At 33.4% G+C, this 50823-nt stretch overlaps 1 protein-coding gene and 2 long non-coding RNA genes across 3 annotated transcripts; 1 reads left to right on the top strand and 2 right to left on the bottom strand.

Moving 5' to 3' along the window:
* Positions 1-506: 506 nt before the first annotated feature.
* Positions 507-2227, bottom strand: LOC142221822 (uncharacterized). The gene is made up of 2 exons (XR_012718207.1): positions 792-2227; positions 507-708 (listed from the first exon to the last, which is right to left on the bottom strand). It is a non-coding gene; the product is annotated as an uncharacterized LOC142221822 (long non-coding RNA).
* A 537-nt stretch (positions 2228-2764) lies between these two features.
* Positions 2765-31460, top strand: Xrp1. The gene is made up of 6 exons (XM_075302369.1): positions 2765-2828; positions 2891-3064; positions 3136-3155; positions 11598-12588; positions 29337-30370; positions 30468-31460. Exons 1-6 carry the CDS (start codon positions 2765-2767, stop codon positions 31056-31058), a joined length of 2874 nt encoding a protein of 957 aa, XP_075158484.1. The 3' UTR covers positions 31059-31460.
* A 6722-nt stretch (positions 31461-38182) lies between these two features.
* Positions 38183-38682, bottom strand: LOC142242014 (uncharacterized). The gene is made up of 2 exons (XR_012723916.1): positions 38454-38682; positions 38183-38396 (listed from the first exon to the last, which is right to left on the bottom strand). It is a non-coding gene; the product is annotated as an uncharacterized LOC142242014 (long non-coding RNA).
* Between the last annotated feature and the right edge of the window lie 12141 nt (positions 38683-50823).

Raw genomic sequence — 50823 nt, forward strand, 5'->3', positions numbered from 1 at the left:
GTATAAATAAATAAAATAATAACTAATTGAACTAAGTAATTTTTTAAAAGTACAAACCGAATTTTTGATTTATATTTATTTTAAGGCAGAATGAAGTTATGGCATTTTATACGTATTTTCTAATGTACATATGCTTATAAGAAATGTTGTTTCTTATAAACAATAATTTGTGTGTGTGTGTTTTTTTTTTTTAATAAAATTGTACCCGCTGGTACAAGGAACTAGTTTTGTTCCAGAATGTAGCCACACACCGAGTAAAGTGTAGTAGCTCTACTTCTGATTACGCTCAATGGGTTTGAGTGGCGAATTTAACATGGACATGTTCTACGCGAGTATGAATTGACCCCTTTTCGATTACTGATTCAACAATGATTCAGAACTAGTTATTTAGTTATTTGTGTTGTGGTAGTACAACGAAACCATTGAACAATGGTTCCTAAACGATTACTTGTACGTTGTAATCAGATATGGTCAAATGTTTAAATAACTTAAAACGCTCAGAAAAATAATGTTTTTAATAAAGTCTTTATTTATTTAATAAAAATAAAATTATACAAAAATTTTAAATTTAATAATTAATTTCACACATTTTAAAATTCAGTTTAGTAATAAAATTTGAATTTTTTTATATTCTTCGAGGCGTTCCCCTTCACATAAATCATTTTAATGCGGCCCTTTATCTAAAGTTGAATTGGTTTGCGTCCGTCACTGGAATGGAATAAATATAAAATAGAAAAATGATAATTCTTTACTACTAATTTTTTAATATAACTAATAATTTACATTCTTACCATAATATATGAAACTCAACGACTTAATAAACAAAAACGATCCGAATACCACAAAACTTAGAGAAAGACTGACAAATTTGTTTTGTTTTCCATTTTTCACCGTTGAATTACAGTACTCTCAGAATGCTTAAATGGTTTTTAATAGATTACTTCGTGGCATCCCTTCCGATTACTTTGTGTGCTGAAAGGAGTTAGTATACAAAATTATTGGTGAAGAACCAACTACATTGTGCAAAATGATACTTCCAACACCAGAGGGTATTTTTTTCACTTTCTCATATCTGTTGTCTACTATATAATCTATGTATATTGATTTACGGGACAGATTACGCGGGCATATCTCTTTGCAATTAATGGTTACAAAGCATATTTCTTTCATTTACTGCGTACACATACTGAAATCTCTGCAATTGTACAGTAATCCCTCGATTTACGTCGTATCGGTTTACGTTGTTTCGATTTACGTCGTAAAAGTTTTTGTTCCATCAAACTTCGATTTACGTCCCCATTCGATTTACATCGTCGATTTTTTTGCCCACTTCATCAGAAACGTCTTCCATAAGTAAAATAAGTATCAACGATGATGACGTCTAAACATTTTTTTCTGAAATTCTTACCGAAATTACTGAATTACCTTTATTTTTGAAGTTTTTTATTATGTATTACATGCACATACAACATAAATGGACTTAGGAGTAAGTATGAGCTATTTTTAATTCGGTTTACGTCGTTTCGATTAACGTCGTCAAATTCCGGAACCAATCACAACGTAAATCGAGGGATTACTGTATATTCAAAGAGGTACAAGTACATTATTAAATGCCAGCACTAAGTTAATCTTCTCTCACTCTTCATCTCACATAGAATTCAAACCACCAGATACATTCCACACAGTATTGGTATTGAAAAGCTTTCATTCATACACACACACACTACATAGCACCAACAAAGTGGATGACTATGCTTTTTAACGCTTTCAAATGAATTTCACAACAGAACTAAATTCGTAGCGAACTAAACGTGTTTTCATTTTTGTCGGTGTTATACCGCGTCGAGAAAAGAACTCCTTAACTAAAATTCATTTCGTTTAATACCACCGCGCACAGCAGAAACATATTTTATCCCTGCATGGGGAAATAAAGTAATATATAGTATAATTGAGTGAAATCTTCATAATAACAATAAAAAAAGAAGAATAAAAGAAACAACAATATCCCCGGTTTATTGTTTCAAAACCAAGAGATAAGAATCGAAAACCCAAAAAAAAAAAACAATAAAGAAGTGAAAAGTAAAACAGCAATAAATTAAAACGTAGAAAAAGAAATTTTAGCAAAACATTGTTTATTGGAAGTAGGAGGAGTAATCAGTTGTACCCAATAAGAAAAAAAGTGATCAACGAGAGAAGTTTTACAAAAGTCCAATTAGCCAATTAAATTTTGAACAGCGCAGTTGTCGCTGTTTTTTTTTTGCAACGGAAATTTCAATTACTCAAAAGGCGATTGATAATCCATAAATGTAAGTAATGAGTTTTCTTTTTCCTTCATGCTGTCTAGATAAGGCATCTAAATATAACTATTTGTCATTAAAAAAAGACATTCATTTAAATGTGTGTTAATCACTCAAGAGGATTATATTAGATAAGAAAAAAGACCTAGAGCTGTAAACGTTTTAATAAAAAACGGGTATAAATAGCTAATAATTTCTTACATTATTTCATTCTTGACCTTATCAATAATTATTTATGCCTATAATTAATAAAGCCTGTGACACAAGGAGTCCCAACAACATGTTTGAATAGGTCAAGATAATTTTTTATATACAGATATGTATATGTTTTATCTACGTGCTAAATATTCATACAAAGCTAAGATAATTGCTTTTTCAGAAAGTTTTTTATTTGTATTAATATATATTTTTTTAATTTTCGCTTTAAATGTGCAAAAATACATATGTGGTATAAGTTAAAAGTGATTATGAATGGGTATCTATACGATATCTCACTTAAATCGATCGAAGCACCAACAAATACACAGGCCAGTTACCTGTAAGCACGGACACATGCATATCACTTCATACAGTGTTGTTACTTTTGTTTGTAGAGTACGTCGAATGGATGTGTGAACACACATTAAATGTTTGGTTTGCTTACGATGAGAGGCAGGCATATTTGTTGGGCAAGTTTCTAGAAAATTCAGTAAACAATACACAGGGTGTTGAAAATATATTGGGGAATGCAAAAACAATAGTGCCGGCGATCAATGCCCATCTACACTGTAAATGATATTTAGTTCGACATCAAATTTTGTTATTTAATGATTCTGCTTTTGATTCCCAACCAAAGTAGTTAAGCCTTGCGATAAAAAAGTATTTGATGTTAGGAAATCTATACTGCAAAAGATTATTTACTTGTGACCATTTAACCCTCTGCCCTATGTCCAAGCCCACCTTTATTAATACGGAAAGATTTTAGTGAAACACGTCTAAAGTCCACAAAATTATTTAAAATAACACAAAGCTTAGTTAAAACTGTAAAAGTGATTTTACAGTATGTACTGGATTTTGTTGTATCTATGTATTCTTTTTTGTTTGTTTTCTTGTTATGTAACCTTGTTTTACACAATGCACACAAAAAAAGCTATTAAAAATTTAGTTTTCACAAATAACATTTTTAATCATGTTAAGAAAATCTGATTATAAAATTAATTTAATAAAAAAAAATGAAGTCAACAAAATTTCAAATTTTGGGCACATCTATGTAATTTCTGAATCCTCTCTATTGGCAATTATATATAGTCAATTACACTTAAAGGTATCAGTTAAAGAGTTAATGATTTTTTGCAAATAATTAAAATTGTTAATTATAAATATATTAATTGCATTTAAACTCTATTGATTTATTTATTGAATCTATCAGAAATCAATGAGAACTCAATTCTCAATGTTATTGATCAATTAAATTTTTAATTAAATCAATTTAGGAATTAATTGAATTTTCGAAAACAAAACTCAATTAATTTTTTAATCAATCTGCTATGAACTCTTTAAATAAATGTGCGATTAATACGTGATTGATGTTTTTAAATTAATGGGTTTTATTGGTTTAATTAACTTTGTGACATAATCTAAAAAAATCTGTGTGGTTAGAGAGATTTTTGAATGAACTTTTTTATAATTTTTTTAGTTACCATACATTTAAACGAAATTCCCTTTTGGTTTAAAACATTTCCTTTAACCCTCTAATGCCCCAATTTTTGCCAGCTGATTAACACGAATTGTGCTGTAATTATTTTTTTCGAATTTTGAAATGTCAATGGTATCTTTATCAGTGATCAATACGAGAAGATTTAGTGACGGTCTAATGTGTGTGACCATATGGTCACGCTAGTACATCCCGGGTTAAATATTAAATGTCAACGACACAAAAGCAAGAAAACTAAACAAGAAAAATTAATACGGTAAAATTCAGTATATACTGCAAAGCCTCTTGAATAGTTTTGACTAAGTTTTCTTTTTAGTTTACCCATTTTTGTTGTCTTAAGGTGTGTTTTACTAAAAGCTTCCTGAATTAACGAAGCACGCCTAAAGGCGGGATTGGGCATTGGAGGGTTAAGACCAACGATTATCTCTAGTATTTTATTTCTTTTTAAACGTCAAATTTCGTTCCTCGCAAAAGCAAACTGTTCTTTCTTGGTGTAGCATGCTCGTCTTTAAAATGCATATTCTTTCGTTTAAGAAGAATGCCTCTGGAAGTAAGGAAAATTGTACTTAATTTAATAACGTTGTTTTAAAATGTATGCCCATATGTAGAAAATGTTCATATTAATTCCTAGCCAAAAAAGAGCTTCCAAAAGAGTAGTTTTGGATATCCAACTTGTAATCCGGAAGTAGTGTAAACTTGGATCATCTCCAATGAATTTTACATGGGCTGGTCATGGGACAGAATTACTTCGTTTTCGGATCCCTTAGAAATTGTGCCTTTGAATACAAAAAAATAAATAAATAAATAAAAAACTATTTTTTTTCACCAATTTCACTTTTTATTTTTAAAATGTTCTTTCTTGGTGTAGCATGCTCGTCTTTAAAATGTATATTATTTCGCTTAAAATTGTACTTAATTTAATAACATTGTTTTAAAATGTATGCCCGTATGCAGAAAAATTTCATATTAAGAATAGTGGATCCCCAACATGTGATTCGGAAGTAGTGCACATTTGGATCATGTCCAATGAATTTTAAAAAAACAAAATTTTTTCACAAATTTCACTTGTAATTTTTATCAATATTTTTTTTTTGCACTTTTATATTCCAATTTTTACAATGTTAGGTTAGGTTAGGTTAGGTTATGTGGCAGCCCGATGTATCAGGCTCACTTAGACTATTCAGTCCATTGTGATACCACGTTGGTGAACTTCTCTCTTATCACTGAGTGCTGCCCGATTCCATGTTAAGCTCAATGACAATGGACCTCCTTTTTATAGCCGAGTCCGAACGGCGTTCCACATTGCAGTGAAACCACTTAGAGAAGCTTTGAAACAATAATATGACACCAAGGCATAACATTCTAACTACTTCTCGAGATGTTTTTTAGTAGTATAAACGGAAAAATAAAACAATCCAAGTTCAAATCTCACCAATGGCATTTTTTAACAAATATTTTTTCAAAAGATTTATGTTGTACACCACTTATATGTAGTTTTTTTTTTTTTTTTCTCGACGTATATTTTTGTAGAAATAGGCACAGGTTCAAATCCCCACGGAGGTGAACTTTTATTTTTATTGTTTGTTTTTACTTTTTTTTGTTAATTTTCTTTTCTCTTTTGTGCTATTTATTTGTTCAAAATTTAAATTTCGACCTTAACCACCAAATAGCCTATTTTATAAGACTGGTACAAAAGAACTTCATTGGAAGTTAAAAAGAATTGATGGGTGATCCCGGAATGTTCTTAAAAAGAAATGTTTGTGGAACAACATCCAATTTTTTTTAAATTAAAGAGTTTGATCGTCATTGAGAGGTCAAAGTCGTAGTTTCTTTCGATTTCGGGAAGCAACACGGCATTAAATTTAAATTCTTACTTGGTGAGCCGAATTTCCATTTACTTTTTGAGATATATTGCAAATCCAAGTTATAAAACATATATAGTATAATTGATTTCTTCAATAATCTTTAGTAGAAATATAAGCACGGTGATTAAAAATCAATACCAAAATCATTATATCTGGCATACTCTTTATATGCGTACTTGGTTTTTATATTCCTATATATATCAATAATGAACGTATACTTTGTATATGTACATGAACACCTACATTGAACACTAGAACAAGTTCTTGGTACGTCAAATATCCAATTGCTTTTTTTTATCTACTTATTTTGGTGTAATTTTTGGTTTGCGCGCGAGTTCTACATTATGATATGACGCCATTTTGTGTTGACATGCAACGGTAATCGTCGCCATCGTGTATACACTCAAATGCAACTGACCATTGAATTTCACTTAGCCATTGCAAACATTTCATAGCAATTATCAAGATTTTGCTCATCAAAGCATTCCCCTACAATCGGACAATGTAAATTAATTATTATTTATATGTATGCATTTTTGTACTTTATTATTATTCTAAATTACCTGTTTCACATCACACAAAAACATCAAACCATTTTAATTGTCGGGGATTTTCCCTCAATCGGCAAAAAAGCTTCGAATACAACGACTAATAAAAACAAATGGAATTCAATTGTATTAGTAGCAAAAGCTTTTTCTTTTCGCCAGCAATATACATTTTGTTATAATTGTTATTAATATTTGTTATCTTGCCATTCAAATGGCCACATGAAAGTCACTTGTTTTTTTTTTCAAATAATTTATTTTGTTCGTGTTACCAACTTGATAATGATTTTATCGAAAATATAATAAATATAATGTTCTTCTGGGAAAGGGTAGAGATAGCAGCGTAACAGACAATTATACATATCTTAACATATTTTGAAATGCGCAAAATTGATTGTACGCTAATTTGGCATATACAAAAAAAAAATCCGTAGTTTAACTAACGCTTATTTTTATAGCAAACCAATCATTTGTTTTTGATTAAATTTTGTGATATTTTCCTCTTTTTAAGTATGCCTTAAAAATTTTATGAACTAAACGTGGGTATAAAGTTCATGACTGTACACAAAAGTTCAATATGAACTAAAGCAAAAGAAAATTTTCGTACAATACCCAAAAGTAGTAAGAATGAACTACTGCATGGTTAAAATGGTTATGATTTGGCGTCATTGATTTTCTTCTTTACTTTTAGTTATGTTTTCTTCTATGAGAGGGTGCAATTTCGTGTGCAAAAAAAGTGCAAAAGGGCATTAAAGTTTTCACAATGCTTTCACTGAAAAAACAATGAACGCACCAGGAAGAAAACATTTAGCTACTTTTAGAAAATTTTTAACATTTTAAGAAAATTTTAACTAAACAGTATTACAAACGTTGGCATCACGCCGATATCACAAAAGTAAGTAAATATTTTTCGATAAATTCAAGAAAATTTATTAGACGTAATTAATTTTGTTCACTTGTTAAAGAACATTTTGTAGTTTTAAAGAAAAAATTGCAGTTCAAAATTACAAGAATGTCTTTAGTGACATACGAAGTTCATGATGGACGCATTTGTAGAAAAATTTACACTGTTAGAAAAATATGTTTTTCATATGTTCCGATATAAACAAAATGTGTTTCGGGCACAATTTTTAAACACAATACATTTAAGTACAAACATGTAATGTTTCTAAACTAACACAAAATGTTTGGGACACATATGTTAATATGTTAGAATATATTATGTTTGGGGCATGAATGTTTCATAAAAATAATATGTGTGAATGTAAACATATATAAATTTACAAATTTCAAGTAAACATATATATGTTGGGATACTTTATTCAGAGAGCGACAGAGAGAGAGTTAGTATAGAGAAAGAAATAGAGATGGAAACCGGGAGGGTTAAATAAAAAGATATCAACATAACACAGCGAGAGAATGAAATGAGAGCAATTTCTGTGAAACCGCTTGTATGTTGTTTCGGAAAACTGTTTCATGATAAGGCCAAAAATTTAATATGCTTAAGTCTAAATATTATTTAATTTGAATATTAGAATGAATATTCGGAACCAAGAGAATAGACATTTGAAAAAAAAACAGCATATTTGTATTACAGAAAAAGATGCGAAGAACTCAAAAATTTCGTGGAAGTGAAAATTATGTGAGGGAATGAGCACAATCTTCTTTGGGGACTTCTCCCAAGCATATACTATTTTTGGACTCAAAATGCTTCCAAACATATAATATGCTCACATAAAACGAACATATTAATGTTTCGGCAGTATCCAATAATATATGTGCTTCCTGCAAAATATGTTTGGAACATATGTTAGAGAAGCGATTTTTTTTGAGGGTGTACAAATTTAAAGAAATAACGAACTATTTTGTGAGAAGTACGAATTTAGTAAAACTTTTTACTTCATTTGTGTATAATTTTTTTCCCGTTTTTTAGTTCATTTAACTAACGTACGCAAAAAATTATTAGAGTAAAGGAAACTTTCTCCATATATAATAATTCCATGAACTAAAATAAAGTTAAATTGGCTTTAGTGAAATAGGGAGTTCACTTTTTTTGAGTGTTGTGGAAATCTCAAAATGTGGAGTACAATTTAGTTAAATTTTTACACTGGTTAGTTTATTCTTCCTATATAACAGTGTAGTTTTTTCGGTGTATAGGGACTATAAAAAAGAACAAAAAGAAAAAATGACATTGACGTATTACATCTTCAAATAAGAGTGGAAACGCTCAGCAAAGAAGTATTATTGTCGTGTTCATATACACCGGGAACATCTTCTGCATGACAATTTTCATCAATTGAAAGTAATGGCCAATAAAAATAATCTCTCTGTTCAAAAGACCATATTCATAGTCAAACAAAAATGTTACGAAATCGGGAAAAAAGGAAATTATTATGTACATAAAATAATAGAATTTGGTCACAAAGTAAAGGGTGATTTTTTAAGAGCTATCGGAAAAACACAAACATTTCAGAAAAATTTATGAAATCTTTATTTGAATCGATAGTACGTTCCATATAATTCAGTATTTGAAGATTTTTTTTATGCAAATATTGACCACCATTGCGCCTCAAATGGTCCATCCTCTTAGTCCAATTTTAGTATACTCTTTGAAAATTTCGCTTGGTATCGCAGGAATGAATGCTTTAATGTTGTATACCTATGCATCCAATCGAAGCGGGTTTATCTGTATAGACATGATGTTTATCATATCAAAACAAAAAGTCTAAAGGCGCTAAATCGCAGGATCAAGGCGGTCCCGATCGTGAAATAAAATGTTCACCGAAACCGCGTCTCAATAACTCCATTTTTACGTGTACTATGTATCATGTAGCTCGTCTTATTGAAACCACACATCATGCAAGTTAAGCTCTTGCATTTTGGGCAAAAAAGCTAGATATACGATTGGCATCATCTCTGATGAAATACCGTGCAAGACGCCGCCAGTCCATAAACCGCAACAAACTGTGACTTTTTCTACCAAGGCATCTTTCGCAATGCTTCTGGCTGATCTTCACTATAAAATCGACAATTCTGTTTATTTACATACCTATTGGGCCAAAAATGAACTTCTTCGCCGATAAGAAGTGCGCGGTGAACTTAACAGAGCATTAAAAAATAAAATTTGTTTTGTTTCTTTGTTCGATATAAAAAAAAAACGAAAACTAGCGTCATACAGCAAATTTTTTTCATATCAATGCATCAAATATTTTTCGTTCAAAACTTGATATCTTGTACAAAACTGCAGCGCAACGTATATACACAGAAAAAATTTAAACTGTTTTATAGCAAGAATGAACTACCATGTGCGAAAATTGAACTAAATTATACTCCATATTTTGAGATTTCCACAAAACTTTGTTAAAACCAGGAACATTTAATGCCCTGGTGTAATTTTTAACTACAACACGCGAATTTTCATAGAAAAAAAAATAACTATAAGTAAAGAAAAAAAATCATTGGCGCCAAATCATGACCATTTGAAACATACTGTAGTACTTATTCCTACTATTTTTGGATTTCGTAGGAAATTTTTCTTTTGCTTTAGGTTTTTATACCCACATTTAGTTTATAAGCTATTTGAGACATATTTAACAAAAGGAAAATTTCATTAGGATGTGGAAAATTTCGAAAAAAAAATAATAAAATTTAACTGGAAACAAATATTTAGCGTTAGATTAAGTACGGAATTTTTTCAGTGTACATGCAATTATTGTTTTATTTTATTTAGTTTATTTATCTGAAACGATACAAGATAAATACATAATTTTAAGTTTAGAACTTTAATATGTAGCATAAATTATTTCAGAGTATTTTAGTTTTTTTAAATAATATTAAAATTATTTTTCCTTTTGTTTTTTGTAATATTTACAGTTTGAGGGAAAGTTGCATCTAAGACTCTTTGAAGAGCAAGTTTAGAGGTTCCCTTACAATTTCATTGTTCCTTTCCAACGGTGAATTAAAAGTAAGTATAAAAATGAATATCATTTAAAAAATATCCTTATATAGTATTGAAAATAATATGTATTTAAAGAAAACAAAACAAAATTATGGAAATTCGTCTGATATTATTATTATGTAATCATAGCACCAAATATTTTTTTTACAGAGCTTTAGGGAAAATAATAAAACGAAACAAAACAAAAAAAATACCAAAAAATATATAAAAAACACTCAACGCAAAAAAGTAAAAAAAAATGTAATAGGGGGAAACGAAAAAATATACAAAAAAGTAAAAAAAAAAACAAGAAGAAAACAAAAAAAAAAACAAAAAAAATATAAGAAAAAAGAAAAAAAAAACAAAAGAAACAAAAAAAAAGAAAGAAACAAAAAAAAAAAGAAAAAAAGAAAAAGAATCGAATACACAAAATAAAAAAAGAAAGAAAAAATCGAAAATATGAAATACAAAAAAGCCTGTATATAAAGGCAACCCAATAAAAAAAAAACTAAACCCCCCAAACGAAAAAATTTTGAAAAACACAAACCCAAAAAAGAAGAAAAAAACAAAAAGAAACAAAAAAAGCAATAAAACAAAAATAAAGTCAAATATTTTCCTTAAAATATATTGTTATATAAATCGGTGAAATTGCAAGTAATATCAAGTAATACAGAAATGCATTGGTAAACCCCAAACTTCCATTGATCCCCTTGACTTGATATTACTTGCCACCTTTTGTTTACATATAACATCACATAAATTAAATTCCATTATCTGTTGGCACTAAATTTTTAAAAATACATATTTTTGGTTTATACTTAGTTTTTGTAATTTTTTTTTTTTTGACTGAAATCCTTTGGTCATAAGGACATATAATAATAATTGCATTTTTTGTTTATTTTTTTCTTCCTCATTTTCGTAAAAAAAAAAACTAAAAAAATACAAAACGCTATTGCTCCACTCTATATATCAACTGTAATTTTTTTTTGTTCCTCTTGACTAACAAAAAAACCCTCTGAAAATAATTCATTTGTATGAATTAAAACAATACCTGTCAACATCTGCCAAAATGAAAATTTGCACAAATGCCTAATGTTGAAATGACGCTATATAAAATTAACTGTATTGTATTGGAAAACGAAAATATAATCAATATTTGGGTTTTATAAAAACAATCGAAAAAATATCCGTTGTCCGTTTGTCCACCAACGAAATTTGGTTCTTTTTTTGGTATACTTGAATTTCCGGTCCGTTTTATAGCCAAGATCAAAATGGCATTCAGCGTCGAAGTCCAATCTAGCCAATCACGGCCCCAAGCCAATACCACCAACAACAACCACGAACAGCAAGCATACAGTCAGTGCAGCAATAAACTTGCAACAATCCCCGTCTATTATATCGTTAAGACGGGAATCCGACCACTTGTCCAAACAAACGGTCCAAACAATAACCATAACTACGAGTACAGAAAGTCCGGAAAGTATAATATTGATGATACAGGAACCACACTACCCGTTGCAGACTCAATATCCCCCGAATACTACCGTAACGACAATACCACAGATGTCGAATCGAAATTCTCCCATACTAAATTGTACGGAGCCCAACAAGCCAACAACGTCGTTTGCGAATCAGCAATCATTGAATTGCCCGAATCGGACAACAGTGTTGAAGATACCAAGACAATCTTCGAGACCAAGAATATTTTTGCTTACCAAGCCTTCAAAAACGCCACTGGTTCGGAAAGTTATATCACCAATAGTCCATCAAAAAGATTTGAATCTGGTGACTGTCCCCCAATCCTTAGAAGAGAAAAACGGTCCGAAGATAGCCCCAAGGATAATAAAAATACCCTTTTTGACCAAGTCTCAAAACAGCGTAAAGATAAATCCATTGAAACTCCAAACGAGTCGAGAGATCACGAAAACCCCAGATCAATCGCAACCCCTAAGGGATCTAAAACAGATTATTGCTCCGTCGTTGCTACAAACGACCAAATCCGAGCTCAAGTCGAACGAATCTTTAATAATCAAACAAGAGATAATCCAATATCCTCAAACGAATACCAAGCAAAGCGTCAAGACACCAATACAAGTGAATACAGTAAGGCAGAAACCATCGTCGACATTGGCATCGATGGCCGGCATAGAGTTGACAGGTGCCGATATGTGCCCTACATCAGCGGATATGAGTGGAGCAATGCCGCCTACTGCTACAGTTGAAGAGATAAATGTTCCGGTATTCATAGATGGTGAGTACTGTGTATGTACATGGTTGGTCACTCTGCCAAGCGATTTTGTTTACATAACATCCCCTTCCTCCCCCGAAAAGGAGGTGTTTATTGTTATCGAATACCGCTATAAAAGAGTCGTCCTGGTCATGGTTATGTGTTTAAAATAAAAATCAAGTGTTTTGGAAACGAAACACAACCGATACTCATACGAATCATGAACGAACAAGACCAGAAACTTACACTCGATATACTCGACGGATACTAAACTTGAAAATAAGCCACATCCAAGGAATGTGTAATAAAGTTTGTGATAAATTTCAATTTTTTTTTTTTTCAAAAATAAATAATACAAAACCTCATGGTATTTGAATTCCACAAGCTTTCATAGAATATAATTTTAAACATTGTTGAATTCAAATACGATTCTAATATTTGGGTTTAATACGTGTAGAACATCAGATGTATTTAAGTAACAAGGTTACCTCTGCTCGATTAAGAGACCAAATATGAAGGCTTTATAAGACACCGAACGTCTATGCGAATCTCTCATTTTGTATTAAATGGGATAATTACGCAATGCCAATTGGGACTATGTCAATACTCACAGAAAAAAGCCAACGAATATTTATATAGCCGATTTATCCTTATTTTACTTCATAAAAATCAATTTCTAGTTAAATTTTGCCAAATATGAGATAATTTTTGTGTTTTTTAATTAATACATAAAATGAAGAATTCAGAAACATAGGATATTATTTTTATTTTATTTCTACCTTATAGGTAAACAATTTTCAAAATACGATATAAATTTCTTTTAAAAAGTGCTTTCTTAAGAAAATGTATTTTTTAATACAAAACATTTCTTTCACCACGAAGAATGTAGCACAAAATATTGAATATCACATGACTCATTTTTTTATATCTATATTAGGGCTGTCTTCTGGATACCCTAGATTTTGTGATAGTCCATACAAATGTTGCATCCAGTGCTAACAGACAAGAGCCCTATTATAAATAAACAATTTTCAAAAAAGAATATTGTTTTTTTTTTTTTTTTAATATTATTACTATTATTTTTTTTAATGTCGCATGGCTAATAAAAAAGAAAATTGACATTTCGATAAATAAGGTCTGTACACTGAAAAAAAAAAATTGTCATGTCTTTAAAGTACTAATGCGTTTTTTGCTTAGCTTAGAATACACATTTCTCTGATATAGTTTTTTTCCTTGTCCAAAAGTTTGGAAACTTTTCATTAAAATCTTATAATTAAGTGACTTGACTTAAAAATGGGTATCTTAATATGAAAGAGAATTTTGTTTGACTAAGGTCAACTTGTCTATAATTATTGTGAAAAATTCTTCAAAATTGAATGAAATTGTCTTTAAAATTTGTGACTTTTTGAATCTTGACAACAAACAAAAAAACGTTCAAAAATAAGATATATTTGTCAACACTTTATTTTGAAGACGATTTTTACATGAAACATAGCATATCTACTTGAGCCTGATTGTGGAAATTGGAGTTATCGTTAACACGTTTTTAAATGACTTTGGTAGCGGATGAAGAAAAAAAGTGAAAAATTCGATGAATAAAAATTTGTTTCCTAGAATCCTAACTTCAATTCTCCGCTTCTTTGGCTCGGATTCAATACCCAAATCATTAGAGTAAATGCAAAATCTTTGGAACCGGGCATGCTTTGTTTTAGTGCATGTCTGTTTACGTTAGTAAAAGTAGCAGTCTTGTAGACAAAATTGGAATATCAAGTCAATGAACATGTAGCACATCTTTAATAATACACAGAAAAATAAAAACAAGTTATTAAAAAGATGCTAAAATTAACTTATTTTTATTGGATAAAATTTATTTGGTTTTAGTTTATTTTCAATTTTGTTTTAAGGCAACTTTTCCAGCCTTTTGATATTTTCTTTATTCCAAGCATGTCTTATGAACTAAACATGACCGTACAAATAAGTACAATGCTAACTAAAGGAAAATAAGATTTTCGTACACTTCTCAAAAATAGTAAACATGAACTACGGTTTGGTTTACATGGCCCTAATAATTATTTTTTATTTTTAGTTCATAATTGATTATATGGGAATGAAAGTTTCGTAATTGGTAATTAATAATTCACAAATATCAGTAAATTGTCGGTTTTTTTTTTTTTTTTGAAATCGAAAAAATCGAATATATTTTAGTTAAATTTTCGCACGATGTAGTTAATTATCCCCATAGAACAGTTTAATTTGTTCTATGTACAAAACGATGACTTACATAGAAAAATCAATACTAAAACAATAAATGGATCCAAAATGGATTCTTTAAAAACGACAACTTTAATTTCCAAATGTAACTCGACTTCCAGTAGAAATTATGCTATGTTTCAAGAAAAAAAGTCTAAAAAATGTCCTTTTTTTAACACTTTTTTGCTTTGTAGTCAAGATGCAAAAAGACAACAAATTTAAAGACAATTTCATTAATTTTAAAGAATTTTTCTGAATTATTAAAGTCAAGTTGACCTTAGAAAATATCTTTCATGTTATGATACCCATTTTTAAGTCGATTCATTTAATTATAAGGATAATACGACTTCATTGTAAAGTTTATCGACTTTTGGACATGGAAAAAAAAACTTTATATTAGAGAAATGCGTCTTCTATGTTAAGCAAAATTCATATTCATATTTTAAGGACATGAAATCTTTGGCCTCACGACAATATTTTTTCAGTGTACTTCCAAAATACATTAAGATTTGTAATTTTTATAATTGAGCTCTATCGACTTTATACACATTCCTTTTGATGATCCCAAAACCGAACTTTTATACGAACATCCACCTGATACTGATACTGCAAAACTTTTACAAATGCGAGTTACATTAACCTTCGATCGAAAGGTAACAATCACATAAAATATCACAGTGCAATGACCCATTCATCAAGTGAAAACCCACGGAACGGAATATCGTTGGCCCATTTGAACTAAAAAACCAAATGGTTTAATGGTATGAATGAAGTGGTCGAGAGAATAATGCTGATGTTGAAGATAAAGAGAAGAAGGTGAATAAGAAGTGGACAATTTCTCATTATCACCACAAAGCATTTGGTGCCAAGGTAAAAAAACGATATGAAATGTACAGTAGAGAAATGAGGCTTTCGGGCCCATGACGAAACAAAGGCAAAGTGTTTTACTTATCCATATCTCTTCGAACATTACTAATAAGTACCATACATAACATACTATACATTTATGAATTATTACATATTATTATACTATTACAACATTTACACATACATAAACATTTTCTCATATTTTCAGTGTTTGAAAAAAAAAAATGTAAAAATACACTTTTTTTACCCATAAGTTATGTTACTATATTCCAAAACAAACAAAACAAAAATTATATGTTGATGAAAAGGTACAAAATGTACGTTTTTTAGTATATTTTTATAGTACAAAATTTGATTCATATCAGATTTAGTGCCGATTTGTAGTTTTACAAAACTTCACAAATAAAATAAGGCAATGGCTCTTAACCTATGCAGTTGCCCTAAAAATAGAACTGAAATTAACAAAATTATCTATTTGAAGCCGATACTCAAGAACCAATATGTATTTTAAAATTGACTATGCACCAGTCCTGTGATCTTACATTTTATGCTTAATTCACCAATCGGGTTAGATTAGGCTAGGTCTAGAGACAGCCCATTATAATACCCTCCACCATAGGACATATAAACCGATTCTCAGATTTGCTTTGCGGAGGCTCTTGGAGGAGCAAATTTCATACGATCCCGTTGAAATTTAGGTCGTGATGTCACTATATGTCCTTTAAAAACCATGCAAAAAATGGTCCAAATCGTTCCATAATTATATATAGCACCCACACCAATAGAAAAAGTTTCGTTTTATTAACGAAATGTGTCATTAAAAGTGAGCCAAAGAAACGAATTCGTTAATACAACGAAATCGTTATTATGATGAATTTTCTGTTAATCAACGACACGTTTCGTACTATTAACGAATTTTTTCATTGTATTAATGAAAATATTTCGTTATATCAATGAAAAAATTTCGTTGGCTCAATTTTAATGATAACATTTGAAATAATGAAATTTTCTTTGTATAGGAGCCACCGTGGTGCAATGGTTCGCATGCCCGCCTTGCATACACAAGGTCGTGGGTTCGATTCCTGCTACGACCGAACACCAAAAAAAAGTTTTTCAGCGGTGGATTATCCCACCTCAGTAATGCTGGTGACATTTCTGAGGGTTTCAAAGCTTCTCTAAGTGGTTTCACTGGAATGTGGAACGCCGTTCGGACTCGGCTATAAAAAGGAGGTCCCTTGTCATTGAGCTTAACATGGAATCGGGCAGCAATGGACTGAATAGTCTAAGTGAGCCTGATACATCGGGCTGCCACATAACCTAACCTAACCTAACCTTCTTTGTCTGCATGTAAACCGATCCCCAGATTTTGCGGAATCTCTTGGAGGTGCAAATTGATACGTGGTGTTAGTATAGGGCTTCTAACAACTATACAAAAATTAGATCATATCGGTTCACAATTATACATAGCCTCCCTATAAACCGATCCCCAGATGTGATTTCCAGAGCTTCTTGAAGGTTAAAATTTCATCCGATCCTGTTTAAAATTGGTCCGTGGTGTTAGTATAGGGCTTCTAACAACTATACAAAAATTAGATCATATCGGTTCACAATTATATATAGCCTCCGTATAAACCGATCCCCAAATGTGATTTCCAGAGCTTCTTGAAGGTTAAAATTTCATCCCATCCTGTTTAAAATTGGTCCGTGATGTACGGTTGCCACTGTTGGTAGAATTCCACCAAAAATGGTAGATTTTTTACAGTTTGGATGAAATGGTAGAATTCTTGATGTTTTGGTATATTTTGCAAACTATTTTTCTCCAATTCAGAGGTACTTCACAAATGTTCTATAGAAATAAAAGTTTGACAAAATTTTCTATAGAAATGAAACGTTGATAAAATTTTCTATAGAACTAAAATTTTGACAAAATCTTCTATAGAACTAAAATTTTGACAATTTTCTATAGAAATAAAATTTTGACAACATTTTCTATAGAAATAAAATTTTCACTAAATTTTCTATATAAATAAAATTTTTACAACATTTTCTATAGAAATAAAATTTTGACAAAATTTTCTGTAGAAATATATATTTTGACAATATTTTCTTCGGAAATAAAATTTTGACAACATTTTTTGTTTGACAAAACAAAACTTTCACAAAATAATTATATATAGCCCCCATATAAACTATCAGTTTACTTGATTTCCTGTGCTTCCCGCAGGTGCACATTACATCCGATCTGATAGAAATTTACGCAATGTCAGTCAATGTCAAATGTCATATAGCCCCCTTAAAGATTGATGCACAAATTGGATTTTTGGAGCCTCATGGAAGAACAAATTTCATTCGATCCTGTTGAAATTTGGACATCTAATTACCGTGAGAAACTTGGATCAAAATTATTTATAGACTCCTTTATATAAACCGATCAAGAATTGAATTGGCTTATATAGGTATTTAACCCAAGTAATACGATTGTAGATGACAGTCTTTAGTAGAAATTTTTCCGCAATCCATGGCGGTGGGTACATAAGATTCGGCATGAAGTTGTTTTTTAAGCTCACATAGACTATTCAGTCCATTGTGATACCACCTTTTTTATAGTGGAACCACTTCGAGAAGCTCTTCGAAACTCTCAGTAATGTAGCCATAATTACTGAAAGGGAATAATCCTCTGCTGAAATATTTTTTGATATTTGCTCGAACCCATGATCTCGTGTCCATAAATATTTGTCACCGATCTGGTCATAATTGACGTGTTTATCAACAGATCTTCCCCAAATTTCATATATTGGCGCAAAAATATCAGCCAAAATTGGTTCAGATCAGATTCATATCTTACTCTGATTTACATGCACATTTGGTCAAAATCGGCTCAAATTTAGATGCTAAGTAGGAAAATAATAAAAATGCCTATAATTCTAATAATATGTATCGCCCGATAAATTATAATGAATATTTAAACCATGGTACAATTATTTATATGGTAGCCTTAATTCATCAGGTGTATTTCAACGGCTCAGCATATTGTCAAAACATAGTGTGACTTTTGTGTACATTTTGTTATTGTTAAAAATTTTGCACACATTTTTCAGCCAAAATTTATTTCTAAACAATTAATAAACATTTTTCGTGAGTGACACAATATTCAAACAATTTTTTTTTTTGTGTATTCGTACAATGTACAATGATTTGAAAAATTTTTCTATGCCATTAATCTCTTCTGATTCTTAGTGAAACAAACAAATCGTAAGCGACTAAAATATGTATCGAAAGTTGTCAATGGTTTTCTATTTTCCTATCTTCCTCTTATATTGTTTTTGCTCATGAACTTTGTTGTGAAATTCATAACGTTGCCGGCTTACATGCCCACTTTATTTTGTTTTCTCCCACAAACACAAAGACACTAAACCATTTGTGAATTCTCCCAATATTCCAGCTAGCCAAACAGCCTACCTCAAGCGAGAGAACATACCTCAACATGTTTCTAAATCATATGAATTTATTTCTTTTTATTAACTCAAGCAAGAGAAGATATCGCAACATGTTTCAAAAATCATATGATTTTATTTCGTGTTTACTTTGCAACATCAATGTTTAAATGTATATCTTACTAAAGGTGCTGTGAACCAGTGCTGCCGCTACTACTTCAATCGAAGTATTTTGCTTCATTTTCACAAAATTTATTTCGTCACTCCTTCCAAAAATCTGCTTCATTTTTTTGTTCTGCTTCAAATTTTTATTTTTTACACCATGTACCAAATTTCAGCCGGATCGAATGAAATTTGTTTCTCAGAGGCTCCGGAGGTCAAATCTGGGGATCAGTTTATATGGGGGCTATATATAATTATGGACCGATGTGGACCAATTTTTGCATGGTTATTAGAGATCACATGCTCAAACCATGTACCAAATTTCCCCGCAAGCCAAATTTGGGAGTCCGTTTATATGGGGGCTATACGTAAAAGTGGACCGCTACGGCCCATTTGCAATACCATCTGACCTAAATCAATAACAACTACTTGTGCCAAGTTTCAAGTCGATAGCTTCTTTCGTTCGGAAGTTTGCGTGATTTCAACAGACGGACGGACGGGCCGACATGCTCAGATCGACTCAGAATTTCACCACTGGGGTCTTAGAGCAATATTTCGATGTGTTACAAACGGAATGGCAAAGTTAATATACCCCCATCCTATGGTGGAGGGTATAATAAAATGAATTCTATTGTTTTGTTTTCAAAAATGTATGCTACTTCAATTTTATTCAATCTACTCCACTTTTTTCCAAAATCTACTTCACTCATTTTTTCACTAGCGGCAGCACTGCTGTGAACACTCTTCTCTCCCTTAGCAACATTGACAACAACTCGCTGTCGATTTGACAAAACATTTTGTATACTCAAAAGTGTATCGAGACACATTTCAAAAAGGCGCAATATAGTATCTGCAACACATTTCGCTATACATTCTCTCTTTGAGTTGATTGTTTAGTGAATACCAAATAAAAATCTACAAAACCTTCAATTTTCTCTCAAAACAACATGCTTACTCATTCTTTAAAAAATATTGCTAAGATTGGATTGCAATTTTTACTTGGACTTAACCGACAAAACAATTTTCATTACAAGAACAAAATATGCCAAAGAAATGTACGAAATGAAAAACTTGTGTACCAAGCCATATTTCGGAAGGTTTTTTCAAGGTATCAGCTGATAACAATTTTTTCATTGCAGGCAGAATTTTGATAGTCAAAGTTAGTTTATATTGAAATACATTTTATTAATGACACTGGCGTCGATTGTTTCATGGGTTTGCCGTCTCCCCTACTAAATAGGTTGTAGTATTTCTTCAAACTATGATAATATTTAATAATCTGTGTTTTTCACACTACTCATTTGATTTATTTTTGAGATATTTTAACAAAACGCACTATTGTACCTTTCAACCCTTAGAAGGTGGCTACACCAATGATTATCTGACAACTCTGACATATAAAAATTCGACAAAAAAATATGTGGTTTATACCAAAAGTTTTGAAATGTGGAAATTGCTTTAAAATAATGACAGAAAAGTGTAAAGAAAAATTGGCCTCATGATCGATGGAATAAGAATTCCTCCAATTATTGATCCGAGTCGTTATACATATTCAAATATTCATAACTTTGTACTTTCTCTTTTTTACATTTGTCACTTGTTGAACAATGTTTCTATTTACCTGACAAAAAATGGCGATATGACCACGAAAATACCTTATCATATATGTCTTGCGTGCGTTAATTTTTAACTTCACGAAATATTCTTTTGAGGAAATATATAAAAACAATTTCTTTTACGACATTTAAGCAAAGAAAATCAGTAATGATAAAATAAGCCATTTTATCAGCACATGTACTAAGGTACACTAATTCGTCTAATTATGTCTCGAAAAGCGTCTCATATCCTCGAGGACTTGGAATCTCGGGTGAAATATGTGCCAACATACAGCAGAACGTTTTTTTCGTAGCAAATAAAATCGAAAATGTTTTATTTTGTTCCCATTTTTCTATTTTTTGAAATAAAATCCGAAATATTGAAATAACATAGCACCTGAAGAAATTACTTACTTCAAGCCTGTGACAAGCCCGTATAGAATTCATTGCTTCTGATCTGGATCTAAAAAGAACATTTTCGTTACATTTTTATGGACGCAATTTTAATTGCTTATTTACTACCAATTTTTGATAAAAGGCAGATTATTTTATTTTGAATTTACATATCCGGTATGTGGTGTATTACCTGTAATACTTTCATCATTGACTAATAATGATACAACTTTATCGCCAAAACGTCTGGCGCCTAACTTATAATCCGGATCTTGTGCGATTCCGAATAAGGTACAATGAAATGAACTGAATGATAGTTTTTCGAAATAAACTGAATGATAGTTTTTTTTAGAGACATGTTTCATTGGCTAAAAATTTGTTATTAGTTTGTTTATCTCTCTGTTATTCACAACATCCTAACAACAATGAGTGTAGGCATACATTAAAGAACAGAGAATGAAGCCGCCGAGTCGCGCCGCCGATTTTAGCCGTCGCCGACCCGTTTTTAGCAGTCGACGCCGCCGCCGAATATGTCGACTCATCTCGACTCAAATTTAGCCGCCAATTAATCTAAAATATTGATTTATATCAGAAAAATTTAATAATATTTGTTATAGTTTTTGCCAAAATTTTGAACTTTCCACTTTTAATCAATTAGTATCAAGTTGCTATAATAGTTTTACAAAAATTTAGCTCAAAAAATTTGAATGAAATGTAAATTTGATTGTAAGATTGGTTGTACAACTAATCACATTACAATTGGGAAAACTTCAAATTGATTTTATAATAGATAATTTTGCTCCGCCGAACAGACAATTTTTTATCGGCTTAGCCGTCAAGCCGCCGCCGCCGGAGGCAAAAATTTAGTGTTAGCCGCCGCCGACAAAAATGGGTCGGCTTCATTCTCTGTTAAAGAATTGAAAAATGTATGCACGGAAACCCATTTCTAATGAAATTTATATTTAGCAAATGGAAATTTTACAGCTTAAAGATGGGTATTAAGTTCGAGTTTAGCCACTAAATCGCCATTTTTAAGGATAACTTCTCTTTAATACACCATTTAATTTTTTTGTACCAAAAAGCGCATATTTAATTTAAATAGAAAAAAAAATAATAAAAGCTTTATTTCACTTAAAATGCATATTAATGTGGGTACTAAGTTCGAATTTAGCCGCCAATATCAGCAATAAGTCAGTAAAAAAGTATAAAATTATAAATTTTTAATGCAAATTTTATTATAACTTGATGGGGAATAGCCCAAAGCAACTTTTTATGAAGTGTATATTTTTAATATGGATTATTAAAGAAAAGTAATCGTGAAAAAATTGCGGCTAAAGGTGGGTATTAAGTTCGAGTTTAGCCGCTAAAATCGCCATTTTTTCACGATTACTTTTCTTAATTAATCCACTTTAAGGAAAACAAACTTTGTGAAAATGGTTTGTTTTGGGCTATTCCCCATCAAGTTATAATAAAATTTGTAACAAATATCTATAATTTTATGCCTTTTTTACTGATTTAGTTTTCACTTTAGCGATTTTCGCGGCTAAACTTGAACTTTAACCCACCTTAAAGGTGGGTACTAAGTTCGAGTTTAGCCGCTGAAATTAAAACTAAATCTGAAAAAATAGAATAAAATTATATCTTCTTGTTGCAAATTTTATTATAAATTGATGGAGAATGATCCCATTCAGAAATTGAAAATGTTTATTTTCGGTGAAATGAATTATTAAAGAAACGTAACCGTGAAAAAATGACCAATTTAGCGCGATAATGCCAACTTAATACTGGCCTTAAAGATGGGTATTAAGTATGGGGTATTAAGTTAAAATTTGCATTTTTCACGATTACTTTTCTTTAATACACGATTTTTAAGAATATAAACTTTGTAAAAAGTTTCTTAGGGCTATTCCCCATCAAGTTATTATAAAATTTGCATTAAAGAGGTATACTTTTATATCTATTTACTGATTTATTTTTGATTTTAGCGGCTAAAATCGAACTTAGTACTCACCTTAAATTCGGACTTAAAACTAGAGGTGTGCGCGTGGCACGAAATTCGCGTGAATAAAATTTCTGCAAAATCACGCTCACGAAAATAATCAAGATTTAATTCACACTTGTATGTTAACTGAAATTAATTTGGCTCTCGAACTACTACATTCTATTTTTGAATTTTGTTACTTTTGCTGATTTGGAAAATATCGTGAGTCTCGTGAATTTGTAGTAAATCATGTGAATTGTTGTGAATCATGCGTGAACGTGAGTCTTTAAAAGTAGTTTGCGCGTGAGTTCTGATTTTCATTTCGTGAATGTACGTGAGTGTGATTGTACTTAAAACCCACCTTTAACTCAAGGCCGAAGACCGATTCGTGGCCGAAGCCGATGCTTCAGTCGAGGTCTATTAGAAGTGTAGTAGAATATATGAGCATGTTTATTGTTTTATTTGGTTTATGAGTTAATGGCGATTTGGTAATCACGAACATTGTTGGTAATATTAGCAAAGGTTTGGATAGGTTAGTTAGAGTGGCAGGCGCAGGGAGCCACCGTGGTGCAATGGTTAGCATGCCCGCCTTACATACACAAGGTCGTGGGTTCGATTCCTGCTTCGACCGAACACCTAAAAGTTTTTTCAGCGGTGGATTATCCCACCTCAGTAATGCTGGTGACATTTCTGAGGGTTTCAAAGCTTCTCTAAGTGGTTTCACTGCAATGTGGAACGCCGTTCGGACTCGGCTATAAAAAGAAGGTCCCTTGTCATTGAGCTTAACATGGAATCGGGCACACTCAGTGATAAGAGAGAAGTTCACCAATGTGGTATCACAATGGACTGAATAGTCTAAGTGTGCCTGATACATCGGGCTGCCACCTAACCTAACCTAACCTAGAGTGGCAGGCCGATATTTCAGGCTCGCTTAGACTATTCAGTCCATTGTGATACCAAAGTGATGAACTTCTCTCTTATCACTGAGTGCTGTCCGATTCTATGTTAAGGCCGGTACAATGTTCCCTTTTCGCGTTGAAATTTTCGCGGTTACTTTGTTAAAATAGCTTAATTTAAAGCAGACAATTTAGCTCCATTGATACGCACTTTCTTTGTCGTAGTCAAAATTTAACAGGAACACCAAAAAGTTTTTCAGCGGTGGATTATCCCACCTCAGAAATGCTGGTGACATTTCTGAGGGGGTTCAAAACTTCTCTAAGTGTTTTCACTGCAATGTGGAACGACGTTCGGACTCGGCTATAAAAAGGAGGTCCCATGTCATTGAGCTTAACATGGAATCGGGCAGCACTCAGTGATAAGAGGGAAGTTCACCAATGCGGTATCACAATGGACTGAATAGTCTAAGTGTGCCTGATACATCGGCCTGCCACCTAACCTAACCTAACCTAGAGTGGCAGGCCGATATTTCAGGCTCGCTTAGACTATTCAGTCCATTGTGATACCAAAGTGATGAACTTCTCTCTTATCACTGAGTGCTGTCCGATTCTATGTTAAGGCCGGTACAATGTTCCCTTTTCGCGTTGAAATTTTCGCGGTTACTTTGTTAAAATAGCTTAATTTAAAGCAGACAATTTAGCTCCATTGATACGCACTTTCTTTGTCGTAGTCAAAATTTAACAGGAATAGGTTTGTTTTCATGTATAATTTTCATTAGTTTAGAAAAAATACTCGCGAAAATAAAGTGATTTTCAACTCAAAACCCGAACATAGTACTGGACTTAAAGCTCAATGGCAAGTGACCTTCTTTTGTAGTTATACCCGAGTCCGAATGGCGTTTCACCACTTAGAAAATCCCGCTATAAAGGGTCATGAGAAAGCCAGAAAAAAGCTTAAGCTAAATTCATTTTTTCCGCTAAACGACTTCAGAACTAGTGGAGAAAAACCAAATTGGCAACGCTGGACGTTTGGTGTTTTTATCATTAATCGAGGCAGTATGTTCGTGTAGTTAACCTTACAAGAGGATGAATTTGTAGTAAACCCTTTTGTTTTTGATGCATCACTGATCGTATTCCGACAACAGACGTATTCCGACTGCCCAGCTATAAAGATCGGTGTTGCTTGATTGAGTGTTTTAATAACTAATAAAGACAATATCATATTTTTATTGTGTGAGTGTTCTAGAGAATAAATATATTTGAAAATAGCTAAAAAGATCTTTATATTATCTCGATTAAAAATCTTAGCTATAATCAAAAGTGAAATAAAGTGTAAAAAGAAAATAATTTTTCAATATTAACCAAAAATTGTGAAACAAATTTCGAGTTAACGTGAGTATTAAGTTCGAGTTTAGCCGCTAAAATCGCTAAAGTGAAAACTAAATCAGTAAGAAAAATGCATGAAATTATACGTATTTGTTGCAAATTTTATTATAACTTGATGGGGGAAAAGTCCAAAGCAAATTTTCACAAAGTTTGTATTCCTTAAAATGGATTATTAAAGAAAAGTAATCGTGAAAAAATTACGTTTTTAGCGGCTAAACTCGAACTTAATACCCACCTTTACATATAATTTTTTTTGTTCGCCCGAAGTATTGCATGCATCCCTATGCATGATGACAATATTATTGTCACTAATTTATGTGAAAGCATTCTCATCGCTCCCTGCAGCGTCAGATATTTTCGATGTTAGAATTATCTGATAGGTTACCACTTTATACATTTATCAAAAAGGATTAATTGAAAAATACGACGATTTTCTATATTTGCTAAATAATTGCAAGGTACATAATTAATTACATGAAAAGAGACTAAAGGGCATATTCCACAACATACAAAGTAAAATGTTTATTCACACCCAGAGAAGGAATATGATCACCTCAAACATGTTTCAAGAGTAAAATGTTATTTTTGGATGGTGACCATGTAACATGTTCGATGCAACCATGTTATTATCTCGGAAATTATGTATCTGTTTTCGGAAGGCATATTATGTTTGCCGAGAAAACAACTTTTTTGCGACAAACATGTTACATGGTCACCATCCAAAAATAATATATTGCTCTTGAAACATGTTTAAGGTGATCATATTCCTTCTCTGGGTGCATGCGCGCTCACGCACGATACGTTTGGTAGCCACTCACGCATGTTCACGAAATGAAAACCCGTACTCACGCACGAGCTACTTTTAACGACTCACGCTCACGCACGATTCACGAGACTCACTACATTTTCCAACCGGGAAAGAGCAAAGGTAAAAAAACTAATAAATAGCATATAGTTCAACTGCTAAATAAAATTCAGTTAATATATCAGAAAGAATTAAATCTTGATTTTATTCACGCACATTCACGTCCTTTACAATAATTAACAATTTTAGTAAATATACAATTTCATCATAAAATTTAGTGCTTCTCCACCACATTTCAAAGTTTCGATTTCCTTTTCCCCTTTGTCTTGCTCGCCCATAAATGGATGAGTAAACACACACACAAACGCACATTCATTGAAAACTTTTAACCAGACAACGAAAGACCATAGATAGAATTAAATCTATGTTTACTGTTAAGCCCACTTGGCTAAATGTGGTCGTCCCTACTATAATTTAGAAATATTAGTATATCTATCTCTTTCCTTGGAAGCCATCAAATAAAGATCGATTTTTGTTTCTTTTGTTTTCCGTTTCATCAAAAGTTTACATATACATGTATTAACGTAAGAAATTGCACGAAGAATACGCAAACATATAAATGCTATAGGCCATGGACGAATTCAAACAAACTAACATTAACATACACTTATGTATATATATTTGACCCATAAGTAATGTCATATTTCCCTTTCTTAAAAAGTAAACAGCCAGTTTTATCGTACAAGTGTATAGATCATGCGAAAAGATAGAAATCATCTGTTTTGCAATATAAAGCAACTTCTTCATGAGTGTAGGGGGTGTGTTTCCATGCTGTACACGAAGAGATAGACCATATGATTGTAATACCAATAGAAGCAATCAAAGTTTGTCTCATTCTCTCGATTATTGTATTCTCTCACTCTCTGGCAACATGTATATTGTACTCATTCTCTGATAAATGACACATGTTGCTTTCTCTGTTATTGTTATAACATAAGTAATCGATGTCGTCGTCGTTATAAACAGTTGAGATTTGCTCTTCGAGGTGTTAATTTCGTGGTTGTTTTTAAGCGGATGAAATTAAGGTAAAAAGTCGACGCTAGGTTTCAATGAAACAAAGATCATATTTTTTTAATGTTAAACAAAATGTTTTTTTTTTTTGAAAATTTAGGACCATTGGTTTGTTTTAATTTCACAAAGAATAAAAAAAGAAAACAATTATGCCCATATAACAATTTATGTATTTATATGAGAATAATATTCCTAATGAAATAAAATAATGTAGTCGTTGAACTATTACATGTCAATAATATATATACATATTTCATATATCTAAAATTCGGCATGGGAATTCTACATTTTTATTATATTTTCCTATTTTGAAGCAGTTTGAATCATGTTTGTGCATGCTTTGTATGTCTATAAACAAAAATAAAGCCATCCCCCCACCACTCTTCCTCGCTATTTGTATTTTTCAGATACAAAATAGAATGAAAAAGATACGCGTGTTGAGGTTTTTCTTTCTCAATCTATCTTGTTCTCTTACTCTCTCAAAGATTTTTGAGAATTGGTTTTGTCGATGTTGCTGGCCATTACCGAATGAGGTAATGAATCATCGCCACAATGCTATACAATTGAAACTATTCGTGTGTTGGTACATGCCGGCTTATACTTGTGCCGCTTTTTTGTTGCAATGTTTTATTGCATTTTGACAATTTGAACAGAAAATACATTACGTTTTAGGGGTTCCGCAAAAACTACTACAATACGTATATGTTTATACATAGTAAACAAAATTAATTAATGTTTGATTTTATTGTGGGTAAAGGAATATTTAATAACTATCGGTTCTATATTTCTTGGTTAATTAATTTGCAACCCTTTTAGATATCTATGCCCATTAATTATTAACTAACAACCTGCCACTGGACAAAGGCATTTTGCATATTACTGAAAATACAACTATTAAAAAACATTCCTTAATAATCTTTGTTTTTATTAAATTTATTAAATAATTAATTAAAAATATATATTTAGTTTTATTATATTTTATACATATATAATTTTAATTTGATTTTTCCGAAAATGTTTGAGAGCTAACCTGTTGGATTTGAATTTCACAATGATTTTCATTTCTTGCATATCAATAGCTATCTCTTTCATTTTGTTCTACCTAAAGGTATGCTTTATATTTTGATACGTACAGATTAACAGGCATTTTAAAATTGTAGGAGCAACTGATGGTTTCATTTTCAGTTTAATGCTTTTGAACAAATCAATGAAAGAGTAGTTTTCAATGCGATAAAAAGACATTGAATACAATAATGTTTATAAGTTTATCGTGATCAACTTTAATTAAATTTTATTTCGAATTTCAAAAGAATCTACAAGTAATTTTCCATTATTATTGAAGCTTTTCCAAAAAATCCTTCAACCCGAAGACAAAAACGAAATAAAATCAATTTAGTGAATCAAGATGTATGATATATGTATTTAGAAACACTATTTATATGCAGTAAAACCTCTCAGAAGTGGACTACTAGTTCGCCTAATTTTGTCCATTTATGAGAAGTTAATTTCAAAATGTTTCACGACAATTGTCCACTTTTGAGAGGTGTCCGTTCCAAGATTGGAAGGTTTCAATTACATTGGCCAAGGCATAAACTTTTTACCAATAAAAGTTAAAACTACGTTGGTCACCAAAATTTCGTTTTCTTTCATAGGTCAGAGTTTTAATCCCAGCCTTATGTCTTAAAAAATGCATCCTCGTTCCTTAAAATCGATCTTCTTTACCAAAGGCAAAAACATGTCATTGCACTCATTACCGGACTTTTTACAAACGAAAACTACAGCACAGAACCACACAGTGGTGGAAACGTACTACTAATCCATTAAAAAACAAACAAAAAAATTATTAACCCAATAATATAGTGTTTAAAATTTTACTAATTTTGTATTTGTTATTTTTTCTATTTTTCTCTTGGAAAATTGCCTTCAATATAGAGTACTTGCAAGAAGCCGCAATATCGACTTTGCCAGCTACAAGCACTTCAAATATTAATAATAATAACAACAATATTAATTACCATCATTGCTTGGATACCTTAGAAAATTTCGAATTCGATATTGAACTGTTGACGGAAAACAAAAGCAAAGAACAGGACAAGGCAGTAACAGCGGAGTTGCCACAGACGCAATTATCTGCAGATGATATAGATTATCAACCTCAAACCACCACAACAACAAATACTACAGATCTATTGGATCATTTAATTGGAAACGTTATTGAAGAAGGAACGGAAATGGACACACAAAATCAGCAAATGCTCAATGATATATTGGGCAACCAACAACAAAGTTACACTAACAACAACAATAACTGTGCAGACACCTGCACTGACAATGTATGTAATATGGCTACCAATTTCAATGACTTTCTCAATATGGGCAATGTCAACCAATTTGATTTTGCACCCAATAGTCAAAATCTAAATCTTTATGATGATGATGATTTTGATTTTTCAATCTTCAGTCCAAGCATTGAAGACGCCGTGGCTATTCCGAATTTCGATAATGAGAATATCGACCCTTTTCTTAATTCTCAATCGGAATCAGTTATGTTGCCAACGAATGCGCCAGTGTTGTCTCAATCTTCAAAATTCATGCCCTTGACGACAAGACTATCACAAGATATTTTAGAAGCTGAACCACAGGTTGCTTCTGAATCAACACTTTACAATATAGATCCTTCGATTTGTGATATCAGGGAGGAGGCAGCAATTACAACACCAAATCATTACTATGTCACCAATGAGGATGACAACACTATGGAGGACGATGTGATTGAGACATTAGAAGTTTTGGGAGATAGTTGTGACTCGAGGAACAATCCTTTGAAACGCAGCTGCAGCGCCCAAACACAAAAACACATGCAAGAGAAAAGAATTAAATTGCGTTTGGACACCAAACGCCGTAACCAAGTGGAGGAGAATAATGAGCTCCTTGATACACCAAGCATCATTAATATCATAGACGAGGTAATGTTTTTTTTTTATATTTAAGTTGAGTGTAGGTTACATTTACAATTATATTTCTATGGTTTTTATCTTTATCTATAAATTCCTTTACTTTCAGATGAGAGCCGACAATTCTAGTGAGGAACCCTCAACGGCTATATTTAGTGGAATTATCTCCAATTCTCCCTCTGACGATTGTGTTGCACTAAAGTCTGAAATCGATGAATGTTCTCGTGATCAAAATTTTACTTGTTATTCTCCAGCAATTGGGAGCTCCTCCATAAAATCTGAAATCGTTTATAGTGATTTCTCCAACGACATCTCTCCGCCATTCACTCCCTATAGCAGCAATTCTAATTCGATACTGATCAAAATCGATCCACCCTCCCCCAGTTCATCCATAGCCTCTACATCAGCATCGGTAACAACAAAGCGAGGTCGGGGACGCCCAGCAAAACTGCATAGTGATATGCCAAGTATCTCTGAAATTGCCCATTTGCCTGAGTGTGAGAGAAAAAAAGTATTGGAGAGAGCCAAGAACAACGAAGCTAGTCGCAAATCTCGTTTGAAGAATAAAGAACGCGACATGGCTATCGCAACGGAGGAACGTGATCTGACACAACGCAATTCCCAACTAAATATGGAACTGGAAACATTGCAGAATATCGAGAAAAAATTACAACAAGCCCTTAAGCGTCGTCATACATGAGGAGGATTCCCATCTCATTTGTCATATGTACCTCATAAGAAATTCCGTAAGAGCCATAATAATGCGGTAGCCATTCAAATATATAGATTACTAGTTGTTGTTAGTTTTAAGTTTAAGCAAATAAGCAAAGCTTTTATGTTAGTTATTACATACACATATATGATGTATCAGAACTACTTAAAGTATATTATATATAACCAAGTATATTACCAACAAAAATGTCTAGATTTTAAGTATAATTTTTGAAAATTGTTTCATATAAACTGTTTATCTATGATTTTACCCATCCGCTACAACAGTATATAAAAATTTGTAGCGTTTTTATTTTAAATTGTTAATATACTATATATCAATATGATGAAAAAATAAAACAAAAATACCAATATATTTTATTTTCAAAAATTCTTGTATTTTTCGTTATATTTTACATTTTAAAAAATTTTTGCAAACAAAAAATACCTTCGATTTTTTTCTTGTACAATGGGTTTGGTTTTGTTTCTTAATTTATCATTTGTTATGTAAGTGCAAACCATGAAAAAACATATTATGAAAAAAATACATTTATTACTACACAATTTAAATTGTATCAATAAAACTACAATACATTTACCATTATAGCATGAAAATAGAGATTGTAATAAATGCATTACAATACAAAAACTAAATTAAAAACTCTTTCAATTGGAAATAATTCGGATACGTAAGAATTACAGTAAACTTGACTGAAAGTAATATAATTTATCCTTAAGGTGAGTATTAAGTTCGACTTTTTTCACTAAAATGAAAACTAAATCAGTAAAAAAAGGCATAAAATTATAAATATTTGTTGCAGATTTTATTATAACTTGATGGGGAATAGCCCAAAGCAAGTTTTCACAAAGTTTGTATTCCTTAAAAAATATTAGTAAAGAAAAGTAATCGTGAAAAAATGGCGATTTTAGCGGCTAAACTCGAACTTAATACTCACCTTTAACGATAATTTCGAATCATACGAATAGTATTAAAGACGCTTAAAATCTACGATATTCTACTTCATTTACATTGAACAGATGTTTTTCCCAATTTTTTTTAATGGCAATCTTCATTGGATTTGAAAATTGAATAAATAAAAGAAAAAAAGTTTTTCAATTAAATTAAAATCTATAACACAAATTATTGAACTAAATAATTTGTAAATTCTTCCAAAATTTATTTTAATTGGTGTGGTAACCCAACAAAAGCTCTCTTTACCCGGTAATCTTGTAGGTATTAATTCTAATAAAAAAAAAAAAAAAATAACCACTTATAAATTTGAATCGCTTCGTATCTTAGGAGGATAGTACCCAGGCATACCTTCGGTCATGAAATAAGTAGTGCATTTAGAGCATATGATCACCTAATATGTAATAACTTATTTGTGGATGTACCAAAGTTTGTAAAATATGGTAACCACATATTGTCTCTGGTAAACAAATCACGGAAATAATGAGTTTACTCGCCGATTACAATGGACCAAAATATGGCGAGTAATGCTGTAGGATGAACACTACTTGAGTAGGTACGAATGTTGTAGAAATAAAATAAAAATATAATTGTCTCCGAGATATTCAAAATGAAATTGGATTAAAGACAGAGGGTATCTTTGTTATTTCCTTATAAGAAAAGTAAATTCTTGCGATTACGAATATCAGCAAATAGCAGTTTTTGGTATATTTTTGCACTGTAATACAGTCGAACTCCCATAACTCGAACTTCTATATCTCTAATTTCCTCTAACTCGAACTAAATCGAACTCGAACTAAGTAGCGCTAAGAGAGTAAATAGCTCACAATTCTCCTTCCGTAACTCGAACGCAAATACATACATATTAATTCTAAAGGGTGATTTGTTAAGAGCTTGATAACTTTTTTAAAAAAAAAACGCATAAAATTTGCAAAATCTCATCGGTTCTTTATTTGAAACGTTAGATTGGTCCATGACATTTACTTTTTGAAGATAATTTCATTTAAATGTTGACCGCGGCTGCGTCTTAGGTGGTCCATTCGGAAAGTCCAATTTTGGGCAACTTTTTCGAGCATTTCGGCCGGAATAGCCCGAATTTCTTCGGAAATGTTGTCTTCCAAAGCTGGAATAGTTGCTGGCTTATTTCTGTAGACTTTAGACTTGACGTAGCCCCACAAAAAATAGTCTAAAGGCGTCAAATCGCATGATCTTGTGGCCAACTTACCGGTCCATTTCTTGAGATGAATTGTTCTCCGAAGTTTTCCCTCAAAATGGCCATAGAATCGCGAGCTGTGTGGCATGTAGCGCCATCTTGTTGAAACCACATGTCAACCAAGTTCAGTTCTTCCATTTTTGGCAACAAAAAGTTTGTTAGCATCGAACGATAGCGATCGCCATTCACCGTAACGTTGCGTCCAACAGCATCTTTGAAAAAATACGGTCCAATGATTCCACCAGCGTACAAACCACACCAAACAGTGCATTTTTCGGGATGCATGGGCAGTTCTTGAACGGCTTCTGGTTGCTCTTCACTCCAAATGCGGCAATTTTGCTTATTTACGTAGCCATTCAACCAGAAATGAGCCTCATCGCTGAACAAAATTTGTCGATAAAAAAGCGGATTTTCTGCCACTGATTTTGGTAATAAAATTCAATGATTTGCAAGCGTTGCTCGTTAGTAAGTCTATTCATGATGAAATGTCAAAGCATACTGAGCATCTTTCTCTTTGACACCATGTCTGAAATCCCACGTGATCTGTCAAATACTAATGCATGAAAATCCTAACCTCAAAAGAATCACCCTTTATAACTCGAAGTTCTACGATGCCGTTATTTGTGGCGTTAATAGGCCAGTTGATGGCTGCTACCATTTGTCAACTGAGGCATCTGCCCCGTGTTATTGACTGCCACCTTCTGTCAAAAATGCGTCACACACTCGCTCTCACATAGCAACTGCTACTACCTTATCTTTTTATCATGTGTATTTGTTATCATATGTATTTTTATTTGGGGAAGTCCCTTCGTATATCAACTCGAAGTCTCCGTAAAGGCCGGTATGCACCTCTAGCGAAAAATTTCATTCCCATAAGAAATGCATTGCTATTTATGCTAACGAAATTTTCGGTAGCGTTCAATTTCATAAGCTGGTACGCACCTCTAATGAAAATAACAGGGTTGTCAAAAGCATATTTGGGCAGCAAACATTTAATTTATTACAATCATTGTGTGCGTAAAAGTTTTAAATGGTCTGTAAATAATAAACAATTTATTTCAGGAATATTTGCTGCCAAAATATGCTTTTGACAACCCTGTTATTTTCATTAGAGGTGCGTACCAGCTTACGAAATTGAACGCTACCGAAAATTTCGTTAGCATAAATAGCAATGCATTTCTTATGGGAATGAAATTTTTCGCTAGAGGTGCATACCGGCCTTTAAGTCGAACTTTTTTTTGGGATAATAGTGATTCGAGTTATGGAAGTTCAACTGTATACTTACAAGCTCCTAAATACGATCAGCAAACATTTTGTTTGCTGTTATGACTCAATTCGATAAATATTCAGATTTTTGGTCAAATACTATAGATATTCATAAAATATCGTTTTAATTATGTTAGGATAGCTCCTAAGTTGACAGTTTTATTTGTTTTAGCCAAAAGAAAACATGTTTTAGTGTAATCGAGCTTCAAAAATAACAGGAAATGTTTGCTATGTTTCAACACCCAAAGAAATTTGTTAGTAGGGACAGCAGAAAAGTCTGCTAAAACAGCAGAAATTCTGCTGAAAAAGGGACAGCAGCCCTAAAAATGTCAACTTAGGAGCTATCCTAATATAATTAACAAAATATTTTATGAATATCTATAGTATTTGACCAAAAATCTGAATATTTATCGAATTGAGACATAACAGCAAACAAAATGTTTGCTGATCGTATTTAGGAGCTTGTAAGTATATCACAGTGCAAAAATATACCAAAAACTACTTTTGGTTCTTAAATATGCTTTGGGGAAAACTTTATAACCTAAAAATTTTATAAATTGTTGTTCATTAGGCCCTGAAGTACAAAAATATAACAGCAGACATCGATTGCTGTTTTTAGCAGACTTTTTTCTATGAGTGAAGATTATATTGAAGTAGATAATGAGCTTTACACAACTGGCTATCCTACAGATGATGATATTGTTGAGAATTACTGCTATCAATCAGAGGATCCAATCTTAAGCGGAACGGAGAGTGATGGCAAGGATTCGGTGGATGGCACTATACAACAGCCATCCACAAATGATATACAAAAATCTTTCCGAACATTGAATTTGTACAGTATGCAAAATCCGTATTCGTACACCCTCGATAAAATAGGAAAATCGCTATAAACTTAAGGTGTGTAATAGCAAAACCAAAAAGTTTTTCAACTTAATATTGTTTATGCAAAATACAAACGACACAAAAAAATATATCACCGTGTTACATCAATTCTAGTATAGATGGCGCTTTTTTCATTTTAAGGCCGGTATGCACCTCTAGCGAAAAATTTCATTCCCATAAGAAATGCATTGCTATTTATGCTAACGAAATTTTCGGTAGCGTTCAATTTCGTAAGCTGGTACCAGTGCTGCCGCTAGTGAAAAATTGAGTGAAGTAGATTTTGGAAAAAAGTGGAGTAGATTGAATAAAATTGAAGTAGCATACATTTTTGAAAACAAAACAATAGAATTCATTTTATTATACCCTCCACCATAGGATGGGGGTATATTAACTTTGTCATTCCGTTTGTAACACATCGAAATATTGCTCTAAGACCCCATAAAGTATATATATTCTGGGTCGTGGTGAAATTCTGAGTCGATCTGAGCATGTCCGTCCGTCCGTCTGTTGAAATCACGCTAACTTCCGAACGAAAGAAGCTATGGACTTGAAACTTGGCACAAGTAGTTGTTATTGATGTAGGTCGGATGGTATTGCAAATGGGCCATATCGGTCCACTTTTACGTATAGCCCCCATATAAACGGACCCCCAAATTTGGCTTGCGGGGACTCTAAGAGAAGCAAATTTCATCCGATCCAGCTGAAATTTGGTACATGGTTTCAGCATATGATCTCTAACAGCCATGCAAAAATCGGTCCACATCGGTCCATAATTATATATAGCCCCCATATAGACTGATCCCCCGATTTGGCTTGCGGAGCCTCTAAGAGAACCAAATTTCCTGCTGAAATTTGGTACATGGTGTAAGTATATGGTCTCTAACAACTATGCAAAAATTGGTCTACATCGGTTAATAATTCAGTGATTAAAACCGCTATGTTCATCATAATTAAAGGAATAGGAAAAACAATTAGGTAATATGGGGAAAAATTTAAAAATTTGAAGCAGAACAAAAAGTGAAGCAGATTTTTGGAAGAAGGAGTGACGAAGTAAATTTTGTGAAAATGAAGCAAAATACTTCGATTGAAGTAGTAGCGGCAGCACTGGCTGGTACGCACCTCTAATGAAAATAACAGGGTTGTCAAAAGCATATTTTGGCAGCAAACATTTAATTTATTACAATCATTGTGTGCGTAAAAGTTTTAAAAGGTCTGTAAATAATAAACAATTTATTTGAGGAATATTTGGAACATATATTAACAATGTTTAAAAGCGATTAGCTGGTTTAAAATTTGTGTACACAGCCCTGTTTTTTTTGTTGCAGACTTAAATAAATTTTTGCTACCGAAAATTTCGCTAGAGGTGCATACCGGCCTTTATTTGAAACAAAACCCGTATTCCTACACTTGACATCCCTGTTTTTACTGTTCATTCTAATGGGAGTTTTTAACAAAACTTTGTTTCGGTGTTTTGCATTTTGGTTATAGAGCCCTGTCCCTGCCAACATTTTTTGAATTTGGGGACTCTTTTGAGAATCCCCACTACGTCGAAAACAATCGTATACGACATCAAAAACTTGTCGGAAAAGCGCCGTCACTATTGAGAAGTTGTACCACGCCAAGTTACTACAAAAATGTTTCGCATGAGTGCAATTATTAGGTGCCTTTATAGATCAATTTAGAACGACGCCAATAAGGGACCCTCCAAACAATCAGAAAAAGTGCATTTTAAGATAGTTGTAAAAGAATCATTGTGGTCGAGTAAAACACGTTTGTTTAGATATTTATTAATTTGATTAAACATTTACAAATTCTTAAAAATATAACATTTATACCACTATCACATTACATTGAACATAATTTTTGGCATTAATGATGATGTTGAGTTACAAGTAGCGAGTTACATGTTGCTGCGTCTATCAACCAGTGTTTTTATTCCATGGAGGCAGCGTGTCTGTAAAATATCTGAAAAACAATCACTTTATTCCATTTGGAAAATCACCAAATTGTTCACCAATATACCTTTCACAATTTTAAGCGTATAATCTATGTTTTCAGAACTTTATTTTCGTTTTTATTTAATTAAAATATAACAAGCTGGTTGCGCTTGGCGTTTAACAGTAGGGATGGCAAATTACTTGCATGTACTTTTTGATGTACCTTTTCATGATGGTTGAAGTGACATTTACGAGTCTGTGGTAACGATGAGGTTGAAATGGAACTTTGAAATGCTGGCAGGGGTGTTATCGAAATAAATCAAATTTAGTGTTGTTTCTGCAAGTAGCACGCGAAAATCGATATAGGTAAAAAATCAAGCGAACTTTCGCACGAACAACGAAAAATTGTAATAGATCTGCATAAAAGTGGAAAATCTTTACGTGAGATCGCAAAATTAATGAAGCGCAGTGCTTCTACACCCTCACAAAAAATCGCTTCTGTAATGCGCTTTACAGACTATCAGTTATTCCGGACGGAATGTCGGTGTTTGTAAAGAATCTTACAGTGTGTCAGATCGATACGACTTCCCTGCCAACATTTTTTGAATTTGGGGACTCTTTTGAGAATCCCCACTACGTCGAAAACAATCATATACGACATCAAAAACTCGTCGGAAAAGCGCCGTCACTATTGAGAAGTTGTACCACGCCAAGTTACTACAAAAATGTTTCGCATGAGTGCAATTATTAGGTGCCTTTATAGATCAATTTAGAACGACGCCAATAAGGGACCCTCCAAACAATCAGAAAAAGTGCATTTTAAGATAGTTGTAAAAGAATCATTGTGGTCGAGTAAAACACGTTTGTTTAGATATTTATTAATTTGATTAAACATTTACAAATTCTTAAAAATATAACATTTATACCACTATCACATTACATTTAACATAATTTTTGGCATTAATTATTATGTTGAGTTACAAGTAGCGAGTTACATGTTGCTGCGTCTATCAACCAGTGTTTTTATTCCATGGAGGCAGCGTGTCTGTAAAATATCTGAAAAACAATCACTTTATTCCATTTGGAAAATCACCAAATTGTTCACCAATATACCTTTCACAATTTTAAGCGCATAATCTATGTTTTCAGAACTTTATTTTCGTTTTTATTTAATTAAAATATAACAAGCTGGTTGCGCTTGGCGTTTCACAAAAAAAATGGCTTTTTTAACAGTAGGGATGGCAAATTACTTGCATGTACTTTTTGATGTACCTTTTCATGATGGTTGAAGTGACATTTACGAGTCTGTGGTAACGATGAGGTTGAAATGGAACTTTGAAATGCTGGCAGGATTGTCGGCGATGACTAAATAATCGGTAAATGTGTTATCGATCCCATAAACATGCAGCAGTATCGATTGTGCCTTCGGACTTATCTTATAATGTGCACAATATATAGGATATGTTCGACACGAGCACTGTCGTCCGGAATAACTGATAGTCTGTAAAGCGCATAACATATACTCCCAAACATATTTTGCTTCAAGCATATACATTTTTGGGTATTGCCCAAACATTTATATGTTTGATCTCTACCAATATATAATATGTTTGAAAGCATATTGGTCTAAACAATATATGTTTGGGTAGTCTAAGTTCCAAACATTTTGTATTTTTGCATCCAAATTCAATAATAGGGCTGTTTTCTTTTTGCACTGGATGCAACATTTGTATGGGCTATCCAGAACATCATTGCACTGGTGTTCTATCCAGAACATCTCATCAGTGCAAGTCGCGCCGATGTTGCCAGATTGTATTTGGATAAAGTGACGCTTCTTCGATTCACAATAGCATTTTATTGTGACTATTTTATCGAAAAACATGAAATTCAAAGTGATACAGTGTCATAAATAATCGCAGCAGTAAATATTTATTACTAATTGGAGCATTTTATACATTAAAAATGCAAGATTTCACTTCTTTTCTGCGATTGTTTTCAAACAGCTGATGACAGTGTTGCATATTTTTGGAGATGTCCTGGATAAACGAGTACTCTGTTTTCTTTTAGTCTTTAATGGCTTAGCATATCCAGTGCTAAAAGAAAACAGCCCTAATGTTGTCTTCCAAAAAACAATATGTTATTATGTGACCATATAATATGTTTGGAAGCATTTTGCACCCAAAAATATTATATGCTTAAAAAAATTCTCCCAAACAATATTGTGCTCAAAATTTTATTTATTTATATATTTACAATCATAATGAATTATGAAAATAAACAGGTAATATAGGTGCTAACAACATAGGTTTTCAACCTGAATGCTCAAAATTTTGTTTCTGCCCAATTGTATATTCCCCGACATCTTTCTCACTTCCACGAGATTTTTTAGTTCTTAGCGCCTTTTTCTGTAATACAAACATTGTAGAAGAAATTATTCAATTTTATGATTTTTTTTTTATTTTAATTTTACCTTTTGCCGGACGGGGATTTGAACAGCGGACCACACAGTTTGTAAGGATCAAAGAAGTAGCTGATCAATTGCCCAAGGAAAAATAAAATGTTAATTTTGTAATAACAAGCAACAACCACCAACTTAATTCAATATCGCTCCCTGTTAAATAGCGCTCCAAGCTACTAAACACATATATGTTTATAGGCTATTTCTAAATTAATATATGTTTGCATCCAAGCATATTATATTTACAAACATTTTATGTCCCAAACATAATATGTTCTAACATATTAACATATATGTCCCAAACATGTTATGCTAGTTTATGGACATTATATGCTTGCACTCAAAAATATTGTGTTTAAAAATTTGTGTTCCAAACATATAATGTTTATAGCCAAACATATGAAAAACAGTCTTTTTCATCCGTGTACAATACAATATATTATTTCAAAATTCAAAACTTGTGGCCAGTTAAAAACAACGTCGAAAAGTTAACCGTTCCAAGCTATCAAGGAGACATTGTTCATTCCTTCGCCATCAAATTCGCATCGATCCGACAGTAAATGAGGTATAACTGGCTGTAAGTTTAGAAAAACATTTTAGAATACGTGTTACCCTCCAGACAGTGTGAAATTATTTTAAAAAATGTGGATTTAAGAGCCGGTATGCTGTCAGAAAACCTATTATCAGCAGGCGTCATAAGCAAACGAGAATTACATTCTTTAAAAAATACAAAAATGAAGATTTTAACTTCTGGAAAAGAGTTATTTTTACTGATGAGTCAAAATTCAACATCAAAGTATACGATGGACGCATAAAAATTTGGCGAGAGAAAAATACATGCTTATCACGCCATAACCTAATTCGTACATTCAAGCATGGTGGGGGATCAGTGATGGTATGGGGGTGCTTTTCCGCAGCAGGCGTTGGAAACCTTAATTTTGTGGATGGAATAATGACAGCAAAGGATTATATAAACATTTGGAAGCAAAACTTGAAACAGAGTGCCGTAAAATTAGGTTTGTCCCAGAACTTTATCTTCCAACAGGACAACGATCCGAAACACACCGCTCTAGATTCCAGACTTTGGATCCTGTACAACTGTCCAAAATATCTTGAGACACCACCCCAAAGCCCAGACCTCAATCCTATTGTGAACCAATGGTAAATTTTTAAGAAAAATTAAAAAAATACGATATTAGAAACGTAAAGGACCTCAAAACAGCATTAAAAACTGAATGGGATCAAATATCCCCAGAATTAACATCCAAACTTGTCGAATCCACTCCAAGATATCTAACTGCAGATCTAAAACAAAAAGGATATCCAACAAAATATTAACTTTAGTTATAATATATTGTTACGTTTTTATATTTAGGCGTTTTTAATTACCCGACAATTAAAACACAGTTCTTTTAAATAACGACAATCTACAATTTATTTACTATGACTTCACACTTTACAATTCGTTCACACTGAAGTTATTCGTTTGACGCTTTGATTAAGACTGACTCGTTAGCAGCATGCGAGCGCTTTTATATATGACGGTGTGGCAATACGAGAACATTCTGGTAGCACTACAATATTCTGGCAACGCCAGAACATTCTTAGACAATGCTAGAAGGATCTACGACCATTAAGTTGTTCGTCTGGTGGCTGCCAAACACATACACACTCACATAGATATATGCTCGCATTACTACAACAACAATGACAATAGACAATGAGATAAAATGAGAATGCAGAATAACAAAGCAAAGGGGTTGCTATTCTATGAGAGAGTAAGAACTAACATTTCAGTAAGCAAACAAAAGAACATAAAAGAAGTTCAGGAAAATACTAGAAAATGAGTAGATGATTCCAACAAGTGATAGCGAAATTTTATCGTTACAATTTGAAATTTAAATAAGCTTAAATCTATAATTATCAAATTCGTAACACTGCCTCCCGCTTAAGCCTGTTCGTCCCGAACAGGCACAGAACCTGTTCCGTAAGGAGCCAATCGTTCCAGATGTACAACTTTCATCTTTGATCTAGGGCTGTCGTCCTTCTGAATCCGGTATACAACATCATTGATCTTCTTGATGACTTTGTATGGGCCTTCCCACTGGGTTTGCAGTTTGGGACACAGTCCTTTCTTTCGTTGCGGGTTAAATAGCAGAACCAATTCTTTTTCTTGGAAGCCCTCAGTATTTACAGCACGATCGTATCTCGCCTTCATTCTGTTGCTGACCATTTTTATTTTGTTGCGCACTGATTCGTGAACTTCTCCGAAAGTGTTTGGGATGTCGTTTCTGTTTTCTTCTATGGCGAGCTCATAAGGTTTAGCGCCGAATATCAGATCTCCAGGCAACTTTAACTCAGTTCCGAATAGAACATTGGCCGGTGTTCGAGAGGTGGAATCATGAATGGCAGATCTATAGGACAGCAAAAACTTTGGTATATGCTCGTCCCAGTCCCTCTGGCCGTTGTCCACCACTTTTCGAAGATGTTCCTCCAGGGTGCGATTAAACCTTTCTACCATGCCATCGGATTGTGGATGTAATGGCGTAGTCCTCGTTTTCTTGATACCAAGGGATTCACACATCTCTTTGAATATGGCCGATTCAAAATTTCTTCCCTGGTCTGAGTGAATCTCGGACGGCACACCGTAGCGACATATCCAGTTTTTGTTGACCACATCCACAATCGTTTTTGCCTCTTGGTTTGGAATTGCATACACCTCCGGCCATTTGCTGAAGTAATCCATGACCACAAGGACATAACGGTTTCCAGAATCACTTACTGGGAATGGGCCTGCCACGTCCATTGCTATTCTTTCAAACGGGGCTCCAGGTCTATACTCTTGCATAGGACCTCGACTTTTCCTTGTTGGACCTTTCGCCTTCATGCACTTCTCGCAATTGGCTACCCATTCAGCAATTGATTTCTGGCATCCAACCCAGTAATCGTTGCTTCACTTTCTCGGCGGTTTTGGTAATTCCCAGATGACCTCCACTGGGACCATTATGGAACTCCGCCAAAACGTCTCTTATTTTGGAATCTGGAACGATGATCAAATTTCGGCTGCTCTTGCCATCTTCGCTTTCCCATTTACGTTGCAGGGATCCATTGACTAGAACTAAACTATCCCATTGAGCCCAGTATGATTTCATAAGTGGACTTTCGGCTGCGATGTCTTTCTTACTGGGCTTCTCGTTCTCTTCCTTTGCCGAAATAATTTTGTTCAAAATGGGATCTTTACGCTGTTCTGTTGGCCAGTCCACTCCAGATTCGATGTGTAACAGCCGAATATCAACAATCTCCTCCTTATGTTCAGCTTTCGAGCAGTGCTTGCATTCTATACTGCAAGGTCGACGTGACAAAGCGTCAGCGTTACCGTGTTTTCCACCTTTTCTATGCTCGATACTGAAATCATAGCTTTGGAGCCTCTCGATCCAACGTGCCAGTTGAGCTTCCGGATTCTTGAATTGGAGCAACCATCGTAGAGCTGAGTGATCAGTCCTGAGCAAGAAGTGTTGTCCATACAAATATTTATGATAATGTTTTACACTCTCTATGACGGCTAGCAACTCTCGTCGCGTTACACAGTAGTTCTTTTCGGGCTTGGACAACGTTCGGCTGAAATATCCGATGACCTTCTCCTTGCCGTCTATGTGTTGGGATAGCACACCTCCAATACCATGCGCGCTAGCATCTGTATCCAAAACAAATTTTTCGCCCGGAATAGGATACGCTAGAACAGGAGCTGAACATAAAAGTTCTTTTAAATGTTGGAATGAATCCTCCTGTTCGTCGCTCCACTGGAACTTCTGACCTTTTTGCGTCAATTTATGGAGACTAGCGGCGATGCTGGCGAAGTTTGGGACGAATCGTCGGTAATATGTACATAACCCAAGGAAACTTCTTAATTCGTGGAGATTTCGGGGTCGTGGCCAATCTCTGACAGCTTGGATTTTGTCTTCATCGGTGGATATGCCCTCTGCAGTCACATGATGACCCAGGTATTTAACTTCCCGCTGGAAAAGGGAGCATTTCTTTGCGTTAAGGCGTAGACCAGCGGCTGACAATTGCTGGATAACGTCTTTCAAGTTCTTAAGGTGCTCGTCAAATGTTTTGCCCATCACTATGATGTCGTCCAAGTATATCAAGCACGATTTCCAGTGCAACCCCTTCAGTACCCGCTCCATCAATCTTTCGAAGGTAGCCGGAGCGTTGCAGAGCCCGAACGGCATTACATTGAATTGCCAGAGACCGCCATTAACGCCAAAAGCCGTCTTTTCCTTGTCTTTCTCGGCGATCTCTACTTGCCAATATCCACTCTGCAAATCAAGCGTAGAAAACCATGTTGTTCCGGCTAGTGTGTCCAACGTGTCATCAATGCGTGGAAGCGGATAACTGTCCTTTTTGGTGACATCATTCAGTTTTCTGTAGTCCACGCAGAATCGGGTACTTCCATCTTTCTTTTTGACCAGCACAACTGGGGAACACCAAGGACTTGATGACGGCTCGATCACACCACTCTCCGCCATTTCCTTTATGAGCTTTTGAACTTCATCTCTTTTTGCCAGGGGAACACTTCGTGGTGCCTGTTTTATGGGCCTTTCTTCTGCGGTTTTAATTTCATGTTTCACTACAGATGTTCTTCCTTGATTTCCCTTTTCAGAAGCAAAAGCAGAGGCGTTTTTCCACAACAATTGCTTGGCTTTATTTCTCTCTGACGGCGATAGATGACGTGTCCAAGCCTCGACATACGCTTCTAGATGTTTTCTCACTGCTCCATGTGTCTTTGATGAGTTGCCTTCCAAATTGACTATTGCCTCGGCTGGTGTACATTTGCCAATGTCAGAAAATTTTACAATTTGCTCGTGATTGTCAGACAAGTTCAAGACATGAACTGGTATTAGTCTCTCTTCGTTCGTTGTTACCAGGGCATTTGCTATCAAGATGTTGTTGCTTTTGTTTTCTGCTGGTTCAACAACCCACAATTGGCCGACTTCACAATCTCCATTCATAGGAACCCACATAATTGCTTCGGCATTCGGTGGTATAGACTCTGACTGGCTCGTTGTCAAACGTCTGACGGGTGTATTCTCACTATAGCCCACGTTTACCGTTATTTCGGCATCGCACCATGTCATTACACGACGCTTCATATCCAGATTGATACCAAAAGCAATCATGAAATCCGCTCCAATTATAACTTCGTCTATTATATCGGCCACAATGAAATCATAAGTAACGGATTTGTTAGCAATAGTTAATTTTACGGCGACCTTTCCATATACGGTTGCGGGTTCCCCTGTAGCCGTGCGTAGCTTGACTCCAATCAGTGGTGTAACTTTTCCTTTTACTAAATCAGATCTAATGATAGACTTTGATGCACCAGTATCCAACGTCAAAGTACGCTTGTCGCCATTAATAACACCCGCAATAGTTAAATTGTTATTTTTCTGTTGAACTATTGCTATGGAGATGGTGGGGCCATCGTCTGTGGGAGCCAGCTCTTGCCCCGCTGAACTAGCTCGATTTAGTTTAAAGGTGACTCACTTGACTGTGGGGTCACCTTCTTATGGTTATTGTTTAATGGAGATGGTGATGTGGATCTTGACCGTTTGCGTCGTGCTTTGCATTCTCGAGCTAGATGTCCCGTCTTATCACAGTTATAGCATTTGATTCGGGATTTAGTTGCATCCTGTTTCAATTCTTGCATTACCTGCTTCATTGCCTCTTTCATCGAGTCAATGATAGATTTCGATTCTTCACACTCGGTCTCTACTCTGCGTACTTTGTGAATTTGAGGCCGTGCCAGCAATCTCGCAGTTTCTTGCGCAAGTGCAAATGTTACTGTTTCTGCGAATGTAGCCTTTTGTGACGCATATGTTGCACATTTTATGTCTGGGTCTCGAATGCCATTCACAAAGGTCTCAATTTTGATGCGGTCCACAAGTGGGTGACTCTCTCCTGGGTATGTCAGTAGCACCAACCGCTCAACTTCTGTTGCAAAGTCTTGTAGAGTCTCGTTTGATTTCTGGACTCTACCTCTTAATTCCATTCTAAAGATGTCTTGCTTGTGCTCTCCACCATACTTGCGTTGAAGCGCCGCTATTACTTCATTATAGTTATTTCTAGAAGCAGCGGGAATGCTTTGTATCACATCAGCAGCATTGCCCTTTAATGCCAATAGAAGTTCAATTGCTTTATCATCGTCATTCCACAAATTTCTAGAAGCAACCATTTCGAATTGGAATTTGAAGACATCAAATGACGTTGAGCCATCGAAAACAGGAGTTTTGATTTTTGAGCCCTCAATGACGCGCACTGGACCACCTTTAATTTCCAGCTCTGACATTTTTTTCTCGATGTGCAGAAACTTCTCATCATGAACCATAATTTTCTCATCCACAGAAAGAACTTTCTTATCCAATTCCACAATTTGATTTTCTATATGGTCCACACGTTTTTCCATGCCTTCAGAAATTTGTTGTAGTTTTTCATTGAGAATTCTAGAATTTTCGTCGAATTTTTCTTCCAATTTTCTTGAACTTGCTTCCATTTGTAGGGCATTTTCTTTCTGCAATCTAGAATTTTCTTCCATTTTTCTAGAATTTTCGTCGAATTTTTCTTCCATTTTTCTAGAATTTGCTTCCATCATTTTGCTCAAAACATTGAGCATTGATGTGTAATCCACAACACTCGAAGCCACAGATGGAGTTTCTACACTGCTTGTATTGACGAGTATTGATTCATCAATGTCTTCCTTATAATCAAACTCATGCGTCGCAATGTCCATATTACGCCGTTCAAACTCTTCCAGTAGACGCTTTTGAAGCTGGGCCTTATTGCCTGTTGTCGGCAGCTCCAGTTTGCTCAATTCCTTTTTTAAGTCTTCCACACGAAGCTCATTAAACTTCATTGTAGATTTTTTTTTTCGTTATTTCACTTCCGACACCAATTGTTACGTTTTTATATTTAGGCGTTTTTAATTACCCGACAATTAAAACACAGTTCTTTTAAATAACGACAATCTACAATTTATTTACTATGACTTCACACTTTACAATTCGTTCACACTGAAGTTATTCGTTTGACGCTTTGATTAAGACTGACTCGTTAGCAGCATGCGAGCGCTTTTATATATGACGGTGTGGCAATACGAGAACATTCTGGTAGCACTACAATATTCTGGCAACGCCAGAACATTCTTAGACAATGCTAGAAGGATCTACGACCATTAAGTTGTTCGTCTGGTGGCTGCCAAACACATACACACTCACATAGATATATGCTCGCATTACTACAACAACAATGACAATAGACAATGAGATAAAATGAGAATGCAGAATAACAAAGCAAAGGGGTTGCTATTCTATGAGAGAGTAAGAACTAACATTTCAGTAAGCAAACAAAAGAACATAAAAGAAGTTCAGGAAAATACTAGAAAATGAGTAGATGATTCCAACAAGTGATAGCGAAATTTTATCGTTACAATTTGAAATTTAAATAAGCTTAAATCTATAATTATCAAATTCGTAACAATATTGTAAAATAATTTTTTTTCATATATGTTATTGTGTACGAATATGGATTTTGTTTCAAATAAAATGAAAAACGCGCCATCTACATTAGAATTGATGCAATACGGTGCCATATTTTTTTGTATGGTTTGTATTTTGCATAAACAATATTAATATGAAAAAGTTTTTGGTTTTGGTATTACACACCTTAAAATTATAGCGATTTTCCTATTTCCTCGCGGGTGTACGAATACGGATTTTGCATACTGTATTTGCAAACCAATGACACTTCAAGTGATGAGCACTACAAGGCTTTGAACAAATTTAGAGTCACTTTTTACTCAAAATAACAAAAACAAAGTAAATTTCCAGTCACTAATTTCAGAATATTTTACTTCACTCTGATTTACTTACTTACATATTATATTTTTCTGTCATTGCCTTTTTTAAATAAATAATACAAACTAATAATTTATGTCTGAACTTGTTTTTTTTTTTCAACAAAAAATTTCTATAACTCGAAGTCTCCGTAAGTCAAACTTTTTTTGGGATAATAGCGATTCGAGTTATGGAATCACAAAAGTGTCTCTCGGCCGCAGAGAAATACATTTTTGTGTGGGTGAGTGACTTATATTTGCATGATTTGACATCGGATTTGTTCACTCAATTGCTTATAACTTTGTAATTTTTCGGTCTTCTAGTGGTTCTTATTACTTACGTTAGAGTATCATCTATACGACCATGAAGAGAAACCGGACGTTTTTGCAATGGTTTATACTTTTCTGGAGGAAAAGATCTAGTGTAAAATACGATTTTTTGTGGAAATTCGGCTTTTTCGCATCGATATTTTTTGAACCACTTAACTTATCACAGATCCAATTATACACGATTATTCGTCATCTTAATACTTTCCATTTAAGTACCAACAACGATATAATCGGACATTTCTAACTCGAGATATAATTTGTTTAGTGAAAAAAGAGCGAAAAAACTAAAAATAACGGGATATCTCAAAAACTGTTCCATAAAAAAATTTAATTTTTTTTCGAATTCAGCAGATCGAAATACATAAGAAAACTCGACTATCATCAAGTGTACATTTTCAGTGTAAGCTAGTGTTTTTGTTCTAAAGGGTGATTCTTTTGAGGTTAGGATTTTCATGCATTAGTATTTGACAGATCACGTGGGATTTCAGACATGGTGTCAAAGAGAAAGATGCTCAGTATGCTTTGACATTTCATCATGAATAGACTTACTAACGAGCAACGCTTGCAAATCATTGAATTTTATTACCAAAATCAGTGGCAGAAAATCCGCTTTTTTATCGACAAATTTTGTTCAGCGATGAGGCTCATTTCTGGTTGAATGGCTACGTAAATAAGCAAAATTGCCGCATTTGGAGTGAAGAGCAACCAGAAGCCGTTCAAGAACTGCCCATGCATCCCGAAAAATGCACTGTTTGGTGTGGTTTGTACGCTGGTGGAATCATTGGACCGTATTTTTTCAAAGATGCTGTTGGACGCAACGTTACGGTGAATGGCGATCGCTATCGTTCGATGCTAACAAACTTTTTGTTGCCAAAAATGGAAGAACTGAACTTGGTTGACATGTGGTTTCAACAAGATGGCGCTACATGCCACACAGCTCGCGATACTATGGCCATTTTGAGGGAAAACTTCGGAGAACAATTCATCTCAAGAAATGGACCGGTAAGTTGGCCACCAAGATCATGCGATTTGACGCCTTTAGACTATTTTTTGTGGGGCTACGTCAAGTCTAAAGTCTACAGAAATAAGCCAGCAACTATTCCAGCTTTGGAAGACAACATTTCCGAAGAAATTCGGGCTATTCCGGCCGAAATGCTCGAAAAAGTTGCCCAAAATTGGACTTTCCGAATGGACCACCTAAGACGCAGCCGCGGTCAACATTTAAATGAAATTATCTTCAAAAAGTAAATGTCATGGACCAATCTAACGTTTCAAATAAAGAACCGATGAGATTTTGCAAATTTTATGCGTTTTTTAAAAAAAAAAAGTTATCAAGCTCTTAACAAATCACCCTTTATTTACTTAACTGCATTCCTTATAAAATTCAATGTATTCTAGAGGAAAAATATGTGTACCTTTGTGTTTTAGATTAAACGTGTAGACTCCACAATTTGGAATTTCAAAACAATTCCCAACCAATATCACTTGTTTCGAAAAATGTACCAAAACATTGACCGACTCACACCAAATTAATGCACACCTTTAATGGACCAAAAGTACCTATATGTTTTGAATTTCATGCAAATCAGATAAAAGTTTTAATGTTTTTGTGCTGAAGACCCCAACTGGGGGTCGGTTTATATGGGGGCAAAATCGAAACTTAGGCCGATGTAGCCCATCTTCGAAATTTCAGCACTATATGTTCATTATTGAAGGATGTAGCGAAATTACAACAGATATCCAGACAGACGGACATCGTTATATCTTCTTATAATTTCTCCCTGATCAAGATTATATACTTTCTATAGTCAGAAATCGTTATTTGTATGTATTTGTAAATATGCGCTAATACTGTACTTATATGGCCCAGAAGCCAGAGTTTTACTTTGATTTCAAATTTTGCACAAGGAGTACTATTAATAGCACAATGAAAACCATAGCTCCTTTCCATTGCTATAAGGATTTCAAAGTTTCCTGCAAAAACAAATCTGTCATTTGTTAAAATAATTGCGATATAAAAGTATTTAACTTACCTGTTTCCATGTTTTGAAAATATTTATTCAAATCACAATACTTCTTTTGTTCTTTATTTGGCATTTTTACTATGTTTTCGTTCCTGTACATTTAACTAATTTTGAACTCAGAGATGATTTTCAATATTTCTCTCTTTTACTACGAGTAAAGTAACCCAGTGGTAAAAATTCAAAACCCTTACCAAAAGATCGATTATGTTCTTGGGAAATTTGAAATATTAAGTAAGTATGTTGTACGTAAATACACATACCCAACAAACACAAACGTTTGAAAAATGCTAAATTTCAACAATTTTTCAAACATTTTTTCAAAGAATTAGGGTAATATTCAAGTTGAGAAATTGTTGAGAAAATCGCGTTCTCAACAAAAAAACAGACATTACCCTCAACAGTGAATTTCAACACATTAGCAAAAATATCTCAAGTGTTATCCTCAAATTGAAATGCATCGCTACTCAATAATTTGTCAAATAATTTTCGATGTGAGTCAAATTCAAAATTAACATCGTTGCAAATACTTTTCAACCTAAATTTGTACGAATGATATCTCCACTTCAAATTGAAAGTCAAAGCCAAAATTCTATGCATTTTGTATAATATATTCATTTTCATCAAAATGAAATATATAATAATACACTACACTACATAATACACTACAATACCAATTGATAAATAATAATATTATTAAACATATCAACAAATAAGAACAAAAAAAAAAAACAGCAAAACTTTAAATATCTTAAACATTATTAGTAAACACTTTTGCATTGA

The sequence above is a fragment of the Haematobia irritans genome, chromosome 1 (assembly GCF_050003625.1).
Source record: "Haematobia irritans isolate KBUSLIRL chromosome 1, ASM5000362v1, whole genome shotgun sequence".
NCBI lineage: Eukaryota > Metazoa > Arthropoda > Insecta > Diptera > Muscidae > Haematobia > Haematobia irritans.

Bases quoted from the DNA above. Each gene is read 5' to 3' on its own strand.
- Xrp1 (XM_075302369.1), top strand. From the start codon at position 2,765: ATGAATGGGTATCTATACGATATCTCACTTAAATCGATCGAAGCACCA. The intron at 3,156-11,597 runs GTATTTGATGTT...TCCGTTTTATAG, and splicing joins TTAAGCCTTGCGATAAAAAA to CCAAGATCAAAATGGCATTC. The intron at 12,589-29,336 runs GTGAGTACTGTG...CCTTCAATATAG, and splicing joins TGTTCCGGTATTCATAGATG to AGTACTTGCAAGAAGCCGCA.